This window comes from Schistocerca gregaria, chromosome 4 (genome assembly GCF_023897955.1).
Source record: "Schistocerca gregaria isolate iqSchGreg1 chromosome 4, iqSchGreg1.2, whole genome shotgun sequence".
NCBI lineage: Eukaryota > Metazoa > Arthropoda > Insecta > Orthoptera > Acrididae > Schistocerca > Schistocerca gregaria.
In genome coordinates, this window is record NC_064923.1 from 627,822,631 (window position 1) to 627,894,719 (window position 72,089).

Sequence of the window (72,089 nt, forward strand, 5' to 3'; positions counted from 1 at the left end):
GTATCTGACCCCAGGAATGTGTCAATAAAGTTTCCCCTTCCTGGGACAATGAATTCCCGGTGTTCTTATTTCAATTTCCAGGAGTGTATATATATATATATATATATATATATATATATATATATATATATATATATATATATATCAGTTCATGGCTTCCAGTATTACAAATTTACTGTCTCTGATGGTCACACGTCCAGATCATCCGCTCTAAAAACTCCGTCATTTCTCTCCCCACATCCACCACTGCTGGCGGCTCACCTCCAACTGCGGAACGCTACGCGCTGTTAACATCCAGCTGCGCAACACTACAATAGCAACCAACAATGCAAACCAGCCCCAGATTGCACACAGCACAGCCAGTGATTTTTATATAGAGCGCTACATGGCGTTACCACCATAAAAACCTAAACAGCCAACTTACCGCGTAATGTTAATGAGTATTTGTCAGATGAAGCGTATGTAATGTCTTGCTGTTTTCTGGGGCACGTAGCTGTGTTATTAAACTCATTTTGAAGTGTTGCATTGGGTGAACGACTGCTCCCCACTTCAGTGTATTCTTTGAGTAGTATTTTAAGGTTTTTTGGATATTTTTCAGTGGGGTACATTGATTCAATTTTTTTTTTCTCTTTCTTTGAATTACGGTAAATTGTTCAGTTTATCTGGTTATTGGCTTAACTCAGGCTTCACGCATTGAATCAGCTGTTTTTTAAATTGTTTTTTTATTCATGTTTAATGTCTGATTAAAATGTAACTTCATTTATGTTATTTGATATAAATGTGTTGGATTGACCTTAATGAATTATGTGCAATCGAAGTAAGGGACCCAGTCCTTCATTTTGTGCTTAACAGTGGCGTGTGGTTCGGGTTGTGAGCCCCGTGCTCGTACCAAACAGCTTCACGTAGTGAGCCACAGAGGGCGCGTGCGTCAAGTTCCGCGCCTTTTAGAGATGTGTGGTGCTACAAAAATGGAGTCCGGGTCTGGAGGTCAAGAGGCAGGATAACGACAGTCAAGCAGGCACTCAATCCATTCCTGCGGACAAACTGATCGGGCTCCTTCAGCAGAGGGCGCTGGGCGAGCGTGCAGGCAGTTCTGCATAGTGCGAAGAAATCGCCAGGTCGTGGGAGGCGGGCAGAGAAAAATTAGAGTACCAGTGGCCACTTAGGTCAGTTCCTGTTCAACCGAAAGAACTAAACTCGGTGAGCACATTCGAAAACTTTGACTACTGCAGTCCACTTGCGCCTCGGAGCGGACTTTAAAATGTAGTACAATTTTTCAGTGCAATTTGCCAAACCTTGTTTCTGGTAAGTGCAGTCGCCTGTTACTTGATGCTAATTACTCGCCGAGAGACTTGAAAGCAGTGGACTGTTTTTCATTTTATGTGGTTTCTACCCGTTACTTTACTCTTTTCATTGTGGGTTGGGATTAAATGTATCATGTTATGGTTTATCAGTTTGTCTCTTGGGGTAGATTGGGAGAACAGTTTGTGTCAAATAGGTGGTGTGACCTTGCTTAGCGATTGCTTTTAGCGCTATGTTTTGCTCAAATGAATTCTTGTAACTTGTGTTATTTGACGCCTTCATTGCTTGAATTTGTTTCATTAGCACTGTCTTTGCAAGTTTCCAGATAGCTGCATTGCCCTTGTACGAGATTTACGAGGACTTCCTCTAGCTGCTAAATAGTTTACAGCTATTCAAATAAGTTACAGTTATTACTGTTTTAACTTGTTCTCGCTTTTTAAATTATTTAAGGATTAGTTTTTGTTGTGAACTGCTGTCAGATACAAACACTGTTTTAATTTGTTCTTGAACAGGTTGTGTAATTTAAATTATTCAAGCACTTATTGTTGGTTGGCCATTCAAGAGTTAACAGTGACTGTTGTAACATGAAAACACTGTTGTTTGTACATGCTTGTTTTATTCGTGAAGTTCAAAATTATTAGTACCTTGAATGATTATTCTCTGATATTTGTGGGTAGAGGTCAAGTAATGCGTACTTTTGGGAGAGCGTGGAAGAGGCGTTTGCTTTGTGAACTGGTTACTCTGAGTTTGTTAAGTGTATTGACGAGATCTGTGTATTGTGAACTGGTGCTGTTTTGAGTCCTGCCTACATTTGTGCTATTGTATTGGACGCGTGCTGGCGTTTTATTGTATTGTGATATATTTGGGTGTGCAGTACTGTGTAATTTGAATAATATTTTCGTTCCTTGTCTGAATGATGTTTATTTGAGGGACTGGTCCTACCACTCTACAAGCACCTTGCTCTATGCTCATTTCACTAAACATTTGGCAGAGGTAACGGGAGAACTTCTTGTGTTGGTCACCATGGTAGTGTGGGAGTGGAAGGTCTCTTTCTTTAAGTTCTGCATCTGAAGGTGTGACGGTACGTCACGTAAATTGACATTTTAGTAAAAGAGAAAAGGTTTTTGCTTGTGTCACGTATGAATTATAAATTATTTTAAGGCTGCGTACGTGTGCGCGATGTATAAGAAAGATTAAAAAAGTTAAATAATACCACCTAAAATCACAAACAGCGATGTGATATAAAAAAGAACATTCTTTTTATCTTTGTAATGAAAACGAACCTGACCAGAGGCTATCGTTTTATTGAACTCTCTCTCCTGTTTTTGTTTCGTCTAGAGGTAGGCCGCAATTGTATAGCAGGACACTATTTGATGTAAGTTTGGTTGTAATTTAGTAAAATATAATTGTTATGAGAAAGTGTGTATTATTGACTTAGTTGTCACCTCTCATGGTCGCGACCATTCATTATCATTAACCAAGTTCTTTCAGAAGTTCGAGTTGCGGGGAGCTCTTCTTCCCTAGCACCATTTGGTCGGCCATTACGCTGACGATTCATGTTATTAAATGTAAATGCGAGAGACTTCTCAATTTTGATCTTTCATTAATTTCATAATTACAAAGAGTAGTGATAGATTTCATTTACTAAAATCCACAGCACTGAAGGAGTTCAGGATGTTTCATTTTGGCCGCTTAACGGCAGATGGCGATTCTGTCAAATTTTGCCTTGCAAATAATGAACAAGAAATATTGAAAATAATTCCATTCAAGAAGCTCCGCAATATTTCAGTTAATCTTTGTGAAATTTGATACATAAATAACCAGTACCCCTGAGACCCATGTTAAAAACTACAGTTTACGTACGAATACGCATATTTTCTTTTCTAAATAGCAGCGCTCAGGCAAACTATTTATTTGAAGGCCGTGAGTCACGCGTTGTGTTTAAAAAATATTATATCGTACGTACTTCGGGGCAGCCGATGTCAGTATGAGTGTTATCGAGGTATAAGTTAATTAAAAGTCTCTTGCTAGCCCACAATATTTAACGACACCCCAACCACAATCATAAAACATAATTATAAAAATAAAAATATGTAAATATCCCGTGATAAGTGGCCCCTTTATACTGTGATAAAGGGGAACAACGATTATAGAAGCTGAATTTGTAGAACTGTACAAAAGTAATATAGAATCATATGACACTGGTTAGGTGGTGCAGATGCTTCCATTGCGGTGAAGAAAGTCTGAATAAGGAAGCACATAGTGTGTGAGCCAACTGTGAAAAACCAGGAGTAGCAGGAGAAGTGGATATCATGGTGCATAATTGAAGATCAGCATAGAGCAATCCTATAAAAAGTAAACATAAGGTACGGATCAGTTTGTAACATATTGCATGACGTTTTGAACATGACAAACATTGCCAGCCGCTGGATTACGCGATTGTTCACACCCTTTCAACAGGTCTGAGAAAGCAGCAGCTGTAGCTGTAAGACATCGAAACAAAGTGAAGAGTGTAGTTGCACTCCGAAGGGTGAGAGGTGGTGGAGATGGGCTGGAGGGCAGTGTGGATACACTATTGACGATAAAGACGGATTTTATTCAGTCTCGGTAAATGCCTGGTTGTGGCTCGGCGAGGCAAAACAGACCTCACTCTGCCGATACTGGCCGGTGCTGACGTACAGACAGCCGCTTCCGCTCTGGTGAGAGGATACTGCGTAATCGTCCCGAAATGCTGACAGCAGGCGCGTGGACGGTCGGTGGCTTCTGTTGGTCAAGGTCGTGACGTCAGAGGCACGCTGCTGCTCCGTCGGCGACGGCGCCTGCGACGGACTCTCGGCTCCGTATGCGACCTTAATGCAAGTATCGGAAAGATGTGGCCAGTAACATTCGGGCAAGGTGATGCAGAACTTTTTTTTCGCAGAGTTTTAAACATGGCCTGCTTGGTTCAGTGACCGTTTATAAAGTTGAACTAAATAAGCTCTCGATCACAATTTTTTGTCTTTTTGGCCAGGTTTCAACACTTCTAAGAATGTCTTCATCAGAATTTAAATATATAAAGTGGCCTATAACAAAATTACAAATCTACTGGAAAAGAAAATTTTTATATAAAAGTGTAAGTACTGACTAACAGTACAAGAAAGAGACAGTACTTACATGTCACGTATAAAATAAATAACATGTCAGAAGGGCTTTAGTCACAAAACTTTTAAAACGAATACATAAAAGGCGAGCCACTGTGGGCTGCTCGTACCTATAAAGCCACAGGTAGCCCGCCTTAGCAAGCGCTGGCAGGAAACATTGCACCAAGAGTGCCATCTAGTAGCCGTAAATATAATTAGGCTCCTTAACATTTAAAATATAGACAGCTGAATGTTAGAATGAACAGTAATTAGTACATGAACTCACAGGCAAAGTTTTATATTACAACAGCAGACATGGTAACATTTTTCTGATGTAAAAGCATGGAATTACAGTTTCAAAACTCCAAACTGATTAACAGTACAAAAAGAAACAGTACTTAAACGTCACGCATAAAATAAATATTAAGCGAAAAAGCTTTTCTCACAATTTTAAAGTAAAATGCGTGGAAAGCAAGCCACTACGGGCTGCTCGTATATGTCGAGCTTCAGGTAGCATCAGACTGAGGCGCCCTCGTTAACAACTGCGAGCAGGTGAACTTTGCGCCGAGAGTGCCATCTAGTAGCCGCAAGTACAACCTGGCTACTTAAAATTCAAATATAGATAGACGAATACTATGAAGAACATTATTCAGTACATGTTGTAAAAGGTAATATTTTATTTAACAGCGGCAGATAAAGTAACAATTTGTCTACATCATAGCTTAGAACTACAGTTTAAAGTATGAAAACATCATTATAGGAAATACAAAATGGGTTGGATGACACACCCTGTAGTAAACGATATAACATGAAATACAGCCAATAAACCATTTAATAAATGTAAAATTATGAGTTGACTTAGACGGAAAAAAATTTCGGTAAGCCGGCCGGAGTGGCCGAGCGGTTCTAGGCGCTACAGTCTGGAACCGCGCGACCGCTACGGTCGCAGGTTCTAATCCTGCCTCGGGCATCGATGTTTGTGATGTCCTTAGGTTAGTTAGGTTTAAGTAGTTCTAAGTTCTAGGGGACTGATGACAACAGCACTTAAGTCCCATAGTGCTCAGAGGCACTTGAACCATTTTTTGAACATTTCTGTAATGGCTCGAAGACACCCGAAATTAAATGTCGTAACGGCTTTATACTGTTGAAGAAATTTTTATTACGCAACTCCAGAACGTTTTTAGATTGAAATTACGTGGTGCTAACAGAGGGCAAACAGAAGAGCACACTACGGAACGCTGTCAAGAGGAAGCATCGTTCGCGACTGTGAAATGAGGGTGTATTCCATTCAAGAGCAATGCCACATCTCATTCTGCACGGGTCGTCATCACACATACTTCCTCTCTGGGTTATCGAATTTTGCTTCACCCATCCTGTTATCCTGATGTGGGAACCATTGTGTGGCAGCCATTTATTTCCTGAATGGCTACGAAATGATCTTCGAGGTGGAACATTTTCTGAACAGCCAAAATGGAGTCTCCTACAACAAATACTTCTGCCAAATCTTCCATAGTTACTAAAACTGTGTCCCATTGAAGAGTGGATGCGAAGTGAAAGACTGGCACTAAGTGCATGGTCACAGCTTGATTTTTTCTAGGTGATAATAAAACATTACTCTTCAACAGATATAGATGCCTCCCTCCTAGATTTCCGACGCGCGTTCAGCACCATACCATACTGTCGTTTGACAACCAGGATACGATCACAAAGTATCACACAGGGTCAGATAATGTGCTTGAGTCTGTTTGATTAGTAGTTCCCAGGACTGGCGATTTCAACAAAACCTATCATCGCTGGGAAGTGTCAACGACCAATTCGTCTCGAACAAAAATTGCTTGCCATGATGTGATCTGGCACCCCTAGACGTTTGAAACACTCTACATATACTCAAAAATTCTGATAGAATGTTGAGTACCTCATTTAGCGGTCTATGTCATATGTGATACCAAGCAGATTACATTAGAAGCTCTGTTGTTTCGCAGTGAGAGAATAGTGTGTTCTCATTCGTTAGCTGCGTTCTGAAGGTCATTCATAATAGGCAAGAGCTTGCAAATAGAAGAGATGTGTTTCACAAAAACGAAGAACAGGTGCTCATTTCTGAAGGTATGCATTTTAGAGTCCTTGTTTACTGGGCATCGTTGTCTTCTTTGGTTCCATAATACAGTCTCTCAAAATATGCAACACTCCTTTTAATACCCTGTACATATATTTGCTTTACTCCCTTTTGTATTACACATGCTGTAACACGATCAGCTATGTAATGAAATAGACACATTTTTGTGCAAACAGGAGATGTGAAAGAGACGTCGAAGACATGAATATTAGTTTTACAAATGCCTCTTGTTTTTATACAGGAATAGTATACACGACTCATTCCTTTTCAGAGCTCTGTATTTTTGAATAACATTCTAGCGAAAAAAATAAAACCGCATCACGAGCGAGTTATTCCCATGGTACGGACACCGCTAGATGTGATATACACTACTGGTCATTAAAATTGCTACAGCAAGAAGAAATGCTGATGATTAACAGGTATTCGTTGGACAAATATATTATACTAGAACTGTATGTGATTACGTTTTCACGCAATTTGGGTGCATATATCCAGAGAAATCAGTAGCCAGAACAACCACCTCTGGCCGAAATAACGTGCCTGATACGCCTGGGCATTGAATCAAACAGAGCTTGATGGCGTCTACAGGTACAGCTGCCCTTGCGGCTTCAACACGATACAACAGTTCATCAAGAGTAGTGACTGGCGTATTGTGACGAGCCAGTTGCTCGGCCACCATTGACCAGACGTTTTCAATTGGTGAGAGATCTGGAGAATGTGCTGGCCAGGGCAGCAGTCAAACATTTTCTGTATCCAGAAGGACCCGTACAGGACATGCAACATGCGGTCGTGCATTATCCTGCTGAAATGTAGGATTTCGCAGGGATCGAATGAAGGGTAGAGCCACGGGACGCAACATATCTTAAATGTAACGTCCACTGTTCAAAGTGCCGCCAATGGGAACAAGAGGTGACCGAGACGTGTAACCAATGGCACCCCATACCATCAGGCCGGGTGATACGCCAGTATGGCGATGACGCATACACGCTTCCAATGTGCGTTCACCGCGATGTCCACAAACACGGATGCGACCATCATGATAGAACCAGGATTCATCCGAAAAAATGTCGTTTTGCCATTCGTGCACCCAGGTTCGTCGTTGAGTACACCATCACAGGCGCTCCTGTCAATGATGCAGCGTCAAGGGTAACCGCAGCCATGGTCTCCGAGTTGATAGTCCATGCTGCTGCAAACATCGTCGAACTCTTCGTGCAGATGGGGTTGTTGTCTTGCAAACGTCCCCATTTGTTGACTCAGGAATCGAGACGTGGCTGCACGATCCTTAACACCCATGCGGATAAGATGTCTGTCATCTCGACTGCTAGTGATACGAGGCCGTTGGGATTCAGCACGGAGTTCCGCATTACCCTCCTGAACCCACCGATTCCATATTCTGCTAACAGTCATTGGATCTCGACCAACGCGAGCAGCAATGTCGCGATACTATAAACCGCAATCGCGATAGGCTACAATCTGACATTTATCAAAGTCGGAAATGTGATGGTATGCATTTCTCCTCCTTATACGAGGCATCTCAACGTTTCACCAGGCAACGTCGGTCAACTGCTGTTTGTGTATGAGAAATCAGTTGGAAACTTTCCTCATGTCAGCACGTTGTAGGTGTCGCCACCTTGTGTGAATGCTCTGAAAAGCTAATCATTTGCATACCAAAACATCTTCTTCCTGTCGGTTAAATTTAGCGTCTGTAGCAATTCATCTTCGTGGTGTAGCAATTTTAATGGCCAGTACTGTAAATGTACACAAAAATGATTAAAATTTCAGGAAAATTGAATGATTCATTCAAGAGGTAGAGCTTCATAAACTGAGGAAGTCAGTACCGCATTGGACCTCCTCTGGCCCTTAGCAAGCTGTTTTTTGGCTTGGCATTGATTGACAGCGTTGTTGGATGTGTTCCTGGGATTTACCGTTCCAAATTCTATACAATGGGCGGTAGATCGTCAAGATCCTGAGGTGCTTGGCGAGCTCTGCCCGTTATGCTCCAGATGTTCTCAATTGAGCTGCTGGCCAAACTATGGTCTTGCAAGCACGGGGTCAAGCAACAGAGCCTCTCGCCGTGTACATGCGGCCATGATCTTGGTGAAATGTAAGCCCAGGATGGCTTGCCATGAAGGGCAACGAAACGCGGCTTAGTGTGTCGTCAACGTACCGCTGTACTGTAAGTGTGTCGTAGATGACAACCAAAGGGGTCCTGCTATGAAATGATATGGTACCCCAGACTATCACTCCTGGATAACGGGCCTTATGGCAGGCGACAGTTATATTGGTATCTCAACGCTGTCCAGGGCTTCACTGGACACGTCTGCGGCCTGGAATCTCATTGAATGAAGCTAAATTGTCTTCAGCGCTGAAACCTGTTTCAAACTGAACCTCTATGTCCAACGACGATGTGACGAGATGCCCCATACAGTGGTAAGATACCAATGTGACTGTTGCCCACCGTAATGCTTTGGATTGTTACATCTGTTGCAGGACTCGTGTATGGTCTGTCATTATCAGCCTGAAGGAGATGGTGCTTCAACTCTTCGAATTCTAAACTGTTTTAGAGCTCGCTGTTTCTCGCGCACCGACATAGTTACGTTACACACCTCCATGTCACACGCTACCATTCGGAACACTCTAGCAGCAGAGGGCTGCAAATGTCTACATATGAAGGATGAAGGTGCTGAGTGTTAATAACGTCAGTTTTATATAAAAGCTTTAAAAGTCATCACTTAAAAAATTTAGATACATTACGTTTCAGCACGCTCTCATACAACGATAAAATACGCAGTTAAGTACAAGCATTACATACAAGCACTTGAGCAAGAAATAGCAAAAAATAACGAATGTTCTTCTAGTTGAAATAATCAAATAATTCAAGCACTAAGCAGTTTCCACCAAATAGTTAACTGTCCTACGGCGTTGTTCATTACACATAATTCAAGAACACCAGTTGCTTATACTTGGCAACTGCACAAATGGCTGAAGATACAATGGTAAGGGTTTTCCAAGGAGGGAACGAAATAATTTATTGTTTTAAGCTGCTTCAGAGCAAGTGGTTAACAAAGAGTTAGGTGAAGACCAATCAAAGTGAACAGGTGGCTTAATGTGCAGTGATAAATATCTATCATGGCAAAACGATTCCAAGTAGTATAATTTTACTTAGAACTTTGATTAAGGATCGCGGTGCCTCGGCTATAAATACCACTTTACCGTTAAATTACACAACAATGAACGTTAATAACACTAACAACGAATATAGACAAATGAAATTAGCGGCCGGTGGCCACGCAACAACTTTACAATTGCTGAAGGTGTTCCAGGACTTACAGAAGTTGATAACTATTTAAGAGAGTTGCAATATCCACGGCTATGTTTCATTCAGAATAATATTCACGACAGCGTCGTATGTGGAATCTGAAAGAACGTTCTGGTGATATTAATAAACTGGACTTAATCGTTAATAAAATAATAAATAATTATTGTAAATGACATAATTTAATATTTTGTAAATAATTATATCTCTGGCAATCTATACGAGCCTTCCGCTGACAAAAGAATTACATGTATATGTCGGCAAACAAAAATTATTGGTGTTAGAGTATGATCACTCACAAAAGTGGCATACTAACCGAAACAATGATGTGTCCAATACCGTGCGTGACATGGCGCAATAATAAAGGAGAAGGTGAAAGAGGCATCTTGTATTGACGCTTCACAGGCTGGACAATTAATAAAATTGCTTCCACATACCATGAAGTATTTATAGATCGACATGCTATCATAAGATATATTTACGATATAAAAGCTTGTCCCAATAAGACTTACTGCGGGGCGTGGTACTCGGTCCCCTGGACAAAGAAAATGCCAATTACTGTACGAAGGACCACTTAAAATAATCTCAATCCCACATGACGGATGTTATGTATTAGATGATGTCAGTACAGGGAACGTAGAAGGACGGTATTGTCATAGAGACACCAAAAAATAGGAAATCACGTTTGTGTCTCTATAAAGAGAATAACATGTCCAGTGGAAATGCACAATCGCACGAATGTAAATATGTAAGTTGTAGTTATAGTGAAAATGTCACCATAAGTAATTTCATGAATTTATATGTACTAGTCTAAGCCCACATGTCAGTTGTTACACTGTAGTATTCGTGAAGCATAAAGCCCAAAGGGGGAGAGTAATGTATTTTATGATAAAAATTTTAGTTATTCTTGAAAAGGTCATTTACTCGATAGAGGTTAGTGTAAATGCCATCTCAGTAAACACAGTGTTCTTACTTTTCTATGTAGGTTATAGAAGTTGCATGAATATATATAGTTACTGTGCTTATTCATGTACTAGGGTATATGAGTCATGAATGTTTCTATGAACCTTTCTTTTGTAAACGGACAAACGTGACGAATGTTAATTGCGTGTGAGTTCACGTGTTTGTCTGCATCCGCATTCGCTCTTAATGGAAACTTTCCCTGTTGTGTACTGTATTGAGTACGTTTTTCTTTTGCGCAGTTATTTTTGCCGTTTACTCTCATGAACTTTGCTCTTGTTAGGTGAACCGAACATGGACACCTGTCCCATAATCTGACAATAACTGTAACAAGAATGTGAATAAATGAGAATATATGAACATACATAAAATGTAGGTCATCAGATATGGAAATTTACTGGTATCTACACAGTTCAATGATGATTATATGGTCAAAACAATATAGAGGACTGTATTAGTCATCTTCTCATATTTTTTGACGGTAAATGATCTTTATCATGTTATTACAATGTGGACAAATGTGAACACTAACAAAAATTCATTACTTTGTAAAGTGTCAGTTGTATAGAAGATTGTCTGTTGTGTTGTTTATGAAGCACTAACAGCAATCAGGAGAGTGGCTCACAAGAACTATTAAAGTCTAGTGGATGCGTTTAAAACTGTTTTATTTTAAGAAACGTGATGAAGAGTAATTATATCTGTGATCATTGAACATATGAACGCTCAAAGAGTGTTAATGTTAGCAGCAACGACATGGACGTTGAAAAACTGTTAACAGTATAAAAATTGATATTAAGATGTTACGAGTAATCTTCGCGTGCCAAATGTTATGAGACAACTGTACAGCCAGCCACGCGGCAACAATATAATGCAACGCTGGCTAGGCAGCGCCCCGCGGAAATGTTTGCTTACCGCAGAAAATAAACAGGGCACACGATGGACACCAGAATGAAAAACGGTGCAGTGTCGTACACGTGCACAGCTAATTAAAGTTGACAGTGAATCACTACATTCAAATGAACAGTGTTAACGTGCAGGTCATCAACTGGAAACAAAATGTATGAATCCGTGTGAATGAAAGTGAATTTAAAACTAAATTTCGTCCACAGGATGAATATAATAATTACCTTGATACTGATACCCCTTTTTGACATTTTATGTACCCACCTTGTAAGAGAGGGACGTGGAAAGAGCGAATCAGGACCTGCTGCAGCAATACTTCCAGACAGCAACAGATCCCGGCCAGGGTGCGGCGGTCGGCAGGCGACGCTCCAACCACGTGGTTGGGGGCGTTCCAGGAGCGGTCTCCACCTGCCTTCGATCCAGCGGCTCGACGTGGGGGCGGCTACTCAACGTCGTCGGGGAGTCTTTGTATTCACTTTTGTTATTTTGAACTACACGAACTTCTAATTTTCATGTTAAACCTCCGTGAATGCTTCTCTTGGCCTCTGATACAATTCAACACAAACACAAACACTCATGATCAAAATATTATCTGTTATAATCATGTCAAGCCTGACACATATGAGTAGGTAACTATTTTCTTGAAGCCCCTTGGACGGTTTTGTTCCCGGTTTTCCTGAACCAGTGAACCCACATTGGGGGGATAAGTTAATCTGGGAAGTCTCCACGTGTTTTCCAAGATTTTACAGTTACTGAAGTCAATTACACACTCACATCAACACTAATTGTCTCATGAGCTACTCAATGTTATATCTGCACATTTGCATTATAAGAAGAGTGTGGCAATTAAGTGAAAGTAAACAATAAGCAACGTGGATATGGTGGACTGATAAAAAAAATACATAAACTAGTTTTTTTGCTCAGCCCAAGGGACATTGTATTATCCACGCCCCTACCTTATTCAGAATAATATTCACGACAGCATTGTGTGTGGAATTTGAATGAACATTCTCGTGATATTAACAAAATGGACGCCATCGTCAATAAAACAATAATTATTGTCAATGTCATAATTTCACATTTTATAAAAAAGTACAAATCAGTCAATACCCATGAAAAAAGATAATGAAAATCTCAATCTTTTGTTGATTCTTCCAGAATAATTCTTTTTCTTGTTCGAACTTTGTTCTGTTACTATGTGATCATAACTAGACCACGGATTATTAGGTCGTAAAAAAGTGTGTTTTAGGCACCAAAAATAGGCTCCTTCAGTAGTTCATTTAGACTATATAAAACCTGAAATAGGCTCTAATAAAAATGATGCAGAGAAAATAAAAATAAATTAAAATACAGTGTTGACAGTATGAACATCATATTAGTCATTAAAACAAGTAGAATGAATATTTACACAGTTACAAAGCACAGCAATCTACAACATTAATGTTGAACATAAATCCAAATATTTTTGAGTTCCTGCAAGATAAAGATCTCCGTAAAAAAGATGTGGCAATGGTTTAATTAATACATTCGTAGTTTCACATATTATGACAATAGTTGGCTTCACAATAAATAACCAAAATATTTTCTAGGTTTTCTAGTGAAAAACTGGGGCGCTTGTCAGTCAGAATCAAATTATACGCTGAAAAAGAACGTTCTACATCAACAGATGTGACAGGGGCGTACTTCATTTTCGGCACATGTTGGACAGGAATGCTGCAGTTAGGAGCGCTGGATTTTCCACTAAGTATGTCGGCAGCTGCGCACAACTCCTTCAGGCCAGTGTTCTTCTGCAAAACCGTTTGCATTTTTGCCCATAATTTTTCGCCTACTTCAGCTGGCGCTTCATTAATTTTCATTTTGACTTCTTCAAGCAAAGAAATATTGTCGTAGATAGGTCTGGCTGAGCTTTCTAATTGTGAAATTATTCTTGCCATAAATGTGTAGTGGGCCCTAATGTACGGTAAGTCCCGTTTTAAAGAAGAATCTTTGAGTAATTCCATTGCTGCAGTTACGGATGCAGCATCCTCCGGTATATTTTCAACCACCTTCTGGACAGCTGAGAGATGCGTACTGTAGTATTCTGCTGCTATCAGCCACGTGACAACAGGCTCTGGCGGCAATGGGACATCTGGAAGCTGTTCTTTGGATGCCTGTATTCTTGATGGTGCCTTAACAAAAATTTTCTTCACCATAGTTATTACTTTAGGAAATTGTAGCCTTAATTGCTCTCATATGCGTTTGATCCCATGCACTACACAAGTTACGTGCAGCATCAATGGGTAGACTACTTTTAATAGTTGAAACTCTGCTATCATATATGCAGCAGCATCAGTGACGGCCAGAAGCACCTTATTCTCATCCACTCCGTTAGGATATAGCACCTTATGCCCATTGTTCACAAACTGTGCTATTGTTTGTTGGTTAGTTTTTGCAAGCTGTTTTGAGAAAATCAAATGAGCCCTGGATGGAGCATCTGGATCTAGCTTGCCAATAATCAGGTTTGCAATGTAACGGACAAGGTTGTCAGTAGTTTGATCCACAGATATCCAGATACAAGATTCTCCATCATCTTCTCGGACTCTGTGCAATGCAGCATTGTAAGCTGAATCCACATAATTAAGTTGACTCTGTAGGAATAGACTGATGGCAGTACTTATCATAAAAACCTCTGAAAATAGGGTTTTCTAGTTTCTGAATGGGATGTTTGGTGCCACAGGTGCATGACACAAATCACTGCAGAACTTTTTTTTTCGGAGGATTCACCAGATTTATTGGTTAAAAGAGTTTGTTTCAATTTTGACTTTCGTTCAACAACAGCTTTATGTGCGATTCCATCTGCATGCTGAGTTAAGTGAGATTTCGTAACACTTGAAACCTAATACGAGAGAAAAGGGAAATTCAGTTTAGAATTGAATATAAAGAGTATTTCGTATTACTAAAGGATAGCGATAAAAAAGAATTCTATGTGACAGGAAAATAAGAAGTCTAAGAAAAATATCAACTAAACTCCTTGTTGCATACTTGGCAGAAAACAATTTTCCCATCTGTTGTATAATGCGGAAACTCTTGCAGCCACTGCCTTATATGAGTAGACTTTGAACTAGCTGTTTTCGGCATTGCGTAGTATTCTCACACAGAAACTAGAATTTATTTTGCACTTAGAACGTCAGTAACACTTAACACGTCGGTCGCTACACAAGTACTGATTTTTTTTCACTGGGAAAAAGTGAACGACGACCTGTTTTTTTTTCCTTTTACTGCGGTGTATGGGAGCGGAAGGGGAAGTACCGTCCTCGTTGCTGGACATACGGCACCTGATAGATGGCCGCCCCTTCTGAACAAGCGAATGGAATCTATCGGAAAATTCACGTATAATACCTTTCACGAAACAGTAGTTTGGTAGGACTGCCTGTAGACAGCAGATAGAAAATGCGCGAAGGGCAGTAATTTAGCTATAGAGGGCGTCTACGATTAACATTGTGATTTTTTAATCCGTGCTCAGCTTAAGGCCTATGAGATCGTTTCATTGCGAAAATACACAGCTGGCCAGAATCCTACGAACGAAATATTTTCAGATATAACAATTGGTACTCTCACGTTCGATTCTAATGTGTAACTCAAATCTTTGACGGGTTCCCATTCGCTCACTTAAGTTAAGCACTGTCGCGCTCGGCGCGTACTTGGATGGATGACCATTGAACCGTGCCGAGTGCTGTTGGTAGTAAGGCAAGCAAAGGAATTGTAAACAGTCTCTAACGAACTTCGCCTTCGACGAGACGTAAAGCCCTAAGTTTACTTCCTTTTTCTAATCTTTAAAAACACAAGAATTCTATGTCAGATTAGGCGTCAGCGTCGAAATATGCAATTTTAGGTCCTATAGAACTAGCGGTATTCAGTTTAGTTAGTCATGAAATGCATAAGTACCATCTTGGAACTTAAAAAAAATAGGTTTTAACCTAAAGATTCGTGATCTATTTCGTACATATGAATAATAAAACACCTATAAAGAGTATTTGGTATTAACAGGGATAGCGACATAAAAAATAAAAAAAGATCGAAGCGTTAGGCAAATACGAAGCATGAGAGCATATCAACCAGCCACCTTGCTGCACGCTGGACAGGAAATATTTTTTTCTGTCGTATAGTGTGAAAAAACTTGGAGCCACTGTCTTGTATGAAGAAATAGGCACCTTTGAGGATATTAAAGCCGAAATAGGCAAAAACAGGCACTAACGTTGAAATAGGCTTTTTTAAGGTCCTATAGAATTAACGCTATTAAGTGTAAATAGTCATGAAACGCATAAGTACAAATTTTTATGCAGATAGGAACTCAGGAACAAAATAGGTTTTTACCTAAAATCCGCGGTATACTCATAACACAGAGGTCTGTAAAAAACTGTATTATATTGCTATTTTAATGGAGTTTATGTATCACTGAAATCAATCTTCTTTGTTTGGAGCTTTATTTCATTGTGACTCTCGTCCTACATAAATGTTAAGTTTTCTGATAAGCTACAAAGGAGTGCAGCCATTGGCGTTATTGATTAACAGCGCGGTTTATTTGTAAATGCTGAATATTAAGCGATTAATATTGACAAATATTTTCAAATGTTAATGCATACTGTGAAGGTAGAAAAAAGATTTAATATATATTATTTGTTAGTAGTAAAACAGTGACTGAAGGAGAATCGATAAATGATTAAATGTTAGCCGCCATCTTAGTGAAATATTGCAGTGGCAATTTTAAATTGATTCTTTATGTAGACATAAATGTTGGTCATAATTGCGATAATAATTGTGTATTGGTGGTCCAGAATCCACTCACAGGTATTAAATTCCTGTTATACTGTGAATAATTTCTAAATATAGTGAACTTCTAAGAATGCAAACAGCACCTTACGTGATACAAATGTTTTGACAGGAAAAAATATTACATTAGTGTTGTGAGCGCGTGGTATTGTGTGACAAAACCGTTCATTTTGCTTAAAGAAAAGCGTTTTTACCTCGATTAACAGTAGCGTTGAATTCGATAAACGATCTGCAACTTGAAATTACTCTTATGCAACAGCACTGAAAATTACTAAAAATCATTACTCTTGTTTAGTTCCGATTACTTATCATACATTTAGTTTGTTTGCTGATTATATGTGATTACTTATGTGAATGAACTTAGTTCCACTGATTGACAGACAAAATTGCTATACGTTCCCAGGTGGAGATTTATTTAACAAAATAACGATCATTAGCAGGCAAAAACAGTGATTAAATAAAACCTCGTGTTACATTAATAATAAGTAACTTGTTTTATTGCAATCTTGCTGCAAACGTAGAACACGCAATGCACAGCCCGCCACAGAATATTAAGCTTAAGCACAGAGAGCATTTGTAACCTCCCAACAGAATATTTCCGTAACCTCGGAATAAAAACGTGACTAACCTCTCAATAAAAATGTGGCTCACGTATAACCTTTCAATAATTAACTGACCGTGAATTTAAACTGGTAAATTTTGGATTTCAGCAGCGCTGCGTCACCACCCTGAAAGATCATTCTTAACAAATTGAACATTCTTACCTCAATGAAGTCGCCGGATAACGCGTATATATCTGCTCGTGTAAGAAATTTGTCTGGCACAGGCCAGTGCAATACGGGCCACTAGATTTGCTATGTATAAAAACAAACAACTGATTTTTCTTTACGATAATAGGGATGACCATGGACAGGAGAAATTAGTAAAAATCTTTAAATTCAGATGAATGATTGTCGAAAGTTATCTTTATAAGAAAGATTATTATTAAAAGATTTTTAAAAACATTTGCGCGGGACTTGATATAACAATAGTAAAAAGTCAGTTGTTACAAGTTACACACGCGCGCGGCTGCTTTTACCTGACACTACATCGCCCAGGCACCGCCATCGCTCTCCACGACCGGCCCAACCGCCCGACTGCGAGCAACTACAACTGCCGCCGACACTGGTCTCTGGTCTGCGATTCTATTGTAGCTTACATATCGCAGGCAGCGCGTGAGGAATCCATCGAAATTACATCTGCTAGAGTGCGCTAGCAATAAATTCCTTACAAGGGAATGGTCAGACTTGTCATGTCCAAACCGGTGTTGCTTTTTTTAACACTGTGATTTAACATTGTCTGTATGCAGAATTTTAGCTGCTGACATGAGCTGGAAGTCTGTAAGCAATTTTATGAAGTAAGACATTTTTGTCGCACGGTTTCCGCGCTTATTACTGCCTCTTGTACAACCCTCACCTTTCTCGCTACGTTATACCAACGCCATCTAAGGACAAGGTGGTGTTAGCTACGCGCCGCTCTCTTGCCACAGCAGTGAGAGAGCTGATTCCCCCAGTGAAAGCGATCGTTGTTGTTGTTGTTGTCTTCAGTCCTGAGACTGGTTTGATGCAGCTCTCCATGCTACTCTATCCTGTGCAAGCTGCTTCATCTCCCAGTACCTACTGCAACCTACATCCTTCTGAATCTGCTTAGTGTACTCATCTCTCGGTCTCCCTCTACGATTTTTACCCTCCACGCTGCCCTCCAATGCTAAATTTGTGATCCCTTGATGCCTCAAAACATGTCCTACCAACCGATCCCTTCTTCTAGTCAAGTTGTGCCGCAAACTTCTCTTCTCCCCAATCCTATTCAATACCTCCTCATTAGTTACGTGATCTATCCACCTTATCTTCAGTATTCTTCTGTAGCACCACATTTCGAAAGCTTCTATTCTCTTCTTGTCCAAACTAGTTATCGTCCATGATTCACTTCCATACATTGCTACACTCCAAACAAATACTTTCAGAAACGACTTCCTGATACATAAATCTATATTCGATGTTAACAAATTTCTCTTCTTCAGAAACGCTTTCCTTGCCATTGCCAGTCTACATTTTATATCCTCTCTACTTCGACCATCATCAGTTATTTTACTTCCTAAATAGCAAAACTCCTTTACTACTTTAAGTGTCTCATTTCCTAATCTAATTCCCTCAGCATCACCCGATTTAATTTGACTACATTCCATTATCCTCGTTTTGCTTTTGTTAATGTTCATCTTATATCCTCCTTTCAAGACACTGTCCATTCCGTTCAACTGCTCTTCCAAGTCCTTTGCCGTCTCTGACAGAATTACAATGTCATCGGCGAACCTCAAAGTTTTTACTTCGTCTCCATGAATTTTAATACCTACTCCAAATTTTTCTTTTGTTTCCTTTACTGCTTGCTCAATATACAGATTGAATAACATCGGGGAGAGACTACAACCCTGTCTCACTCCTTTCCCAACCACTGCTTCCCTTTCATGCCCCTCGACTCTTATTACTGCCATCTGGTTTCTGTACAAATTATAAATAGCCTTTCGCTCCCTGTATTTTATCCCTGCCACCTTTAGAATTTGAAAGAGAGTATTCCAGTCAACATTGTCAAAAGCTTTCTCTAAGTCTACAAATGCTAGAAACGTAGGTTTGCCTTTTCTTAATCTTTCTTCTAAGATAAGTCGTAAGGTCAGTATTGCCTCACGTGTTCCAACATTTCGACGGAATCCAAACTGATCCTCCCCGAGGTCTGCATCTACCAGTTTTTCCATTCGTCTGTAAAGAATTCGCGTTAATATTTTGCAGCCGTGGCTTATTAAACTGATAGTTCGGTAATTTTCACATCTGTCAGCGCCTGCTTTCTTTGGGATTGGAATTATTATATTCTTCTTGAAGTCTGAGGGTATTTCGCCTGTCTCATACATCTTGCTCACCAGCTGGTAGAGTTTTGTCATGACTGGCTCTCCCAAGGCCGTCAGTAGTTCTAATGGAATGTTGTCTACTCCGGGGGCCTTGTTTCGACTCAGGTATTTCAGTGCTCTGTCAAACTCTTCACGCAGTATCGTATCTCCGATTTCGTCTTCATCTACATCCTCTTCTATTTCCATAATATTGTCCTCAAGTACATCGCCCTTGTATAAACCTTCTATATACTCCTTCCACCTTTCTGCCTTCCCTTCTTTGCTTAGAACTGGGCTGCCATCTGAGCTCTTGATATTCATACACGTGGTTCTCTTCTCTCCAAAGGTCTCTTTAATTTTCCTGTAGGCAGTATCTATCTTACCCCTAGTGAGATAAGCTTCTACATCCTTACATTTGTCCTCTAGCCATCCCTGTTTAGCCATTTTGCACTTCCTGTTGATCTCATTTTTGAGACGTTTGTATTCCTTTTTGCCTGCTTCATTTACTGCATTTTTATATTTTCTCCTTTCATCAATTAAATTCAATATTTCTTCTGTTACCGAAGGATTTCTAGCAGCCCTCGTCTTTGTACCTACTTTATCCTCTGCTGCCTTCACTACTACATCCCTCAGACCTACCCATTCTTCTTCTACTGTATTTCTTTCCCCTATTCCTGTCAATTGTTCCCTTATGCTCTCTCTGAAACTCTGTACAACCTCTGGTTCTTTCAGTTTATCCAGGTCCCATCTCCTTAATTTCCCACATTTTTGCAGTTTCTTCAGTTTTAATCTACAGGTCATAACCAATAGATTGTGGTCAGAGTCCACATCTGCCCCTGGAAATGTCTTACAACTATGATAATTAAATATTCGTTGACAAATATGGCTGATATGTTATCTACCACATTCTTTCCAAATAACTATGAAATAGATAAATATACGGTTTAGAACACGTCCAATTTTATTTCTTGTAATTACCGCAAAAATGCGAAATACTGATACAATGTTCAATACATGGTTTTTTTGTGCACCAAGAACATACAAGCAAAGACGACATATGACAGCCCAGCGAATCACAGACGTTGTTAGATGTCTGTAGACAAAACTGGGCTGGTGTTAAGAATGAATCAGGCCCAATATCAGTATATTTCGAGGAGTGCCACGCATATTTAGTCAAATTCTGCAACCGTGGGGAGCAAAATTGATAATGTAGTACTGATTGCAGCTTGAAAATATTGTCACGGTGATAGAAAGGAAATTGCAATGATCTGCACACAATAATTTTCTCTGTTAGTTTTCCATAAAATGCCTTCCACTGTCTAAAGGTTGAATTACGTTCGTCGTGCGGTGTGCTATCTGAAGTATCTCTGCTTCTTTGTTGGGGTGGCCTCGAAACACAGTTTTTAATGAATCAAACCATTTATGACCTGACCACGAATCTAGAAGGAGAAGAGATTTGTTCCCGCGGAACTAAGAAAAGCATGATGCATGAAAAGTGTAACGTTTTCATTTCCCATTTTTCCAGACTTAGATGCGTCTACCACAAGATTGCTTGCATAGAACATTGTTCTTTCGACGCGTGGTCAAAAACGTCCAGTTGGTTCTTGAAGACACACATATAGTTTAGGCAGCCATGAACCATCCAAACTAATTATGGGCATTATAGTGTATGAATGGGTGAGTGCAATCGCCTCAATATGTTTTTCCACTTTGAGTGACAGTGTTCTTTTCGCACGCATTTCTTTTTGAAAACCGGACTGATCTGCATTGTACCCGTACGATTCACTAAAACTAGTGATCTTATTTTTTGCATTCCTAAGAAAAGCTTCTATCAGTTCGATTTATATCACTTCATTTTCCGATCTGTTTCTCGATACAAATTTTGTTATTTTTCTTGCCAAAATTTTATGTGATATTTTGAAGCGACTAATCCGACTTTGAGAAGCTGGAAATTCTGTAGCGCCTATCGCACTGGCAATCTCTAACGCCCAATCACGCAAAGTTGTATTGCTGACACTAAATGACTGTTGTCTAGCATCGGTAAATAGCTCAAAAAGTCACGCATTTATCTCCGTCGCAATTTACAGTCGACTCTTACGTCGTCCAGCGACTTCCTTTTTCTATCTATACAATTCCGTTCAGAGCGGACAAAACGATACTTATTTTGAACAGTACTGACACGTAGGCGTTTGTTACCACTTTCGTTCAACCAATACATCATCGCTTTTTGTTTGTCTGACCAGGTAATTGTAGTTGCTGGTGTTACTTTCGGAGATAACTGATGATAGTACGTGGCACTATCACTCGAAGAGTCTTCATGAGTACAACTTTCGTCGGTGTCTTCGCCGTCTGTAGATTCACAGTCTGCAATATCGAGAAGTTGCGGAGTATAGATGAACATGTACAGAACATCTTTCACATCTCTAACCAGTTTCAGGACGGTATGTTTCGAAATACGTACCAGAAATTAAAAGGAAGTGCATGCCGCGGAAACGAATATTCGTTTTCCCTTTGCACCAAAATCGTGCAGCGATAGTCCTCTTTAATGAACGCCGCGATAAGACGGCCGTGTTTCGGCATGACAAATCTGACCACTCCCTTGTTAGTCATGGACCTGTTACACATTACCATGGAATGGCCGACCAGAGCAGAACAAGGCCGCCTCTAGATGGTGTCATTTAGATTTATTCAAATGGGACTCAGAAGAAATGAGATGCATTAAATCATATACAACTGATGTGTAAAACACTAAACCAAGATAAGCGTTTAATTTCAGAGGTTACAGGAAAGCTATGACCGGCAACAGCCGACCAAATATACAGACGGAATCAGCAAAGCCCGGTGGGTAGGCAGACAACGGTAAATAAATGACAAGGTAATTACTATAAATGCAAATAGCAAGTGACAAGTAATGCAACTTGCTATAATCAGCTGACCAGCTGCTTTACCAAAATAGACACCATTTTCACAGATGTATGGGAACTGACAGAATGGTTTGATAAATACCACCAGACGGAGCAGAGCCGTTGATAAATAAAGCATTAAATGAAGACTAATCTGTCCACACATGTAGACAGAATTAAATACTATTGTAACTAAATATAAGACACCAGAGCATGAAACAAGTTGGACAAGCACTGATGACAGCATTCCAATTCAATACAGAATACGCCTATGAATTAAACCAACTGAGCAAGGACTACAATCGAGAAATTCTAAAGAAATGCCAAAACCTTCAATGAATCAAAAGGCTGGGGAACATTGAATAAACACTATTTTCATAGCAAAACGTCAATCAAATACCTTTCAGCCGTTAATTTTCAAACTGTTATTTTATTGGGAATCCAGCTTCAGTTAACTATTAAGCCATCTCAGTCCCCATGACGGAAGTGTAGGAAGATTCCAACCTCGATTCCGGTCAAAACAAGAACCAGCATTCAAAGACCGGTATCTGTAGATATCTGCTTGATACAGCGATCTCTTCAAACATCAAATTCCGCGACGAGGTGCTTTACATACGACACGAAAAGATGGACATACAGAGACTTTTTTCATAGAGTTCCTGATGCTAGATAATTTCTCAGGCACGTAGTTGATTCTTAACCTTAACAGTAACAATGTTAAACATTACTTTAGTGAAAACAATACACTATAAAGAAGACTGGAAAGCACTGCACAAGTAATAAGCCAGCCAAGTAACCTATAGAATGATTTGACAGGAAAGCATCTCGTGCACACACTAATAACACGCTACTGGGTAATGTGGGGAGTATACAAGAAATCAACATTCAATAAATGCTCGCCGCAACTTGCGAAAGCGTGTCCAGAAAATCGGGTAAGTACAGCCTAGTAGCAAAACACAAATGAGTGCCTTTGAATCACTACGGCAGATCGGAGAAACGATATATCAATGTGTTCCATTGATCGTGCTCGGGCCAAATATCTCACTAAATAAGCGTCAAACGAAAAAACTACAAAGAACGAAACTTGTCTAGTTTGAAGGGGGAAACGAGATAGCGCTATGGTTGGCCCTCTAGATGCAGCTGCCATAGTTCAAAAGGATATCAAAAGCGTTTTTTTAAAAATAGAAACCCCCATTTTTTAATTACTTATTCACGTAGTACGTAAAGAAATATGAATGTTTTAGTTGGACCACTTTTTCGCTTTGTGATAGATGGCGCTGTAATAGTCACAAATATATGGCTCACTATTTTAGACGAACAGTTGGTAACAGATAGGTTTTTTAAATTAAAATACAAAGCGTAGGTACGTTTGAACATTTTATTTAGGTTGTTCCAATGTGATACATGTACCTTTGTGAACTTATCATTCCTGAGAACGCGTTACAACGTGATTACCTGTAAATACTACATTAATGCAATAAATGCTCAAAAGTATGTCCAGCAACCTCAATGCGTTAGGCAATACATGTAATGACGTTCCTCTCAGCAGCGAGTAGTTCGCATTCCGTAATGTTCGCACGTGCATTGACAATGCGCTGACGCATGTTGTCAGGTGTTGTCGGTGGATCACGATAGCAAATATCCTTCAACTTTTCCCACAGAAAGAAATCCGGGGAAGTCAGATCCGGTGAACGTGCGGGCCATGGTGCTTCGACGACCAGTCCACCTGTCACGAAATATGCTATTCAATACCGCTTCAACCGCACGCGAGCTATGTGCCGGGCATCCATCATGTTGGAAGTACATCGTCATTCTGTCATGTAGTGAAACAGCTTGTAGTAACATCGTTAGAACATTACGTAGGAAATCAGCATACATTGTACCATTTAGCTGCCATCGATAAAATAGGGGCCAATTATCCTTCCTCCCATAATGCCGCACCCATACTTCTCGCAACCATCGTGGTTTTTCCCGCAGTTGGTGAATGACGCTTCGTCGGTAAATAGAACGCTTGCAATAAATCTGTCATCGTTTTGAAATTTCGCTTGTGACCAGTCGCAGAAGTGTACAGTACACGAGTTGTCGTTATGGAATTCCTGGTGCATAGAAATATCGTACGGGTGCAATCGATGTTGATGTAGCACACTGAACACCTACGTTATTGAGATTCCCGATTCTCGTGGTATTTGTCTGCTACTGATTTGCGGAGTAGCCGTGACAGCAGCTAAAACACCTACTTGGGAATCGTCATTTTTTTGCAGTTTGTTGTTGGCGTTTCACATGTGGCTGAACACTTCCTGTTTCATTCAATATCGAGACTATCTGGCGAATGGTCCGGACACAGGATACCGAGTAGCATACATGGCACATGCCCGTTGAGCATTTTGATCACAATAGCCATACATCAACACGATATCGACCTTTTCCGCGATTGGTAAACGGTACATTATAACACGGGTAATGTATCACGAAGGAGATACCGTCCGCACTGGTGGAATGTTACGTGATACCACGTACTTATACGTTTGTGACTATTACAGCGCCATCTATCACAAAGCGAAAAAAGTGGTCCAAGTAAAACATTCATATTTCTTTACGTACTACACGAATATGTAATAAAAATGGGGGTTCCTATTTAAAAAAAAACACAGTTGATATCCGTTTGACCTATGGCAGCGCCATCTAGCGGGCCAAACATAGCGCCGTCTAGTTTCCCGCTTCAAGCTAGACGAGTTTCGTTCTTTGTAGTTTTTTCGTTTGATGCTTATTTCGTGAGATATTTGGCCCGGCCATTATCAATGGACCACCCTGTGTATCAAGTGGGTCCAAAACTAGGACGCAATGGCTCAGACTTAGCTTCTGAACAACATTACTCCCAGTTACTTAAAAGAGCCTCACTATGTAATCCACAATATGGGCACACAACGGTTCCCTGAGCAGGTTCGATTACTTCAGCGATCACCGTGGTGACTCCAATACGCTCCACAAGCCAGGTCGTCCTCCGGCCCGACAGAGCGCCCACCTGTCTTCAGTAAAGCTGGAGCTCCAACTGCCCACCGCTGCCAGCAAGACACTTGCCACAGCCTGCTGCTGAAGCTCGTCTCACACGGGGTGCTAGCTTACTTTCCGACCCACGCGACGGTTCCCTTGCTGGTTCTGTCTTCTGCTAAACGGCTGCCCGGTAGGGAGCTGTGCATGTCTTCTTAAGGTTCCTGTTGTGGCTGTGCCCTCTTGTAGTATTTTGTGGTTTCTGGCTGGATGAGGAGAGGGTGGTACGATAGGTGGGTGGCCGGTTTCCTCTCACTGCAACACAAAATAGACAGGTGGTTAAAATACACTTTATTACAGAAACCAATTGATTACTTCATTTCGATGTTGTCAAATCTGAAGTTCTGTGGTTAACAGCGATCCAATACCATGTACAAATTCTTGAATCTTGCCCGTGTCCATATCACAACGATGCACGATGACTAGCGTTCCCCCTACAGCTAGCTAAGGTGCGAGGCGACGACTGTCACTGTGGAAGACTAGAGCACAGTGCGACGTGTTGAGGTGCAATGTGAACTGTGTCCCGATGCGACGTACTGAGGTAGGGAGAACAAGAGATTTACACAGCTCTGTGGGCGGCGGCGACCTATATGCACGCTGCCCAGGGGGCGTTATCGGCGTGTAGCCTTCGGGTGGCGTGTCTTGGGCCTTCTCTTGTCATAAGCGCTCCTAGTTCAGCGCCTGCTATACAAGGTGTGCTAGTGCCGACCACTGTGCTCGCGAGGCGTACGCCAGCACAGTTCCTTACCTAAATGCTACCCACCCTGGCCAATAAGGAGTCTGGCGTCTGACATCACAGCGTACAGGGCGGGAAATATCAGACATCGCCGGTTGACCCTGGAGACCAACGTGACGCGACCGCCAGAGGATCTGCGGTCTTTCTCAAACGACTGCAAAGAAACTATTCTGTAAAAAAAAATGATTCTCGCACATCCTATAGATTCTTTCGTCAGTTACACAACGAACTGCCTATCATTTCGTTAATGGTAATATTTATTGTGGTATTTCAGGATTAAGTAAACCACTGCAAGAATTTCTGAAAGTTTGCAGTGAAAAAAAAAAAATCCCTATGAATTTGGGTTTGGCTCATGTTGGATCATATGTCAGCGCATAGGAAATGTAGCTAATATATTTCATTTTTCTTTAAACTTTGAAGAATATTGCAATGTATCACCAATATCGAGAAAATGGAGAGTATATAAAGTGCTTCGTCCCGAGTTCGCGCGTCAGAATAAAATATTCACAAAATTTTTCGTATCTCGTAAACGGGTTCAGATATCGAACCAAGATTTTGGGAAATGATAATTTGAAAAGAGGAGAGTATTTCGCCATGTGATCAATATGTGAAACTTCGAATCTAGCGCGATATTCAAGCGTCTATAGAATTTTTTAAATGAAAGAATGTAATATTTAAGCGCCATCGATAGCTAGTGAAACGAAAATTGCTGTATGTTTGGAACAATACATGTGAAGTAATCGTAGTTTGTTCTTAAACCGAGATTATGCATTTGCGTAACCTATTGACCCGTCTTGCCATCAGTGGTTGTGGCAGTTGATTATGTCGCAATTTCAGCTGTATTAGAACATTAGTGAGATGAATGTTTACAAATTCTCCTGTGGCGTAAGATAACGATTTTAACTTGAAAACAAGCAGCCTTCTACAGTATATTACTCTAAATTTGTCACTGATAGTTTCTCTGAAGAAAACTGAAGGTGATGCTTAGACTGAGGAAAACAAATCACTACTTCTATTGAAATTTCGGCGGATTCCTATAAGCTAGTTTATTTCTAACGACGAATGGTGTGGGCTGAAACTGGCTGATGGGTTTTATTTCTATATCTCAATAAACTAAAATCATTAACAGCACACAGCATGCTATTTTTTCTTTCCTGTCCCTAGACAGAATGAAGTATTGTATTTTTCACCACAAACATTTCAAGTTCATCAAAGGTTTTGATGCTCTGTTTGCATGTTGATGGGTCGTTGACCCGATCTTGCAAATTTAAATGTTTTCTTATTTCTCAGGTCATTGAGATACAGAAATAAAGTTCCTTAAACAGTGTCAGTCCAAGCTATTTATTATTAAAAACATGCTGAGGTATAGGATTCTGTGATAATTTCATCAGAAGTAGCGATTTATTTTCGCCAGACCTTTATTTTTCACTACAAACTTTCCGAAAATCTTGCAATAGGTTGCTTACTCCTGAAATATTAAAGAAATGATAGGCAGTTCATCACGAAGCTGGCGAATGAAGTTATAAGATGTTGGAGAATCAATATCTTTTACCGAATAATTACTTTACAATCGTCTGAGAAAGGTTGTAAATTAGCCTGCTTGCGCACCTCACTGTTCACAGTCAAGCCAGTCAGCTAGCTTCCACGCCGAATCATACACCGTGTGATAGACTCAGCATGCGAGGTAGCCATCACCTTAGCCTGCTAGGTGGCAGTCATGTACACCATCTAGTAAACTAACAGCGAACATTACTCCATGTGAGCCGCTCTCACCCTTGTCAAAGGTGGCATACCTGCTACTAGGTAGGATGTTATAATGTTCTGGTTGATCAGCGTGAGCCGTGCGTGGCTTGTGTTCCCGCCATCATGTATTTTACACCCTGTTTTTAACGTACTTCCACCTCACTACGTTAATTAAATTACTACTGTCTCTTAGTATCTCTGTACGACTGCTACTACTTCCCGGTCGTTGTCTGTCATAAACCAGTTCCCGTCGCGAGTTCAGGCTGCCAGTCAGTTGGAACGCGTCTGGAGTGCAGTCCAGACCTGCCAGTTGGGAAGTTGCAATGCGGCACTAGCGCAGTTGGGTTGGAGTAGTGAGGTCTGCGTCGACCATTGCCGCCACGCATCACTTGAGCTGGGCCACAGTCTTGGTGGATCATCGGTCGGTCGTCCTACCGGACGACCCGTTTTCGTTCTCCGATCGTTCATGAGTCGGCTGTGTGTGTGTGTGTGTGTGTGTGTGTGTGTGTGTGTGTGTGTGTGTGTGTGTGTGTGTGTGTGTGCATCGACTCCCGCTTTGTCTTCGTGCATACTTAGTTACTGTTGGGCATCGTTCAGGTCTTCGTCAAGTGTTTGTCAGTTGCGTGTGTAGTTGAAGTTCTTTCCACTGACGAGTATTTTAGATGCTGTCGGCATTCTGAGGGTAGTCGGTCGGTTGGTGCGGACCAGGGAGGATATCTCCGTGCGGTGCAGTCGGCTGGGTCCGCTGGCAGTCACTGCGCAGTGTCGGAGCGTGTGTGGAGCTGTCCGATTGCTACGAGCTTCGTGGCTCACCGACCCAAGACGTCAAAGTTGAGTGGTGTTTTAAGTACCCGAGCCACGTCCATTCATCTTGTGTGGTTCGTTTCGGCGGTTCGATGTTAGGAAGGTTTTCGTGTGAGCAACAATGAGTGTTTGTATTGCTGAAATTTAGCAGCCATGTGGTGGAATTAAGTATATTAGTTGACTACGATTCAAGTGCACCAGCGGAATTTTCTGCCTTGTGGCCTTAAGTGTTCCGGTTACCTGCCCTGGCCACTAACGTAATTTCAGGCAGTGTCCTTTCCTCACCTGTTGTCACTGTCCACCTCGGTATGTAGTTTTGACACATATACCTATTAGATTGTGGATAATTAGGTCCGTAACATTTTGATGTTTGACTCTTCGTGTACCTACTGGTGGCAAGCAAGACATTTTGTCGGTCGGTCCGTGGCTGTCCCATGGTTGGGTTACTGACGGATCGAGTGTAGTTGGGCTCACTATCTGTCTCACCTATGTGAACGAGGACTGACCGACCACCTGGAGGCATCTGAATGCCGTAGTCGTTACTGTCTTTCTCAAGGGTGTTTAATTGTCTGTATAATTTATCATAGCCAATGATTTAAAAAAATTATTGGTTTTGCTGTGTTTTATGTAAATCAAAATTAATTGTGGGCTTTCAGCCGTTTGGAACCTTATTCTTAAAATTACGTTTCAAGCTTAAACATTGCGGCCTTCTGCCCTTAAAGGTTTATGGTATTTTTGAATTTTGGAAAATCAACTGTGGGCCTTTAGCCGCTAAAGACCCTATACTTAAAACCACCCTTTAAGCAAAAACATTGCGGCCCTCTGCCTTTGAAAGGTTATGATAATTTGAGATTTTTTGTTTGGAGGCCTTAAGACGTCAAAGATTTGGAGTATGAAACTAGTAGTTGTAAAAGCGATAAATTACAATTTTAAGGTGAAGCTGACCCCAACCTTATTTGGCCCTTTTCACAATCCTAATCAGCGGGTTTAGCGGGCGTATCACTGGTAACAGAGCGTGGTTACTCTTGTACTTACCAACCTAGTTGCGGTCAGTTTCATTCTTGTTTCGATTGTACCAGTGGCGTCGTATTGTTTGGATTTTTATTGTTTCAGGTGTTAAGATAATGGCAGTCAGGCAGTGTCTGGGGATTGGCCTGCTGAGAAGAGACCATCTCATTTATGACTTGGCAGTAAGGCATCAACCGACTGAGGGCAGTGCTCCAGAAGTGGTAGCACGTTCGTGCGTTGCCATGCTGCAGCCGGCTGACGTTACGAAGGTGGTTGTACCAGAGACAGCAGCGGCAATTCAGTTTCCTTTAAGGCTACTGAAGGCTTGGAAGACACTATTTGTCTTCTAGAGGGAACCCAACTTGGTGACAGCTGGATTGAGCTCGGGCACTGATAATCCGTTAAGTTCAGACATTACCTTCTGGTCTTCAAGTTCTAGTAGCTCTTTAGTTGTCAGCTTCGAATAGTCCCTTCAACTTTGATCGTCTTGTGAGGCTTAGCTCGGTGCCTTCTACTATTAGGGCTGTCGAGTTGCCTGGGGCATGTTTCCTAGTTCAAATGGCTCTGAGCACTATGCGACTTAACTTCGGCATGTTTCCTTTGCATTGTTAAAGTCCGAGCGGGTATCGTTGCTGGGATAGCAATGCTGCGAATTGGTCGTCTTGCCGGTCTTAGGTCGGTCTCTTCCCGGGGCAGCGATGTCGGGTAGACAGTGGGCGTGATTCCTCCGCAGGGGTGGGTCCGGCCGAGTGTTTCGCTTGTGGCCTTTCTCTGCCACTGCCTTGTGCCTTTTTAGAAGCTGCTAGTTAGTTTATTTCGGTATATCATTCCTGAGTTCTTGTTTCTTTAGGGGGGGGGGGGGGTTGATCAGTGTGTGGTTCGTGTTCCCGCCATCATGTATTTTACATCCTGTTTTTAATGTACTTCCCCGTCATTACGTTAATTAAATTACTGCTGTCACTGAGTTGCTGTTTTGCCTGACCGTGACCGGCGCTAGCAGCGTGTATCGATATATAACCTCTCGTAGTATCTTTGCTCGGCTGCTATTACTTCCCGGTCGTTGTCTGTCGTAAGGAGAGTTCGTGTCGAGAGTTCGGGCTGCCAGTTAGCTGGAATGCGTCTGGAGTGCAGTCCAGACCTGCCAGCCGGAAAGTTGCAATGCAGCACTAGTACAGTCAGGTTGGAGCAGTGAGGTCTGCATCGACTTGGCTCACCCGACCATTGCCGCCACGCATCACTTGAGGCGGGCCACGGCCTTGGTGGATCGTCGGTCGGTCGTCCTACCGGATGACGCGTTTTGGCTCGCCGATCGTTCATGATTCGGCTGTGTCTGTGTGCATCGACTCCCGATTTGTCTTCGTGCGTGCTTAGTTACAATTGGGTATCGTTCAGCAACTTCTTTCAAGTGTTTGTCAGGTTGTGTGTTTAGTGGGCGTTATTTCCACTGACGACTATTCTAGATGTTGTCGGCATTCTGAGGGTAGTCGGTCTGTGTGCATCGACTCCCGATTTGTCTTCGTGCGTGCTTAGTTACAATTGGGTATCGTTCAGCAACTTCTTTCAAGTGTTTGTCAGGTTGTGTGTGTAGTGGGCGTTATTTCCACTGACGACTATTCTAGATGTTGTCGGCATTCTGAGGGTAGTCGGTCTGTGTGCATCGACTCCCGATTTGTCTTCGTGCGTGCTTAGTTACAATTGGGTATCGTTCAGCAACTTCTTCAAGTGTTTGTCAGGTTGTGTGTTTAGTGGGCGTTATTTCCACTGACGACTATTCTAGATGTTGTCGGCATTCTGAGGGTAGTCGGTCTGTGTGCATCGACTCCCGATTTGTCTTCGTGCGTGCTTAGTTACAATTGGGTATCGTTCAGCAACTTCTTTCAAGTGTTTGTCAGGTTGTGTGTGTAGTGGGCGTTATTTCCACTGACGACTATTCTAGATGTTGTCGGCATTCTGAGGGTAGTTGGTCGGTTGGCGCGGACCAGGGAGGATATCTCCATGCGGTGCAGTCCGCTGGGTACGCTGGCGGTCCCTGCACTGTTGTCGGAGTGTGTGTGGAGCTGTCCGATTGCTACGTGTTTCGTGGCTCACTGACCCAGGACGTCATAGTTGAGTGGTGTTGTAAGTACATTCTTGATTTTTAAGATTTCTTGGTTGGAAGCCTTAAGCTGTCAAAGATATGGGGTTTGAAACTCGTAGTTGTAAAAGCAATAAATTACTATTTTAAGTTGAAACTGACCCCAACATTATTTGGCCCTTTTCACAATCCTAATCACGTGTTCTGCCCAGCGGGTTTAGCGGGCGTATCACAGCGTACACAAGGTGATTCTGTGATGATGTTACAAACTTCTCCGATGATGTGTGAAGTGTATCATTTCGACCCAAGGGACCCTGGTCCAGAAACGAGCGAGTTGGAAGTTACAAGCGAAAATTGTTCTCATACCTCTGACAGTGGAATACGAGTACATATAGCGGTTCTGTAGTTAAGACTGTAGGGTAGGAAATAAGTTTCAGAGGAAATAGTATGGACCAAAACAAGAAATATAAGAGGACAATGACCAGAAAGTATCGGTACTAAAATGCGTACCTTAAGCTATACGAGCACTTGTTCTTCTTCAAAAATGGTTCAAATGGCTCTGAGCACTATGGGACTTAACATCTATGGTCATCAGTCCCCTAGAACTTGTGACATCACACAACACCCAGTGATCACGAGGCAGAGAAAATCCCTGACCCCGCCGGGAACCGAACCCGGGAACCCGGGCGCGGGAAGCGAGAACGCTACCGCATGACCAATCTTAGTATGAATAGTTCCAGTACATATATTCCACTGCCGGAGCGATCAGAACGATTTTCGCTTATAACTTCCGACTCAGTCGTTTCTGGACGAGGGTCACTAACCTCAGATTGATACACTTACCTTTTCCGTCATCCCTGAACGTTCGTCACATCGTCTCAGAATCACGCTGTAGAACTTTGAAATCGAATGAAACATTTATAGTAGCGCTGCATTTGTTTCTTTCGTCCACTGCAGATTTGCAAGGAACGCTTAGAGCTCAAAACAGAACTTTACGAGTCGTAGGGGCAAATACGACCATCTTCATGGCGAATAACAGAAAGCAAATTGGTAAGTATTATTTCATAACTCGTTGTTACAAAGTATCGGGATTCTCAATCTGCTGTCTTGAGTACACCTCTGTCTAGTGAGACGCGAATCGTGATCATTATGAATTCCATTTCACAGATCCGTGGAGACAGAGGAGCGCACGTGCTGTACAAGTTATGTTCTCTGGACGCCAACAAACAAAACCGATTTCACTAAGCAATTTCGTTCTAAATTGATAGTTCCATTTTGTCTTTCTTTCTACAGCTTCATCGATTCATTTGCATATAAATTGAACGAGGGCGATAGAGGCTGAACCCAGCGCATAATCTTCTGTTAACGGACATTCAATTGAGAGCGACAAAGAAGGTGAAAATGCAGAATACTTCAAGAAACAGCTCCTACATACTGCATGGAAATACAGCCAGAATTCTCAGAGTACAACTTTTAATCCTAATATCCTGAAATGATCTCGGCATAGCAGCGCCTTGACGGCAATTAGATCTTCCAGCCTGGGGTCCGATGTGTGTCTTAAGGTAATATTACAGGATGGAAGCAAACGTACATGAAGGAGAAAAAGGAGTGCAGATGGAATGCTTAGAGCTATAGGCATCTACAGACTGACAAAATATGACGATTGCACATATGCAGCTATTAATCTTACGTTGGAAAACAATGTAAGGCGTAGATGGACTGCGATAGTTGTATCTGTAATTGTGGTCTGGAAGTTACGTAGAAATACGACGTAAACCCTTCGTCGTCCCTAGAAACATGTACATGCCGTTATCAACATCATCATTTAAGACTGATTATGCCTTTCAGCGTTCAGTCTGGGGCATAGCACCCCTTATAAAATTCCTTCATGATCCCCTATTAAGTGCTAACATTGGTGCCTCTTCTGATGTTAAACCTATTACTTCAAAATCATTCTTAACCGAATCCAGGTACCTTCTCTTTGGTCTGCCCCGACTCCTCCTACCCTCTACTGCTGAACCCAGTAGAGGGTTAATCTACATTTATTTCTTTTTCTACCCTTAATAATATCTTTTACAGTTAGTATTTTGTTAATGGACTTGAAGTTAAACTTCTTTCCACAATATCACATTTAAATTGTTTCCAATTTGTTTCTCTCTGTTTGCTTTTTTTCCCCGCGGACCACGTTTATGTTTCGTATAGAATTTTGCATTGGACGTACATTTCCAGAATTTCTCCATTTCATCTCAGTATTTGATACCAGTGAGGCTATTCTGACGAGAAATAATTTGTGCTTGTATCTGTGTTTATTTCTTTGCTTCGTTCAACTTCACACAGATATGTTTACTTCTTAGCTGAATTCCTCTTGTTCCTTTAATTTCTACTTCCCGACTTTTCTATCACCTCCGAAAATCATTTGTTAAGGTGAAAAATGTTTGAAAAACCCATTTACTCTGCCGGCCGCGGTGGCCTTGCGGTTCTAGACGCTCCAGTCCGGAACCACGCGACTGCTACGGTCGCAGGTTCGAATCCTGCCTCGGGCATGGATATGTGTGATGTCCTGAGGTTAGTTAGGTTTAAGTAGTTCGAAGTTCTAGGGGACTGATGATCTCAGATGTTAAGTCCTGTAGTGCTCAGAGCCATTTGAACCATTTTGAGCCATTTATTCTGCCAACAGCTGTACAGTTTTGTTATCTACCTGTTTCGATACTGGCTACCATTTTCGCAGGAGATAATGATAAACGTCATTTGATCCAAAACACATCTCTACCAAATACGGCAGCCAATTGATCGTTACCAGCCGATGGCACAAAAAATGGTTTTTATTGAAATATTCATCGTCTGTAGATTACCACACAAATAAAACTTTTGTTAATGTGAGAAATGTTAAGTTAGACCCAGGTTCAGAGTTCAAGCGTAACAGTAGGTTCTCTCATAACTGTTTCGGTTAGTCACTTCAGAATTCGAAGACAGGCCACGTCGTTCCTAGTAAAGCAATGCGGTGTTCAGACCGACGGTACTAAAGCCTTTCCTCACACATTCTCTGCGTCATAGAGATTAACTATATGCGTGACTTGTTTCAGAAGTTCGTTGGCTTCGTAAGCCTGTATGGGATGAACAGACCTACCTACCTACACACACACACACACACACACACACACACACACACACACACACAACGCACCTCGCATTACACTGTTATTGTTCTGTTTACCTCCTATAATTTGATTAAATTGCAGACAGATGGAATAAATGTCGATAACACAGGTTGGGTACCGTCCAATAATCAAAGTATTTATTCAACACTTGCATAATGCTGTGAATGCAGCGACCAATCAGTTCACGAACTGGATCAAGACTACACTTAGTCCGGCCGACCTGGCTAAAGTTCAAAGTTAAAGCTCGAAACGGGTGTGGATAACTTTCTAAATGGCACTGAGCACTATGGGATTTAACAGCTGAGGTGGTAGGAGACGGATACTGGCAGAAGTAAAGCTGTGAGTACCGGGCGTGAGTCGTGCTTCGGTAGCTCAGATGGTAGAGCACTTGCCCGCGAAAGGCAAAGGTCCCGAGTTCGAGTCTCGGTCGGGCACACAGTTTTAATCTGCCAGGAAGTTTCAGTCCCCTAAAACTTAGAACTACTTAAACTTAACTAACCTAAGGACATCACACACATCCATGCCCGAGGCAGGATTCGAACCTGCGACCGCAGCAGTCGCGCGGTTCCAGACTAAAGCGCCTAAAGCCGCTCGGAACCACCAACCGGCCTGGATAACTTTGTGAAAGCCCGCGACCTTATCCAGAAATTTCGCAAATCGTTAAACATGTGTTTCAGAGTTAAAATCCAGAAGATAACACCACTCTATTTTCCTGACACTGTGCACGAACACAACTGCCGAAAACTTCTCTAAGCTCCCGAAATCCCGCAGAAACTCCACAAGTCCCTATAATTGTCGCCAGGATAATTTAAACACGTTAGGCACGATTGACAGGCCACTCATCAGGACATATTCTTACTCGTCGACCTCTTAGAGCGATCTGACCCTGGCCAAAATGGCTGCTACCCTTATCCAGACTCGAGCTGTCGTTGCAAAACCCACAAAATTACTCATACTGTACATATTACTACAAAAACCGTGTATGAAAAAGTACTTGACGTTACTCGCGCTTGTGTGATGATTCCTAGGAGCATTGTCTTTTTATCAGAAAATGTAGCATAACGTCTTTCGTTGCTTGCACATGAACCTCATAATGAATTAAAGTGAAACGTCCCCTTAGAAAAATTGTACAGGACTGGGCTTAAACAGACACACAATATTTTTAGCGCAACGCAATCTGACTTTGAAAATTCCCTACAGAAAAAATGGCCCTGACTACCATTAACCTATACGTTTCACAAATCGCTTACCTCACAAAAATCTTTTTTACTCGAACTACTGCCAGCTAAATAAAAGATTCAAACTACAGAAGGCACTAACTACTGATAGGGATAGTTAGGAAATGAAAGTTTTTAATAGAGACCAAACAATGTATTTACCTTAATAGTCATAATATATCTAGCAGTTCATGACATCCAGTCTTACAAATTTGAAAACTACGCCATTTCTCTCCCCACATCCACCACTGCAGGCGGCTCACCTCCAACTGCGCAACGCTACGCGCTGTTAACAGCCAACTGCCTAACGCTACAATGGCAGACAACAATGCAAACCAGCCACAGACTGCACACGGCACAGCCAGTGATTTTCATAGAGAGCGCTACGTGGCGGCGGCGTAACCAATAAAAAAACCTAAACAGCCGACTTACAAAAGATACATGTAATGTATGACTGCCTTAATTATAGAGCTACAATTTCACCAAGTTTATCTGTAGCGACATTACCTTTTGCCCTCGATTCTTGGTTTTTTGATTATTTTCGTCTTACTCAGTGAAATGACAAAATTGGCATTATTTACTACACTACAGGCCATTGAAATTGCTACACCACGAAGATTACGTGCTACAGACGCGATATTTAACCGACGGGAAGAAGATGCTGTGATATGCAAATGAATAGCGTTTAAGAGCATTCACACAAGGTTGGCGCCGGTGGCGACACCTACAACGTGCTGACATGAGGGAAGTTTCCAACCGATTTCTCATACACAAGCAGCAGTTGTCCGGCGTTGCCTGGTGAAATGTTGCTGTGATGCCTCGTGTAAGGAGGAGAAATGCTTGCGACCACCTTTCCGACTTTGATAAAGGTCGGATTGTATCCTATCGGGATTGCGGTTTATTGTATCGCGACATTACTGCTCGTGTTGGTCGAGATCCATTGACTGTTAGCAGAATATGGAGTCGGTGCGTTCAGGAGGGTAATGCGGAACTCCGTGCTGGATCCCAACGGCCTCGTATCACTAGCAGTCGAGACGACAGGCGTCTTATCCACATGGCTGTAACGGATCGTACAGCCACGTCTCGATCCCTGAGTCAACAGATGGGGACGTTTGCAAGACAACAACCATCTGAACGAACAGTTCTACGACGTTTGCAGCAGCATGGACTATCAGCTTGTAGTCCACGGCTGCGGTTACCCTTGACGCTGCATCATTGACAGGAGCGCATACAATGGTGTACTCAACGACGAACCTGGGTGCACGAATGGCTAAACGACATTTTTTCGGATGAATCCTGGTTCTATCATGATGGTGGCATCCGTGTTTGTGTACATCGCGGTGAACGCACATTGGAAGCGTGTATGCCTCATCGCCATACTGGCGTATCACCCGGCCTGATGGTATGGGGTGCCATTGGTTACACGTCTCGATCACCTCTTGTTCGCATTGATGGCACTTTGAACACTGGACGTTACATTTCAGATGTGTTACGACCCATGGCTCTACCCTTCATCCGATCCCTGCGAAACCCTACATTACACCAGGATTATCCACGGCCGCATGTTGCAGGTCATGAACGGGCCTTTCTGGATACAGAAAATGTTCGACTGCTGCCCTGGCCAGTACATTCTCCACATCTCTCACAAATTGAAAATGTCTGGTCAACGGTGGCCGAGCAACTGGCTCGTCACAATACGCCAGTCACTACTCTTGTTGAACTGTGGTATCGTGTTGAAGCTGCATGAGCAGCTGTACCTATACACGCCATCCAAGCACTGTTTGTCTCAATGCCCAGGCGTATCAAGGCCGTTGTTGCGGCCAGAGGTGGTTGTTCTGGGTACTTATTTCTCAGGATCTATGCACCCAAAGTGCGTGAAAATGTAATCACATGTCAGTTGTAGTATAATAAATTTGTCCAATGAATACCCGTTTCTGATCTGCATTTCTTCTTGGTGTAGCAATTTTAATAGCCAGTAGTGTATTATGTACAAATAGCTAGTGTAATCTATTATATTACACAGCCTCAATAGTTACCGTTGTGCAATTTATTTTTTCTAAAACGTGTCTTTTTCACCCTATGAGTCAACATTTCTCCTTATAACTCCAATTGTACCGCTTTAAAATGAATTCAGAAGCTGTTTTCCAATAACGCTGTTCAAGCACTATCAGTTCAGTTTTCATTCTATAAGACCGCTTACGGCTTTTAGAAATTGCTTAAAGGTATCAGTCATATGTCTCCATCTACAGAGCATCATTCCTCACTCTCATGTGGTGCCGTTCCTATTCTGTATCTTTATTAGTATGGATTTTACGTACCCGGGGGGCTTGAAATAATTAGCAGCTTCTGAGTTCGCGACGTGGTGGCAAAGTCACAAGACGAGCGGGACAGCAACAGCAGCTCGCTCAGGCAGAACCAGTCACAGTTACCCTTCTGGCTGCCTGTTGCCTTTATGCCTTTATGACAGTCGGTTTACTTCGTGGCCCTCGTATTCCGCCAACGTTAGAGGCTGAGATGTCGCCTGCTGGTTAGACAAACGGTCCCGCATGCTGCCACCTCGCGTGACCTGCTCTTGTGTGTCGTGACTCAACCCCTCCCCCCCCCCCCTCTCCCCTTCTGCGCCATCGTCTGTCAGACCAAGGCACGTCTAGCGGCATCCGTTGTCATGTCTCAGCCTTTCGGATCAGGACTGCTGTATACAGTCCATCAACTTGCTTTTTGTCTGTTAATCGAAATTTCATGCTAAGTCAGCTCACTTTCAGTCGGTAGCTGTTCTCAGGGTTCCTTACTACATCTACGGCTACATCTATACCCTGCAAGCTACTGTGAAGTCCTTGGTAGAGGGTTCATCCCACGGGCCCATGATTTGGGTCCTTTTGCCATTCCATTCACGTACGGATCACGGGAAGAATAACTGTTTAAATGCCTCTGTACGTGCTGTAATTAATCAGACCTTGTCCACACAATCACTATGGGAGCGATACGTAAGGGTTTGTAGCGTACACCAAGAGTCGTCGTTTAAAGCCGATTCTTGAAACTTCGTAAGCAGGCTTTCTCGGGATAGTTTGTCTCTCTTCAAGAATCTGAAAGTTCAGATTCTTCAGCATATCTGTGACACTCTCCCAGGGGTCAAACATACCTGTGACTTCTCGTGCAGCCCTACGTTTAAAGTTTAATATCCATTGTTAGTCCTGTTTGATACGTCTCCCACACAGTTTAATAACACTCTAGAACGGATTCCACGAGTGATTTGCAAGCAGTCTCCTTTGTAGACTGATTGCATTTACCCACTGTTCTACCAATAAATCGAAGTCTCTAGCCTGCTTTATCCACGAGTGAGCCAATGTGATCATTCTGCTTCATATATCTAGAAAGTGTCTCACACAGATATGTGTATTCCAGCTGCGGCTCGCAGATATTACAGCTGTTTTGTGCAGTGCACTATTCTGTTTCAGAACAATTAAAGTAAGTTGCCAACCTTTGCACCACTTCGAAATCTATCAAGATATGAATGGATATTTAGAGCTTATGCAGACAGTGCTTCATTTAAACTCTATCTCTCTTCTCAGCGATCACAGGCCCTGTAGAACACGCGCTGCGTCAACGATCTCCTTCCACCGCCTTCTATCTCTCCACCCTGCGGAAATTCCTAATACTGCGATGTCCTTTTCCGTGTCATCTTTCCACCTTCTACGAGGTCGGCCCAACGGTCTTGTTGCCTGGAAGGTTCTTTCAAATGCTTTCTTGGCGATTCTGTTTTCCATTCTAGCCACATGTCCAGTCCATTGCAGTTTCCTACTTTTTAATTTATGGATGATAGTGGATTTCTTCATTAACTGATAAATTTAATTGCTCTTTCCACTTCTCCATACGCCATTATCCAACACTATCATTTGTCACATAGTACTGTACGGTTCAGAAAGCTCGACGCTTACAAAGAATGAAAGAGAAAAACTTCATTTACACTGAAGTGACAAAAGTCACGGATAGCGATATGCTCATATACAGGGTGGTCCATTGATCGTTCAAAAATGTTCAAATGCGTGTGAAATCTTATGGGACTGCACTGCTAAGGTCTTCAGTCCCTAAACTTACACACTACTTACTCTAAATTATGCTAAGGACAAACACACACACCCATGCCCGAGGGAGGACTCGAACCCCCGGCAGGACCAGCCGTACAGTCCATGACAGCAGCGCCTTAGACCGCTCAGCTAAGGTCCATTGATCGTGACCGGGCCAAATATCTCATGAAATAAGCGTCAAACGAAAAAACTACAAAGAACGAAACTTGTCTAGCTTGAAGGGGGAAACCAGATGGCGCTATGGTTGGCCCGCTAGATGGCACTGCCATAGGTCAAATGGATTTTTGAATAGGAACCCCCATTTTTTATTACATATTCGTGAAGTACGTAAAGAATATAAATGTTTTAGTTGGACCACTTTTTTTAGCTTTGTGACAGATGGCGCGGTAATAGTCACAAACATATGGCTCACAATTTTAGACGAACAGCTAGTAACAGGTAGGTTTTTAAAATTAAAATACAGAACGTAGGTACGTTTGAACATTTTATTTCGGTTGTTCCAATGTGATACATATACCTCTGTGAACTTATCATTTCTGAGAACGCATGCTGTTACAGACTGATTACCTGCAAATACCACATTAATGCAGTAAATGCTCAAAATGATGTCCGTCAACCTCAGTGCATTTGGAAATAAGTGTAACGGCATTCTTCTCAACAGCGAGTAGTTTGCTTTCCGTAATGTCCGCACATGCATTGATAATGCGCTGATGCATGTTGTCAGGCGATGTTGATGGATCATGATAGCAAATATCCTTCAACTTTCCCCACAGAAAGAAATCCAGGGACGTCAAATCCGGTGAACGTGGTGGTCATGGTATGCTGCTTCGACGACCAATCCACCTGTCATGAAATATGCTATTCAATAACGCTTCAACCGCACTCGAGCTATGTGCCGGACATCCATCATGTTGGAAGTACATCGATCGCCATTCTGTCATGCAGCGAAACATCTTGTAGTGACATCGGTAGAACATTACGTAGGAAATCAGCAGACACTGCAACATTTAGATTGCCATCGATAAAATGGTGGCCAATTATCCTCCCTCCAATAATGCCGCACCATACATTAACCCACCAAGGTCGCTGATGTTCCACTTGTTGCAGCCATCATGAATTTTCCGTTGCTCAATAGTGCATATTATGCCGGTTTACGTTACCGCTGTTGGTGAATGACGCTTCGTCGCTAAATAGAACACGTGCAAAAAATCTGTTTCGTCCCTTAATTTCTCTTGTGCCCAGTGGCAAAACTGTACACGACGTTCAAAGTCGTTGCCATGCAATTCGTGGTGCTTAGAAATATGATACAGCTGCAATCGATGTTGATATAGCATTCTCAACACCGACGTCTTTGAGATTCCCGATTCTCGTGCAATTTGTCTGCTACTGATGTGCGGATTATACGTGACAGTAGCTAAACCACCTTCTTGGCATCATCATTTGTTGCAGGCTGTAGCTGACGTTTCAGATGTGGCTGAACACTTCTTGTTTCCTTAAAAAAACGGAACTATCAGGCGAACAGTCCGGACACTTGGATGATGTCGTCCAGGGTACCGAGCAGCATACACAGCACACGCCCGTTGGGCATTTTGATCACAATAGCCATACATCAACAAGATATCGACCTTTTCCGCAATTGTTAAACGGTCCATTTTAACACGGGTAATGTATCACGAAGCAAATACCGTCCGCACTGGCGGAATGATACGTGATACCACGTAGGTATACTTTTGGGACTATTACAGCACCATCTATCACAAAGCGAAAAAAGTGATCCAACTAAAACATTCATATTTCTTTACGTACTAAACGAATATGTAATTAAAAAAATAGGGGTTCCTATTTTAAAAATGACGCAGTTGTTATCCGTTTGACCCAAGGCAGCGCCATCTAGTGGGCCAACCATAGCGCCATCTGGTCTCCCCCTTCAAGCTAGATAAGCTTCGTTCTTTGTAGTTCTTTCGTTTGATTCTTATTTCGTAAGATATTTGGCCCGGTCACTATCAATGGACCACCCTGTATAGGTGGTGGTAGCATCGTGCATTCGAGCTATAAAACGGCGGTACATTGACAGAGCTGGGCAGTGGACTGACGGAGCTGTCTAAATCTACATCTACATCCATACTCCGCAAGCCACCTGACGGTGTGTGGCGGAGGGTACTCTGAGTACCTCTGTCAGTTCTCCCTTCTATTCCAGTCTCGTATTGTACGTGGAAAGAAGGATTGTCGGTATGCTTCTGTGTGGGCTCTAATCTCTCTGATTTTATCCTCATGGTCTCTTCGCGAGATATACGTAGGAGGGAGCAATATACTGCTTGACTCTTCGGTGAAGGTATGTTCTCGAAACTTTAACAAAAGCCCGTACCGGGCTACTGAGCGTCTCTCCTGCAGTCTTCCACTGGAGTATATCTATCATCTCCGTAACGCTTTCGCGATTACTAAATGATCCTGTAACGAAGCGCGCTGCTCTCCGTTGGATCTTCTATATCTCTTCTATCAACCCTATCTGGTGCGGATCCCACACTGCTGAGCAGTATTCAAGCAGTGGGCGAACAAGCGTACTGTAACCTACTTCCTTTGTTGTCGGATTGCATTTCCTTAGGATTCTTCCAATGAATCTCAGTCTGGCATCCGCCTTACCGACGATCAACTTTATATGATCATTCCATTTTAAATCACTCCTAATGCGTACTCCCAGTTGCTGACCTGCTATTTTGTAGCTAAATGATAAGGGACCTATCTTTCTATGTATTCGCATCACATTACACTTGTCTACATTGAGATTCAATTGCCATTCCGTGCACCATGCGTCAATTCACTGCAGATCCTCCTGCATTTCAGTACAATTTTTCATTGTTGCAACCTCTCGATACACCACAGCATCATCTGCAAAAAGCCTCAGTGAACTTCCGATGTCATCCACCAGGTCATTTATGTATATTGTGAATAGCAACGGTCTTATGACACTCCCCTGCGGCACACCTGAAATCACTCTTACTTCGGAAGACTTCTCTCCATTGAGAATGACATGCTGCGTTCTGTTATCTAGGAACTCCTCAATCCAATCACACAATTGAACTGATAGTCCGTATGCTCTTACTTTGTTAATTAAACGTCTATGGGGAACTGTGTCAAACGCCTTGCGGAAGTCAAGAAACACGGCATCTACCTGTGAACCCGTGTCTAAGGCCCTCTGAGTCTCGTGGACGAATAGCGTGAGCTGGGTTTCACACGACCGTCTTTTTCGAAACCCATGCTGATTCCTACAGACTAGATTTCTAGTCTCCAGAAAAGTCATTATACTCGAACATAATACGTGTTCCAAAATTCTACAACTGATCGACGTTAGAAATATAGGTCTATAGTTCTGCACATCTGTTCGACGTCCCTTCTTGTCCTTTGTCCCTTCTGTCATTTGTACTTTGGTGATTCATGTAAAATGGTATCGGATGTGACAATGGCCAAACAACAGAAATTAACAGACTTCGAACGCCGAATGGTAGTTGAAGCACGGGACATTCCATTTGGAAAATCTTTATTGAACTTAATATTCCGAAATCCACAGTATCAAGACCGTGTAGACAATGCTAAATTTGAGGAATTACCTGTCACCACGGACAACGTAGTCGTCGACGGCCTTCATTTAGCGACCGAGAGCAGCGGTGTTGGCGTAGAGTTGTCACTACTGACAGACAAGAAACGCTGTAAAATAACTGCAGAAATCAATGTGGGACGTATGATGAATGCATCTTTTAGGGCAGTGCGGCAGAATTTGGCGCTAATGGGCTATGGCAGCAGACGACCGACGCGAGTGCCTTTGAGAAGAGCGGGACGTTGCCTGAATCCCTTCTGTTGGGTTCGTAGCCCTGTCGGTTGGATCCCAGAAGACTGAAGAAATTGTCACCTGGTAATATGAGTCCCGATTTCAGATAGTGGTAGCTGATGGTACAGTTCGATGATGATGATGTTTGGTTTGTGGGGCGCTCCACTGCACTGTTATGAGCGCCCATACAAATTCCCAAGTGTTGCTCAGCCCAATCTCGCCACTTTCATTAATGATGATGAAATTATGAGGACAACACACTCAGTCGTGTCGAGGCAGGTGAAAATCCCTAACACCGCCGGGAATCGAACCCGGGACCCCGTGTTTGGGAATCGAGAATGCGACCACGAGACCACGAGCTGAGGACAGGTACGGTTCGAGTGTGGCCCAGATCCCACGAAGCCATGGACTCAAGTTGTCAGCAACGCACTTTGCAAGCTGGTGGTGGCTCGATAATGGTGTGTGCTGTGGTTACATGGAATTGACTGGGTCCTCTGGTCCGGCTGGACCGATCACTGACTGGAAATGGTTTTACGTTCGGCTACTTGGAAACCACTTTTGAACCCTTCATGGACTTCATGTTCCGATACAACAATGGGATTTTTTTATCGGCGGCAATGTGCCATTTTTGTCCATGTCATACGCCGGCAACTGTTCGTGACTTGTCCGAAGAAAATTCTGCGCAGTTCGAGAGGTTTATTGGGCCGCTCAGGTCTCCTGACATGAATCGCATCGAAAATTTATGGCACATTAACGGGAGGTCAGTTTGTGCTTACGCAATTATGGACTGCTGTAGAGGCAGCTCGGTTCAATATTTCTGCAGTGGACTTCCAACGACTTGTTGAGTCAACGAAATGTCGAGTTGCTGCATTACTCCGAGCAAAAGGCTGCCCGACCCGATATTAAAGGTTATGCCATAACTCTTGTCACCTCAGTGTGGACAACTGTATCATCTGAAAAATGTCTGAGGTTAATTCTAATGTTGTCCGCAAGGTCATTAATAACACGAACAGAAATGCCAACAACACGAACAGAAAGCGCGTCAACAAACTTCCCTGGGGCACATCCAAAGCTACTTCTATATCTTATGATGGCTTTCGATCCAAGAAAACATGCTGATTCCTGTTTACCAGGAAATCTTCAGTACAGTCAAATTCCTTATGATACCCCACACAATTGCACTTTTGAGAATAAGCGAAGATACGCTCCTGAGTCAAATGCTTTTCGGAAATAATAAAAAAATAAAAATACTGCGTCTACCTGACTGCCTTCATATAAAGCTTTAAGTATGTCTTGTGAGACAAGTTTGTGTTCGGTGTCGCATGATCGTGCTGATTATCACGGAGGAAGCCATTTTGTTCGAGATATGTATTATGTTTGAGATCAGGATATGTTCTAAGATTCTACAACAAATCGATGTTAAAAGCAGTGGACGGTAGTTTTGTGGATCACTTCTACTACCCTTCCTCTAAACCGGTTTGACCTCTCCTTTCTTCCAACTACTGGGCACAATTTTCTGTTTGAGGAATCTACGACAGATTATAGTTAAAATTTAGTATGGAATGTTTCCATATACTATCGGCTAGTAATTTTCACAGCGTGTCTGTATGACTGTTATTTCTGTGGTTTTGTCGACAGCACATATTCAACATCTTTATCAGAGTTCTAGCGCTCAAGAAGTACGGAGATGAAGCATATTCTATCACGCTAATCAAAGCATAGAAATAAAAAGGAACAAATATATAAAGAAATATCTTATCAAATAGTCGTTCACAGCATTGCAACAGCCGTGGCATGGCATTAAATGATAATGGAATGATCTGCCTCGGTATGTTACACGAGGGAGACCAGAATATAGCGCACGCATTCCCTGTGAAGTAACTTGAAATATTATCGTGTTACTTGTCGTCAGATGGGAAAAACGAACTGAATTTATATTTCAACTGTGAACCTGGGCACCATATTCAAATGAGACGCTCTTGCTGAGCCACCGAGTTTTTTCTATCTTATTTTTTTTTAAAGCAACCTCAAGTGAGGATACAGTATATGCGTAAGTTATACTGAATGGAAGGTTGCAGAAAACTGAAAGTTTTAATTCGTTAATGTCATTAAAAAAGTAACAACGAGAGGTATGGATACAAGAAATGACTGCTGTGAAATTTTCAGGAAACGAAATCTTCATCTAAACGAATGTTGTTACGGAATAATATGAAAGCAAGTGTTGAGAGAGTTACTTTTAGCTCATAAACAAGTATTAATAAGGAAATTATCAGTTTACTATGAAGATACAATATTCACATAGTCTTTGTAAAAGTTTTAGGGATATTGTAAATGATTTATGACTGTCTCCTCTCTCTTGTTATTATTGATCCGGCCATGGGTTTATAAGTAACTCCTTGTCCGGTTTATGTGGTAGTCTTTTTAATACAATGTCTTCTTCGTGTTCATATTCTAATCTGATCAGGACGTCTTCACAGACAACAGAGAGCTTCTTCTATAACTCTTTTGTGAGAGATTTAGTTCTTTGAAACTCCTTAGAACTTCTGTATGGGAAGTAACGAAATACACTCCCACTGAGAACTGGGTATAGCATTAGACTGAATCAGATTACATAGTTTTTTTTAATTGAAAGTGATATTAACGTTATGGTCGATATTTGTTACTTACAGACATCCCCCATACTCCAAAATGCTAGAAAGGTAATATTTTTCTCGGAACTCCTTTCAGTGAAGAAACTTAAAAGAATAGTTACGGTCGCAGGAATAGCTTTTCAACTTACATCGAGGAACATACATTGATAATAATCTCTAGAACATCCCACATTTTATGTTTTTCGATAGCTATTCGATAGTTAATGGTACAATCTTAACTAGTAAGGTTGTAGAAAGTTTTATTTGAACAATTCAGACGCTTTCAACTAATGCAAAAAGTATCCAGACCTGTTCACCCTAAGACCAGTCTCGACCAGTTGACTGGCAGGAATTGCTAGTAGCTGTAGTAAAGAAAGATTTATTGATGCAGCCAAAATAGTCAATCATAGGCAGCAGACGACACCGTTACATTAGATCACGCACTCTTAGATGATAACAGACATAGCACGCAAAGAAACAGATCTCAGAAATGTAATATGTAATTGCGTTTGAAGTGGTTTAAATTTATTTTTCTACACAATATTGAATGATAAGGTTAGCAGTGACCGGAATAAAGTGAATAGTGCTTGGAAGTCGTACACCGTCTTCCAACTTCTGCTCTTATCTGCTCTTGGAGTGAGCATCTCTTTACAGACCTACTGGAACCAAGGAGTTTCTACAGCCATTGACCTTATTTAGACGAACAGAACAGAAGATTTCGGAAAGATGAGTATAAACTTCGAGTTGTTTCAGCTCAAATACCACGAAACTGTGGTCCTCCCTTACATGCCTTTGTTGTAGATGTCTCCGTAGCATTGTAACATTTGCAAAAGTCTGTGCGTTTCCTTTCCCCACCGTCGCTGCGTCCACAGCCAGTGAGAATAAAATTCTACGAAAATTTTAAATACATCATTTCGTAATCGTTAATGAAACTGGAAGACAGCTATGTGAGTATGTGTATCTGCTGATATCCCTTTCTGTGTCGTTAAACAGGCCCTCTGCGGATGCCTCTGAGGGATACGATCTTCAGAATTGCCACCATTTGTTCCCCAGAGCAATCAGATGCTTATCGGAAATCCCCAGCTACGGCGTTTATGAGGCGGACTCCTTCGGTCCAATCGGCGAGCAGCTACATCACGCCGCTATCAGCCGCCAGCTTCACTCAGCAGTGTCTCCGAGGGGAGCATAAAATAAAAATAAAGCGATTGGGTCATAAAACGCAGCAGCGTACCCCTGAATTGCTCTTGTTACTGTTATAGGGCGACACAAACGTGACGGACACTGGAGAAAACGTTTTAAGCACAGCATAATGTGCTTCTTCTACTTTACAGTCCTAAGCTGCTGTCGTTGGAAGTTGCGAACGAAATTTTGTCGGTAACAATTTCCGTTACGGTATGCGATCGCAAAGCTGAAAAACTCACGCTTTAAATCAAAATAGCTGAAATGGTTTGGAAAACATTTGGATTAGTCTCTCTTCTGTGTGCCTGTAAACTGGCGTTAGTTTTATCAACGTTGAAAATGGTGTGGCTAGGGTTGCCAAAAGTACGGGTATCCCAGGGTTTGTCCAAGTTTTGAGGGCGTTCGGGTCCTTCCCGTAGTTGTTTCTATACAACTAGCCGTGCTAAACTCGGACCTTTTCCTGTGTCTAGAGAAATTAGGTTGACTAGACATAAATGCATTGTAGTACATCTTAATTGAGGCTTAAGAAGCAAGGGGGTATCTGCACATTTCTTAAAGTTTGAGAAAAATGAGTTTAAGTTCACAGTTGTCTTCAGATTGAAAAATGGAATTTCAAATTCATTTTGTGTATATTAGACTCAAAAATTACTTTGTAGCATATTCCGTTAGTATCTTGGAAGAACAGGTTAACATTGTAACCTCCCAACAGAAAAATAATATAAATAATATTCACATTTAGCGTAACTACCCAACAGTGAAAATATGTATAACATTGACATTTAGTGAAACCTAGCAACAGTTTATTATTTCGTAACCTACCAATAATAACGTGACTAATTCCTCAATAAAATTGTGGGTCACTTATAACCTTTCAATAATTGACTGTGAATTTAAACTCGTCGGGAGGACGACGGTTCAATCCCGCGTCCGGCCATCCTGATTTAGGTTTTCCGTGATTTCCCTAAATCACTCCAGGCTAATGCCGGGATGGTTGCTCTGAAAGGGCACGGCCGACCTTCCTTCTCCATCCTTCCCTAATCCGATGAGACCGATGACCACGCTGTCTGGTCTCCTTCCCCAAACCAACCAACCAACCAATTTAAACTCGTAAATTTTGGACATCAGCAGTGCTGCGTCATGGACCTGAAAGATCATTCTGAATAAATTGAAAATTCTTACCTCAATAAGGTCGCGGGATAACGCATATATATATATATATATATATATATATATATATATATATATATATATATATATGCTCCTATAAGAAATTTTTCTGGCACAGCCGAGTGCAATGCTGGCCGATAGATTTGTCATGTATAAAAAGAAACAGCTAATTTTTCTTTTCAATAAACGGGATGGAGAAATTAGTAATTTTTTTAAATTCAAATGAATGATTGTCAAAAGTTACTTTTTATGAGGAAGATTATTATTAAGAGATTTTTTAAAACATTTACTTGGGACTTGATATAACAATACTACATATGCGGGAGGCTCCTTTTACATTATACTACAACGCTCAGGCTCCGCCATCGCTCCCCACGACCAGCCCAGCCAACTTCTTACACACGACTGATGGCTACTACTTACTGCTACTGCAGTCAACACTGCTCTTTGGTCTGAGATTCTCTTATAACTTACATAGCGCAGGCAGCGCGTGAGAAATCCATCGAAATTACATCTGCTCGAGTGCGCTAGCAACAAATACTTTAATCATGGACCTCTTACAACATAAACTACTATTTTTTATGTCACGTTAGTGAAAACCTGTATGCACTTGTATTCCTTTGCTTCCGAAATATTGTGAAGTAAGATGAATGCAATCAATGTTATCTCTATAATATTTTATAGCTGGTTGTCATTAATTTAGTAGCTATCAAATTGCTATTTACAGCTGTAACAGAACATTCATGTAATGTTACATGAACACCATGCGCTTTGTGCTGGCAATATTGTAATAAAATGAGAAAGAATACTTTCTAACGGGTTAGTTCGTTGTTGAAAGTATTTCACACCACCTGGGTCACTTCCATCTTTTCATGTATCGTAAAAAGGTTATGTAATTCATATAGAGATAAAAAAATCATCAGACAAGCCTACATGAACGTAAAATATTTTGTTGATACAGCGTTTAAAAAGTACTGCTAACTAGGACAGAGTCTATTCGTAATATGCTTCCAGAAAGTCTTTCACATCGTCTGGTTTCAGTCCCACAAGCGGGTCTATCCCAGTTGTTCTTGTCGCTTTCCTTCTTCATGTGGAGCAAGCGGAAAAATCGGGATAAGTATAATCAGTCTCAAAAGATTTTTGTATTCAGGAAGCTTAAAATTTGGAGATGAGTTGTACAGCGGTGACAGCATATTTCTCTGAGTTTTGCCTTTGCGAATTCAGACGCGTTTTGATAGGTCAATGTGAGAAACTCATATACAAATGCACATGTATTTCCCCGGTGGCAACTATTTCACGACATCTTGAAACAAGTTTATCTTCTCGTTCACCAGGGAGCAGCTAAGAGTGGAATTTTACTCGATTGGCTTTAGCACATCAACTTTATATGCTTTAGCACGCTCTAGATGCACCTACCCCATTTTTATGGGAAATATCACTTGTATTCCTTTATTTCTTATCTCCTCAATTAAAATTCACTGAATGAGAAGTGGCGCGTTCGTTTTATCCACCACTGAGGTAGAATGTCTGTTTTCTCGTCAGGATACGAGGGACATTGGTGTGTGTTTTGCTGTACAGAGTGGTGCTGATGTTGCAGAAAGATACAGGCACTCCGCAGAGGAGTGTGAGCTGCTTTAAGCTTCCTAACAGATTAAATCTGAATGCTGGCCGTGGATCTAACTCACAACCTTGGCTTTCGCTAGCAATGTTCACGAAATTATCCAGCTTCCTTTCTATCAGTACCTCCCACAGTGCGGTGTTGTACTCGGGGATTCCCGAAGTGAAAGCGGGAGCGGAGGAATTCGGCCATAGTCCACTGCTATCACATAGTAGCAAGGAACAAAAGCTTATGATTCTCATCCCATTGAAAGCCCGCCAACAGTGTAATGTTTTTATACCACTAGACATCGGAGATACGTGTAAGATTAAACCAAGGATTCTCGCGTTCATTCTCGTCTACATCTTGCGAGCTACTGTGGACGAGAAATATCCAATTACGAGCTTCGCGAAAACCATTTGCTACGTGCTACGGTTTCTCTCTACGCGCGAGATAGGGGTAAACACACTGGTTGCACTAGGTGATCATAATAATTTTAGTTCAAGGTCAGTTATCTGGTAAAACTATATGGCTGGAGACCCCACTCGCTTCTACACGAAAAAACTAAAAAACAATTATGACCCAAGCACGGTTCCGTAAAATGTGATTGGGCTTATTAACTAAATTGGCTACGTTAGTTCTGAGGAGGGCCAACCACATCCGTTGCACTATCCTCAGTAATTTTAAATTAATATCAAGTTTATAAAAACAAATGTTACCAGGAAGGAATAAGTTTTAGTGAACACATCACAGTTTTAACTAACTGGAGTTTATTTAAACTTCTTCAGGACAGATTTGACTTAAATACTGTTAAGTTTTCTTGATTTGACCTAAGATATTTACCGAGTTAGTTCAACAGCGCCACTCCAATATTAATCACAATCATTCAACAATTATTCACTTAATGTTTCTTTTAAAATAGCTGAAACCCCAAGACGAACAAAGTTCCGAAAAGAGAATACTTCTCGTAAAATAATAATAAACCAAACACAATCCCAAGTCCAACCGCAAGCTGAAATCACTATGTCCCACTGCGGTTGTTCAGAGTTAAAGTTCGACACGACTTCGCGGCACGGTACGAAAATATTCTAAATCCAATTCGTGCAAGGTCTTTTACCTGTCACGCGTGCTACCCCTTACAACTCAACTGAATGACTGCCCCTACCACAGAGAATGGCCGCCCTTAAAAGCCCTCGGTTTTAACACTCAGAAGTCAATCAAATTTTTTTGCTATAAATTTTACTTTTATACTTAATAGAGATACAATAAAATGCTTGTAACACTTCTGTTCAGACAGAAATTTTCCGCTGAATTCAGATTCATTATCAGAATTTGTGTACGGGATCTTATTCTCATACGAGTTAAAATTTATGTGTTCTTCACGTAGAACTTTTCGTTACTGAAAATGCTTTAATGCATAAATAACTGATATTATTATTGTATTACATAGGTAGTTACATAGTTACATAGGTATCTTAATACTAGTCGTTGAGACCTTGCATTTGACACTTCGTTCGTAAAATTTTGTCAGAGCGTCTCCAAGATGTCCAATTTACAATCTTACTTAGTTAATTAAAATATTCAATTTATTATCATTCAAAAACTACCAGGGCGACTGGAGGCGCGTTTATATGAGAGCAGCCGGTTAATTTTCTGCTTTAAAATGGGCCTACAAGCTTCTTTGTGCCACATTGGGATGAGTTTTCATTTATTTCTACATCATCATTCACTTTAGGTCTGTGCTAAAAGCGGTCCAGAGAAATCCCGCCATCAGCCAGCGTCCCGGCCGCTGAGTTTCCCCGTCACGTGGCTGGATATCAGACCGACCGTACTCATTTTAAAGCACCGCCATCTGTCGGTCAGTGGCGAAACTAGGACGATTCTGCTGCTGTCAAAACGGCTGACACGCACCCATCGCAGATGTAAGCACGCCGGATTCTCGACTACCACTTTGCCGCCATTTTTACTACAGAAACTGTGGTCTTCACATCCGCCCCCCAAAGCCTGCCACCTCACAGTCTATATACATGCTCTGCAAGCCTTAATGCTTAAATACTTCTGTGAGCACTGTTATTAACTTAATATTATCTTCGCAGTTCCTACGGGAGCGATGTTTAGGAGCCGCAGCGTGTTTTTAGAGTCTTGCTTTCATACTTGTCCTTGAAATTCTCTATGTGGGCTTCAGAGGGATTGTTGGTCTCTTTATGTTCAAGCGCCTGCCAGTTCAGAGTTTTTAACCCTGTGAGTCAAACAAACATCTCAACACTCACGCTGGCCTGCTTTACATACTTTCCTGTGGAGTGACATAAGAGTCATTTCCTAAGAGAGGACACACGAGTGTTTCGTAAGTAATCTCCTTTGTACACTACTCAGAAATGGTTCAAATGGCTCTACGCACTATGGGACTTAACATCTGAGGTCATCAGTCCCCTATACCTAGAACTACTTAAACCTAACTAGTCTAAGGACATTCACACACATCCATGCCCGAAGCAGGATTCGAACCTCTGTCCGTAGCAGCTCTGCGTTTCCGGATTGCAGCGCCTAGAACCGTTCGGCCACAGCGGCCGGCTTTGTAGACAGCATTTCCCTATTCCTGTCAAAGCCTCCAGTCTCCCACCTAATTTACTTATAGCTCAGCCTATTGATATTCAGGTTCTTATCCGGTTGTTAAACCCAGGAATTTATATGAATTGACTGATTCCAGTTGTGACTCGGTGATATTTTAGTCACGCTATACAGTAAGTGGAGGTCAAAACGTTTCCGTTCCAAGGCCGTACGGCCATAATCGGTGCGCCAATCAGGCAAAATCGCCTTCAACACTGAGGCAATATCTCACTGACGCGTCAGTTTGAATGTAGCTGTTTCGTAAGACACCGTGTCCTGCTGCGTGAAAAAGTTCTTAACTGCCTGCTACATATCATCGTCCGACAGGAATCGTCGACCTTCCAGGGCTCTTTTAGGGAATTAGAGCGTGATAATCACTTCAAGACTACTGGGCGGCTGCCCGAAAGCCACCCTTTTGAATTAGCGTAACTTCTGTGTGAAGATATTTTCGGTATCACGAAGCAGCAGCACTCCTCGTCGCACCATTCAACATCGGTGATTTTCGACAAACATGGTGCCCCATACTCATCCTTTATTCTGCAATAGATCCGGTGTTTATCCTTCTGCAGCCAACAAACGAGTAACAGCACGTTGAAACTAATTGGCAATAATATCCGTATTTGCCGCACACAGGTCGCAAAGACACAAAAACCATACTAATCACCTGTTTACGTGTCAGTGCTCACACACCCGCGTCTTAATCACACTACGTTGGAGATACGCTGTAGCCAACAAATGAGTAACAGCACGTTGATCCTAATTGGCAATAATATACGTATTTGCCGCACACAGGTCGCAAAGACACAAAAACCATGCTAATCACCTGTTTACATGTCAGTGCTCACACACCAGCGTCTTAATCACACTACGTTGGAGATACGCTGTAGCAACGCCCTCAAACGGAAGCTTTTTGATCACCCCTTATATTTTCCTGGGTTTTGCAATGATCAGTTCTCATTTTATGTATGTTGCGTATCTTTGCACCACTTTGAGATCTTCTGGTGATGATAAAGTAATTCTCTTCCCGTTTCGTACTGTCAGCGACACTATCGTTAGGTATAGAGCAGTTAGATCCTGAGTCTGTTTCCGTAACGGTTAGCGTGTGATACGTATGCGGAGGACCTGGGTTCGATTTTTGGTACTACCAGGGATTTTTGGAGAACTGGAAATGCTTAAACCGTCCTCTAACAGAACTTGAAAGCGAACGTAGACGAAGAGCTGGTAACATCACAGCATGGAATTCCACGTTCCACTACAGAGCGTAAAATGAAAATTTTTGCATCGTGGAGAGGAACGTGGCCGGTGAGATGCGTAATCATTTCACATCACAAGCAGAACTCAGGAGCCGCCATCCTGTATTGTTAAATTGCTTACTTGTGGGTTTTCTTTACCACAGAGTACATGCTATGAGTACAAGCTCTTTTAGAGGCTTAGTCAATTGATGATCTCTCGAAAATGCTTCGTTTTAGCTACGATTTGTTGTAATAAAATGACAGGAAATTATACATACTTGATGTTTTTAGTGTTATAGCTTATGAGCTGTGAATGTATACAGCTTCAGCGTTACAGCACATTGTTAATCTATCAAGAGCGGGTTTGTCATAGTTAAATATCAATGACATTTGTAGATTCAGTCTTTATGCAGCGGGTTCCATTTATGTTGACATGGCTGCGTATTTGGAGTTGTAGCTATGTTGATAGCGTCGCGAAATGCAAAGAAAAAGGTAGAGTCATGTCCATCTTCTTTAAAGAAACGTATAAGAGGCGTATTTTTAAGTAAGTTTTGAAAAACAAAAGACGTGCTAAGATATATCAATAATTTTATTTTTAAATGAAAGCCTGTACCTTAATTCACGCACTGACACCATTACAGTTTGATTATACATGAAAGCCTGTACCTTAATTCAAGCACTGACGCCTTTACAGTCTGGTTCTTCCTTGTTTACGCTGTGTACTGAATGTTTAAGATGCCTCCTGTAATCGTGAGTCCCTCCGACTCTGAAGTACGGGCTGTTATACGATTTCTTTGTGCTAAAGACTTAAAAGCGATCAATATTCATCGTGAGATCTATGCAGTTTACGGAGAAAACATTATGAGTGATTGAATGGTAAGAAAGTTGGTGAGAGCATTTAAAGATGGCAGCACAAATGTGCATGATGTACAGCGGAGTGGGCGCCCTTCGGTCGTTAATGAAAGTTTGGTGCAGGAAGTGGACAATAGGGTGAGAGAAAACAGACGCTTTACGATTTCCTCCTTGCGGGATGACTTTCCTAATGTTTCCCGTAGTGTTTTGTATGGCATTGTGACCGAACACTTTAATTACCGAAAATTGTGTGCACGTTGGGTACAGCAAATGTTGACGGATGTGCACAAAACCAAAGGTTTAGATAGTGGATTGACTTTCCTTGAGCGGTACCACAACGACGGTGATGATTTCTTAAGCCAAACTGTTACGGGCGATGAAACATGGATGGCCTACGTCACACCAGAATCAAAGCAACTGTCCATGGAAGTTGAGCAAGGGCATCGTTTTGCTGCAAGATAATGCTTGTCCGCATGTGGCGAACCAGACCAAAGATCTCATCACATCTTTTCGATGGGAAACTCTAGATAATCCTCCTTACAGCCCCGGTCTTCCGCCCAGTGACTACCATTTGTTCCTGCACCTGAAGAAACATCTGGGCGGTCAGCGTCTTCAAGACGATGGCGAAGTCAAAACAGTGGTGATACAGTGGTTAACAAGTCAGGGAGCAGACTTCTATGAGGAGGGTATTCAAAAACTGGTACAACGTTATGGCAAGTTCCTCAATATTGACGAAAATTATGTGGAAAACTAGATTAAGGTACAGGCTTTGATGTAAAAATAAAATTATTAATTTATCTTAGGATGTCTTTTTTAATTTCAAAACGGTACGTACTTAAAAATCACGCCTCGTAATTTGTTTTCTTCAGTATACGGGGTCTTTCTTATTAATTTAATAAAAGTTTACCTACATTAGTCGATGTTATTTATTGTAAATAGAGTATCTGAAGCAATTGTTGTTGGAAAGCCCAACGACCGGCATTTTCCCCAGTGGCCAGAAGCGTTAATGTAACTGCCAGTCTATGTGAAAAGTAAAGACAAGTTACACATTGGAAGTATTTGCCCTTAGTGCCTAATGTATGTGCCTATATCTTGGTTTCATGGATAGACTCTTGTTTGTATCTTTTCGGTAAATATTTTTTTTAGTGATGGGAGTCAACTTTGAAAAAAAAAACCTTATATTCCGTTTAAATAATGAAATGAAGCTCAACCTTGAAATCTGTGTGATAAAGTACGTTACTTCAGTGGGATGGTAGTCAATGGAACAGCGAGAGTATAGTTAACAAGCAGGCTCAAACTGACATTGAAACGTCCCCTTAGAAAAATTGTACAAGACTGTGCTTAAACTGACACACAATATTTTTAGCGCAACGCAATCTGACTTCCAAAAATCCCTACGAAAGAATGGCCCTGACTAGCATTAACCTATACGTTTCACAAATCACTTACCTCACAAAAATCTTCGCTACTCAAGCTACTGCAATAGAGCGAGCGCCACTACTGCCAGCTAAATAAAAGATTCAAACTGCTGAAGGCACTATCTACTGATAGGCATAGTTAGCAAATGAAAGATTTTCATACAGAACAAACAATGTATTTACCTTAATAGTCATAGTAGATATATCAGTTCGTGACACCAATTCTTACAAATTTCAAAACTCCGCCATCTCTCTCCCCACGTCCACCACTGCTGGCGGCTCACCTCCAACTGCGCAATGCTACGCGCTGTTAGCATCCAGCTGCCGCTGCCCAACACTACAATAGCAGACAACAATGCAAACTAAACACAGGCTGCGCAAAGCACAGCCAGTGATTTTTCATAACCGAGCGCTAAGCGGCGTTACCAATAAGAAAACCTAAACAGCCTACTTACAACATTAGACAATATACTTCAACAACGTTTTATTAGAAGCGAAAATGGGGCGAAGATTCGACTGACTGAACGAATAACTTCAACTAGTATGTATGTCGGATCGTTGTATAGCATTATTCTGTGTTCGAGCCATCGACGAGTCTAGAATCATCTTCGCGGTTTCTTCTTCAACAGCCACTAAATGAGTCAACGCTGCTGTCTTATGCCCGTCCATTTTCGTAAAGCAAGTGTGATTTACGAGCCTTATACCGCAGACTGCCGCTGCAGAGGGCTGAGGTCGCAAATCACGATGAGGAGCACGTTCCATGAGATGTAGGAGGCCGTTTCGGAGGGTGCAGCTACCGGGGACGGACACCACGTCTGGCGTGATTCACGATGAGCAACACGTCCCGTGTGAGGACGGCTTAACTGGAGAACTACCTGAGTGAGCAGTAGCGGCTCCAAGGTTTAACGTCAGCTGCGGAGACGAGGGGGCGCGCAGCAGCAACAGCAGCAAGACTTGTCTGATAAACTGTAAATTAATTTAGTATTTGTTTTTTTGTTCTAGTGTTTCTGCAAAGAAGTGAACTGTACGTGTGTATTTTACTGTGTAGGCTACTGGTTAGAAAATTAATCGTCGTTCTTGTTTTTGTGTAAGTCTTGTGAAAATTCGCGTGTAGGTCGGCTTCCTAGTCTAAATTTTCCCGTCGCCAGAAACTCCGTCACGCCACTAAATTTTAATTTTCTGCTAGTAGACAGCACACAGTTTAGATCAGTGCATTCTAGTTTGAATATTTATCTCGTGCAGTAACTTTTCGGCAAACAGCATTTTTAATAACAGGTGTCTGTAAATACATGAACTTCAGTAGAGAAATTTATTTCTGTTTAATAGCTTGCGGTTTCAGAGTTCAGTGAGATATCTGTACACCAACTTTTAGGGTTACTTTATTCTCTTTTGGTCTATTTTCAAACTCAGCAGCGCCATTTGTGGCCTTATATATATTTTATACACAGTACGATATGGCTAGGGACTGTGCTTGTTGTGAGCGGATACTGGGAGAGTTGGCTGCTATCCATAAACAGCTGCGTTGGCTACCGTCGACAACCTTCTAGTTAATGCTCAAAGTAGCGGTGACGTCGGGGCGCCCGTGACAAGACCTGAGACCCCATTGGTGCCACTGGAATCACTAGGTGAGCTGGACGTCGCTGCAGCTTCTGATACTCAATATCTGACCGGTCCTTCCTCAGTCCAGAGAGGGTGGCAGACAGTGATGGGTTCGCGTGTCACTGGGCGGAAGGAGAAAGAGGTAGCATGCCGTGCGGCTGGCTCCCCACGTCTTAGCAACAGGTATGAGGTGCTAACCAGTGTTCATGATAACTCTTGAGCCAGCACGGGATGCCTTTCGTCTTGCGCGCCGGTCGGAGTGGCCGTGCGGTTCTAGGCGCCGAGCTACCGCTACGGTCGTAGGTTCGAATCCTGCCTCGGGCATGGATGTGTGTGATGTCCTTAGTTTAGTTAGGTTTAAGTAGTTCTAAGTTCTAGGTGACTGATGACCTTAGAAGTTAAGTCGCATAGTGCTCAGAGCCATTTGAACCATTTTTTCCTCTTGGGCCAGCGGTCGATTTTCCTGCCCAGTCCGGACAAATACAGAGGTTGGTATGCAAGTCATTGGGAGCTCCAGTGTTAGGCTGGTGATGGAGCCCCTAAGGGAGATAGCAGGCAAGACAGGAAAGAATTCCAGTGTGCATTCGGCGTGTTTGCCGGGAGGTTTCATCCGTGATGTGGAGGAGGCCCTGCCGGCGGATATCGAGCGCACTGGGTAAAACCGGCTGCACGTAGTGGCACATGTCGGCACGAATGACGCCTGACGCTTGGGTTCTGAGGCCGTCCTTGGCTCCTTTCGGCGGCTGGCTGATTTGGTGAAGGCAACTAGCAACGCAGGCGGAGTGCAGGCTAAGCTGTCTATTTGTAGCATCATATCCAGAGTTGATCGCGGTCCTCTGGTTTGGAGCAGAGTAGATGGTGTAAACCGAAGGCTCAGACGACTCTGTGACGGTATCGGGTGCAAATTTCTCGACCTCCGCTATGGGGTGCAGATTTGTAGGGTTCCCCTTGGTAGGAAGCGGCTACTAGTGTAGCGGAGTACAAGTGGCGTGCACATGGGACTTTTTTAGGTTAGAGCTCCCTCCCCCCTTGGGATGAAAGACGATTTGCCAATTAAATCAGCCACAGCGACCTCAGACAATCTTGGTCCTCGCAGATCAGAACAGAAAAGATTAATATGATTTTAGTAAACTGCAGGAGCCTCCAAGGAAAGATCCCAGAATTAAGATCGCTTACTGGAAGTTGTATTGCACAGTCAACATTGGGAACAGAAAGCTGGCTGAAACCAGACGTCAATGACAACGAAATCCCAAGTTGAGGTTGGAATGTTTATCGTAAGGATAGGTTAGTCGCGAATGATGGCGGGGTGTTTGCTGCAGTAAAAAATTCGATAAAATCTAGGGAGTTTATCACGGATTCCGAGTGTGAATTAATATGGGTGAAATTAAATATCAAAGAACGGTCAAAAATGGTGATCGGATGCTTTTAAAGACCACCTGGGTCAGAGCGCTTCAGACAGAACTTGCAAAATATCATTAGTAATATTCCTGATCATGCCGTTGTAGAAGGGGGTGACTACAACTTGCCAGGTATAGATTGGGATCGTTACGGCAACAAAACTGGTGCAAGAGACAGGGAATCGTGTGGCATTGTTCTGGATATCTTGTCTGAAAATTACCTTGAGCAGATAGAGAACCAACTCATGAGGGTAATGTCTTAGACCTCCTGACAACAAACAGACCTGAACTTATCGAATAAGTAACGTAAGGCTGTGACAACATCTATGACGAAGGGTCCTACAAGGAATATTAAGAAAGGTAGGAAGGTATGTTTCAGCAAGGCTGACAGGATACAAATTTCAGAATATCTCAGCAGTCAGCATGAAATATTCGGTGATGAGGACGAAGATGTGGAGAACAAGTGGGAAAAAATACAAAGCCATAGTTCAACATGCCCTAGACAAGTATGTTCCTAGTAAGGTTTTAATGGATGGGAGAGAGCCACCATGGTTTAATGGCCGTGTTAGAAAAGCGCTATGTAAACAATGAGTACTTCATTCAGATTCAAGAGAGGTAAAAACCTAGCTGACTAACAAAAGCTGAACGAAGAGAAGATGAGCGTAAGGAGAGCGATGAGAGAGGCGTTCAATGATTTTGAAAGTAAGACGTTGTCGACCGACCTCAGTAAAAACACTAAGAGATTATGGTCGTATGTAAAATCAGTAAGTGGGTCATATTCATCTATTCATTGTCTAAGCGACCAGAAGGGCACCGAAACGGAAGATAAAGAGAAGGCCGAAATACTGAATTCAATCTTCCAAAGTTGTTTCACTATCAAAACACTGTGCCTCCCTTCAGTCGCTTTACGAGTATCGAAACGGCAGATATTGAGATAACCGATCGCGAAATTGAAACGCAGCTACAACGGCTTAGTAACGGAAAGGCTTCAGGACGAGATGAGATGCCTACAAGGTTCTACAAAGATTATGCGAAAGAACTTGCTCCCCTTCTAGCAGCAATTCATCGTAGATCGCTTGAGCAACTAAAAGTACCCAACAACTGGAAAAAAGCGCAGGTCATTCCCGTTTTTAAGAAAGGCCGTAAGATAGATCCACACAATTATAGACCTATATCGTTGACGTCAATCTGTTGTAGAATTGTGGAACATGTTTTATGCTCAGACGTTTTTGGAAAATGAACGTCTCCTCTATAAAAATCAACATTGATTCCGCAAAGAGAAATCTTGCGAAACTCAGCACCGGGCTGGGGTAGCTCAGTTGGTAGAGCACTTACCCGCAAAAGGCGAAGGTCGTGAGTTCGAGTCTCGGCCCGGCACACAGTTTTAATCTGCCAGGAAGTTTCATATCAGCGCACACTCCGGTGCAGAGTGAAAATTTCCTTCTTTTTGGTTACTGTTCATCTTCGGAGTGCTCCTGTAGGCAAGACTCAAGCGTCACCAAGAGCCCTCCGAAGATGACAAGCACAACTGTGGACGAAAGAACAGGAGCCGAAAAGTTTCTTTGACCACAACCATACAGCCAAGAAGACTCACCAACAACTGCATCATCTTCACTGAGCAGAGATCTGAATTTGTCCTTCCCGGATACGGACTCAATCGCAACTGGGACTCTTCTCACTCGGAGGCTACTTCCGGATCTAACATCACGGCGGCGGGTCAGTTTTAAGATCACTAGTAAGATTCCGATAAATAATCCACAGAGTGGAAGATTGTTCTTATGAGCTAATTCAATGCAAGAGTTATATCTCTGGCACTGGAAAACCGCGTCAGCGGCCAGAGTCAGATATACAGCAAAACACATGCAGATTCCGGACTTGGCATTCAAGATATTGGAAGCGCGCGGTGCGCATACGGAAACGCGCTGGTTTTATTTGATGTTTTAATCCGGTTAATCTGGAATTCCGGACGCGACGCAGAACAGATGTTCCTTTTAACGCGGCGCGCGCTACGTGAGCGGCAGCCGAAACGCAGGCCGCACGGGGCCTTGATGCCCCAATCGCTTTTTAGCCGCGCCTTCCGTCGCGAGCGCCCTCTTCCCTCTTTCCTCCCCCCTCCCCCACCCCCTCCCACCAGCACCCATCCCCAGCCCGTTCTTTCCTCTCACTCTCCAAGCTCCCATCAGGCAGCTTCCGAAGCGCCGCCATTGGTAACATCCGTCACGCGCGCACTGGTGCTCTCTCGCTTCGGTATCTGTTGCGGGTGTCACAATAAGCCACCAGGCCACATGCTGTTACACAGAATTCAAGTAACGTTTACAGAACGTTGGCCTAACTCTTACTGTTCTGGTATAGTAACTGCACCTGGATAAAAAGTTATTTGAATTTTAGGTGGCTAATTAACAGGGAACTATTTATTCAAGGACTCGGTCGCAAAAGTTTTGGTAGCCACATTAACTATACGAAATAGAGGAAGACTCAGTACAGCATACCGAACCAACAACGCAGTGCGGAACAGTTTTGGAAGACGTGCAACCAATACTAACAAATACGGCCGTCCGGTATGTATCAACTAACTCGCAAATGCTGTTAGTCACTATATGTGGGTGAAACGTGTAAGAATTTTAGAACAAGAGGACTAAAAGTAACAGCTCCCATCCAACATTTGCTGATCGTTTAATAGCACAGAATCACTCCCCTACAAAAGCAGAACCTGAGACTATACCAAACAGAAATAACGGGACAAAATGATCATATACAAAAATCGATAGCCCAAGGAGTGAATGTACTAAACAAATACACATCACTGTGCAATAAAACACTTTCGCCACTATAGAAGAACTATATAAATAACCCTCACCCCGACAGATTCCAAGAAAACTTGAAATCCGCGCGGCACATCCGGAAGAAACACGCCAACGAACAAATGAACACCACGAAGCCGCAACATCACTGTGCCTGGCTAACAGATCATACAAAATGCCTAAGTAACGCCAACAGCGATAGAAAATGAGCGTGTTAACTCGACGCAAACAAGGGAAAGAAGCTCCACAACATCAAAAACCGTTACGTAACAAGCTAAATAACACTATACATAGTGGTTCCCAGTAAGAAGTAAACAATAAACAGAAAATAAGTTTTGTTGTATGCAATTGACAAGCTGTAGGTTGTGTAGGCGATTTAAAGCTGCCAGCATAAAAAACTAATAGGTTCGGGTGAGGTATACATCTACTTTATTTCCAAGTTTACTATAAAACCAAAAGCCTTATACATATCGTAAATGAACAAAATATAATGGCTGCATTTGGCAACATATGGCATACACATCCATGCCCGAGGTAGGATTAGAACCTGCGACCGTAGAGGTCGCGCGGTTTCAGAGTGAAGCGCCGAGAACCGCTCGGCTTCTCCAGCCGGCATAACACGGAACAGGAATTATTATTTAGAACCGAACCATTCTATTTTTCAGTCGCAGACTTAGGTCTAACATAATGAATTTTCTCATGTTTACTGGCCTATATAGTTCTGGGTTCTGATCTTTCCACTTGAGTCAGATTGTCCTTTCAAACAGTCCGAAAAACATTTGAAGAGGAACACTTAGTGGTTTTACCTTCTACATCTGCATCTAAATACAATTACTGCAAGCCATTGTATGGTGCATGTCGGGGAGTACCTTGCACAGCTATTAGGAAAAAACGACTGTTTATATGCCCTGTACGAGCCCTAATTTCTTTTATACCTGTGTTCCGTACGCAAAATTTACTTCGTGCTCAGAAGTTTTCCAAGGGTCGGCCTGAGGAGGCAACTTTAACGTAATGTTAGGTGAGATAGGCAGCTAAAAATAAGATTAAGTAATCAAATGGCAACCCGACCCAGGACCGACCAACAACCTAATCAATTCCGCCGCGCCGACCAACGGCACGACAACGGAAAATAGAGCCGAGGACGAAGATACCAGTAGCACTACGTCTTCAAAATTGGCGTCTAAAAACAGCCAAGGCACAATAACCACTCAGAAATATGAGCAACACCAAAGGCTGTCGAACGACACGCGGTTACGGACAGCATCAACACGGTGAGCAAAAACACACTGCGGAACACTACGCTAATAATCTCGCCGCGGAGACTTCCTCGCTGCTCTGTCCCAACCGACCGATTGCCTACTCCAGTATGCAGACAGCATGAACATAACTGCTCAGTTGAAATTACACAAGCTGGACACAGTTCCACGAAAACACTTCCACAAGAACTCGAACAATCGTAAGAGCAATCACTGTGGAACAACAAGGACGAATCCAAGTCGACACACAGAGAACGCAGGATCGGACGGCGACCAAATGCACGTCGTCCGATGAGACGATCGTCCGAACGACCAACCAAGGTCGTCCTCACTCAGGTCATGTGTGTCGGCAACGATCGGGCGAGTCATGGCTGTCCCGGTCCTCACTGCGGCTCCGTCGCGACTCAACTCCATGTCCGTTCGGAGCTCGGAGACACGGCGACCCGGGGCACACTGGCTCGGACTCAACCATGCAGAGAGAACACTTACCCGTTGGCCACCCGACATCTCTGTACGAGGAAGGAACCAACCCACGTCCGGCAAGATGACCGACTGACGAGGCCCCGGAACGGTACAAAGACCAAATACACGTCGCCCGATGAGATGAATAACCACCGGACGTTCCCGCTCCAGTCTCCTTCCGTCGGAAAGTGCATGTGTGCCGCCAGCGGTCGGCGAGTACTGGCTCTCCGGACATCACTGGCGCTGCGTCCCGACTGAACCCCCGACACACAACGAGCCGGAAAGAAATCGGTCGATTCAAAGATAATACGACAGTGTTCTTACAGATACGCGTTGCTGCTGCTACTCACGGGCAGGCAAGCCAGCAATTTAGTGACGCCAGTAAATCGGATAAGAAACGAGGCGACAGTTCCGTAAAGAGAAGCTGTTAAGCAAGAAACGACATGAACATGAGTCGCGCACGGCTAAACTACACTCCTGGAAATTGAAATAAGAACACCGTGAATTCATTGTCCCAGGAAGGGGAATCTTTATTGACACATTCCTGGGGTCAGATACATCACATGATCACACTGACAGAACCACAGGCACATAGACACAGGCAACAGAGTAAGCACAATGTCGGCACTAGTACAGTGTATATCCACCTTTCGCAGCAATGCAGGCTGCTATTCTCCCATGGAGACGATCATAGAGATGCTGGATGTAGTCCTGTGGAACGGCTTGCCATGCCATTTCCACCTGGCGCCTCAGTTGGACCAGCGTTCGTGCTGGACGTGCAGACCGCGTGAGACGACGCTTCATCCAGTCCCAAACATGCTCAATGGGGGACAGAGCCGGAGATCTTGCTGGCCAGGGTAGTTGACTTACACCTTCTAGAGCACGTTGGGTGGCACGGGATACATGCGGACGTGCATTGTCCTGTTGGAACAGCAAGTTCCCTTGCCGGTCTAGGAATGGCAGAACGATGGGTTCGATGACGGTTTGGATGTACCGTGCACTATTCAATGTCCCCTCGACGATCACCAGACGTGTACGGCCAGTGTAGGAGATCGCTCCCCACACCATGATGCCGGGTGTTGGCCCTGTGTGCCTCGATCGTATGCAGTCCTGATTGTGGCGCTCACCTGCACGGCGCCAAACACGCATACGACCATCAATGGCACCAAGGCAGAAGCGACTCTCATCGCTGAAGACGACACGTCTCCATTCGTCCCTCCATTCACGCCTGTCGCGACACCACTGGAGGCGGGCTGCACGATGTTGGGGCGTGAGCGGAAGACGGCCTAACGGTGTGCGGGACCGTAGCCCAGCTTCATGGAGACGGTTGCGAATGGTCCTCGCCGATACCCCAGGAGCAACAGTGTCCCTAATTTGCTGGGAAGTGGCGGTGCGGTCCCATACGGCACTGCGAAGGATCCTACGGTCTTGGCGTGCATCCGCGCGTCGCTGCGGTCCGGTCCCAGGTCGACGGACACGTGCACCTTCCGCCGACCACTGGCGACAACATCGATGTACTGTGGAGACCTCACGCCCCACGTGTTGAGCAATTCGGCGGTACGCCCACCCGGCCTCCCGCATGCCCACTATACGCCCTCGCTCAAAGTCCGTCAACTGCACATACGGTTCACGTCCACGCTGTCGCGGCATGCTACCAGTGTTAAAGACTGCGATGGAGCTCCGTATGCCACGGCAAACTGGCTGACACTGACGGCGGCGGTGCACAAATGCTGCGCAGCTAGCGCCATTCGACGGCCAACACCGCGGTTCCTGGTGTGTCCGCTGTGTCGTGCGTGTGATCATTGCTTGTACAGCCCTCTCGCAGTGTCCGGAGCAAGTATGGTGGGTCTGACACACCGGTGTCAATGTGTTCTTTTTTTCATTTCCAGGAGTGTATATCAGTGTATATTAAAGAGACACGATCTAAACGATGTCGATTTAAGGATGTGATTTGAAGTGACAGTTCCGGTGAGAAGCAGTGGGTTATCAAGAAGTGCTTAGGCGCAGACAACGATCTTATCTGAAAGACACTGTTAAGGAAATATAGTGTCAGGTTTCATACTTCGACGACTTATATTCAAGGCCACGCCCAATCCCCTCCCTCAGGGGAACAATCATATCTCTCTTTGATTAAGGTAGTCCAGCGGAGCCCCTGCCCTACCCCCAAACTTTACGCAAGTGACCTTGTTACATTTAAGGTCATGATGCATTTCGATAGTGGTTACGTGATATAAAACTGTTGGAAAACCCCTGGAGTAATAGGAACACCTCAAAAACCTCTTCATTTCAGGTCTGTACATCATGGTAAGAGGTAAGGTTTCTTATAAAAAAGAAAGTAGCAATATTTCTATAGCGACAGGGCTTAACAATAAAGACAGTAATGTAACAAAGTAGCTAATGGTTTACAACTAACAGTTTATTTTTTGAAATACAGTGTTGTACAATAATTTTTCGTTGTTTGTTAAAAATTTTTTATTGTTTTTTTTTTTACAAAAGTATTTGTCTGCGATGACATGCACTCAGTGTTTTTTTTACAAAGCTGTTTTTTTATATACAATAAATTGCAAAGCTAATATTTTTACCATTTTTGGTGGTAATTTAAGTAGCCATTTTACTTGTACATATACACTGATTTTATTACCAAATTTATTTTTTTCCTGATATTGTATGTAAACTAGTAATACTATCAGATACATTGATTTACACTGAAAAAGGTAGAGAAGAACAACTTAAGTACTATATTTTCCATTTTGTGTCTGTATACGGTATTTACAGTGTAATCATTTTCTTTCTAATCATTCTGTATACAGTGTTTACATTTTCCTTCTGCACATTATATATACAATATTTACGTTTTAATCATATCTTTCTGATCATTTTTTTTTTTCTATTGGTAATGTACGAGTATATGAGAAATGATATCAAGCAGCAACAGGTGAAGAAAAACCACACACAGACATACACATACACACACAAAGATATATACAATATTTTCATTACACACGTAGAGTGTACATAGTACAACTACGGTACGTCAATCAGTTCATTCAACTGTTCTGCGCACACACCCATTACTTACAAATAAATAAGCCGATAGCCACACACTAAATCGTGCATTGAATAGCATGAGTACTGGACTGTCGCGATCACAGCCCCACAGTTGAACCATTTGTCATCATGACACGACAGCCCTACTTTCAGCTGTGGTGCAGTACGTACCTCATGGCCTCACGGATCGAACGACTAGTTGGGGCACCATACGTAGAGCAGTGCTAATGCCCTCGACGTGGCACCTCGATCGAAAGAGCCTTTCAGGCAGTACAACACAAACTCTTAGGCCGCCTCTGGGTAGCACCTACGTCTATGTGGTCTGTGTACATTTTCGCCCTGAGCTCTACAAACTCCACAACCTGAGAACCATTCGCCTCATCTTTCATCATGATGATAACCTCCTTGTCTCGTGGTGTTATTTCAAAAGGGCTATTGACAGCATGTTCAGTTGTGTACAATTATTCGCAATTGTACCTGATTACGTCATATGGATTGCAGTCTTTCACCCAGTGGATGAAACTTGGGGTCGGCATAATTTGGCTGTGGAAACTCGTAGTGGAATCAGTACAAATGGAGTTTGGAGAGGTCAAGAACGTACACTCAATTATAAACATGCTTCGTGAACTGCAAGAAAGCCTAGGCCATCTCCTTAGTTACCAAACCTTGTTTGAAGATGGTGGAATTTGGTCTGGTGATTTGATCTCTTATGCCATAAAGCGCATCCCAGTTTAGATTAAATGAATATTTTCTAACATTTTCCCTAGTTTTTCTTAAATTGGAATTATTCATCAACCTGTAGAAATCTTTTTCGAAGTCACGTGTCGGGAAACCACTCTTCTCTGCTTTAAGGAGATGCCATAGGTTCCATACCCAAACTGAGATAGTGGTGGAAATTTCTGTAGTGCATAATGTATCGCTACTTGTTCCTCAGCGTTGCCAAAAGCTTCAGGATGGAACTGTTTCGAGGGACTAGACGCTCAATCATAGTAGCAAGTCTTTATGCATGTCACACAAATGGGGTGTACACGCCAGTTCTATCTCTGGAACATATCCCTCACCACTAAAGGCAGCCACATTATGGATCTTTCAGCCTGTTGATTTCTCCTTTCGACCACCATCGGAACACTCATAACAGCAGGCATTGTTGCATCACTTGCCCACACATGCTGTTTACACCCCAATAAAGGAAGGAAAATAGTCGGATAGCCTAAACTCTTTCTTATTCATTCACGGGTTATTCAGATTGGCGAATCTGTGCGTGCACTGCAAAGTCTTCTGCAAATCCCGCATTCGAAGAAGATCAGCATGACAATGCTCTGGTGTGGTGTAATGTAAGTCAAGATCCAGATGAATTATGCCCAGTCATACACTTCGGAATGTCTCGAAAGTGTCTGGAAGAAAGTGAACGTCAATGTTGACGGAAAACCTAACATACTCTTCTAAATCAGGGCCGCCGAATTCCTGCCAAACTTTCACCTCATTCTCACATTTCGCATCAGTTGTGGCAGTGCCTGTTAGTTTACTGGAGAACGGAGTTACGTTGAGGAATGCTGTTTTGTGCAGTGCCCCATCGAATCCAGGTATACATATGGAAAGATTGACTTCTTCGTTACAAACTAAGATTTTGCATCATCGGGATGTGCGGCTCTGGTGATATGCATATCTACCTGATGCGTGGTCTCAGCTAGTTTCTGAAGAGACGCATACATGAAGTGAAGCAGATAGAGGAAGCAGAACGAAATTCCTGTCGTGATTCTCTCTGAAACGAAAATGATCTTTTCAAATGTGTCAGAAATAACACTGACCTTATCGCCCTTCAAACGGAAATCTCCCAAATTCTGGACGAGAAACTGGACATTATAGCTGCTCAAATTGTGAAAGAAGACGGGTATGTGCACTACCAGTTAAAAAAAAAAAAATGCTTCAAATGGCTCTGAGCACTATGGGACTTAACAGCTGAGGTCATCAGTCCTCTAGAACGTAGAACTACTTAAACCTAACTAACTTAAGGACATCACACACATCCATGCCCGAGGCAGGATTCGAACCAGCGACCGTAGCAGTCGCAGTTGGTGTTGGTGTTTCAAATCGCTTGCGTTGTCAGATGTGCTGTGGTACTTGCAGTTTAGATGAGAAGGGTCTCTACGTGGAGTTCCACTTTTCTAGCCAGTATTAGTCCACAGCCTGCTTGTAAAGGGCTTCATTCTCCAACGAGTCGGTCATGGGAGTATTACTGCGATAATTCCCATCAATTTCCCATACGCCTTTTTTGTGCTCAGCGAACAACTACCTCGCAGGGTTATTCCTGACGTATACTTCGAATTTGTTGCGACTGGAGTCATACGAGCATACAAGTTGATACATTGCCGCATACAGGACACGTCGTTCTGCGAAGAACCGTCGTTTCTAGGCACCCTCGACGATAGTATTGCGATGGATCGGCAGGGGCTTGTGGATTTATTTGGACGCTGCTAATTTAGAACTCGTTTAAAAATAATATAGAATTCTGCATATTGTTTTTTAATTACGCGTGATACCTATATATTTTCTTCTTTCATGGCAGATGAGATGAAACCGTATGCGGATGTTGGCTTGCATCTGTATGGCACCACCTGGCCTGACTGCGATGTGTTCGTTGCTCCAGCCAGGTTCTTCGATGACGTATTCGCCGCGCCCACAATACAACTGAAGCCCCGTCCACATCGTCAACGTGGTACAGACTCATTAAATCAGCCTGTTTGCCGACACAGCTGCTTCCTGAGGTTGCAGTCGTCATGGACCTTCACGGTACATGACATTACTTCGACATCACTCTGGACCAAGCGGTACGAGCAGTTCCCCGGCACTCTTTGTTATGGAGCATCATGTAAGTGCTGCAGCCACACTGGCTAGTCTGCGATTGCTGGCACTTTTGGGGGACAGGATGTCACAAGCCCGTATTGACAACACAAACACGTGCCACAGAGATCCTGCAGCTTTTCTCGCTGCCCGCCAAGGCATTTTGGAGAAGGTGCTCCTCATACAGTAAACAGTCCACGTTTTCCTGTCATTAAGTGTAAAACAGCTCGACATTGTAAGCAGAAAGAGGACAGTGAAGCAAGCGAGCTCGGGGAAAATCAGTCGCAGATTGGTATGAAACGTTTGTCAAGAATGTCATACTCTGCCATTTTCCCGACGTGCAGGAACGACGGTTGGCTAAGGTGCTCGGCCGTGTACTCCACTTTGTTGTGTACTCACATATCTACGATTCACTCAATAGTAGAGGGAGTGATACAGTGCTGTGATGCTGGCGAAGAGGGCGCTCGATGTGTGAACGAGCCCTTTGAATTCGCAACTCGAATGCAGCAAGCTGTTCCTTAAGTACCGACATAGTTACATTACACACCGCCGTGTTACACGCTACAATTTGGAGCCCTGTAGCGGCAGAGGGCTGCAAAACTTAGAGATGAAGCATAAACATGTACAATGTTATCAACGTTTTCCTATTCTTTAGAAGTCTTCACATTAAAAATTTGGAGGAATTACTTTACAGGAAGCACTCTTATTTCATTATATCAAATACCATTTAACGTTAATTACATCAGTTCATATTAGGGTGGTGCCTAAGTTAGTATCGTTTTTCCATTAAGTTTAATGTACACTATAGAAAGACATAACAGAAACTTGTCGTCAATAATATATTCTCCTTCACTATTTACAACGGTCTGCCAACGCTGCGATAACTTTTCGATTTCACTACTGTAGAAATCACATGTTTTGAGGCGAAGAACACATTGAGCCGTGTTCGGAGCCCATTTTCATCAGGAACGGAAGTTCGTTGAAGATTGTTCGATAGAGAGCGGAAAAGGTGAAAATCTCAGGGTGCACCTGTCAGCTCTTGCAGTCTTCAGAATTGTGTGGGTGACATTTTTCTGAAAGACAGGTGGAATGTTGCCAGACTCATACATTCTACACACCAATTTGAATACTCGCTTTGTTGCCGCTTAACCCAATGATTTTAGAAATTCTGATGGAATGTTATCTATCCCTTCTGCGTTATTTGATCTTAAGTCCTCCAAAGCCCTCGTAAATTCTTATTCTAATACTTGATCCCCTATCTCTTCTGTGTCGACTACTGTTTCTTTTTCTATCACATCAGACAAATCTTCCCCCTCATAAAGGCCTTCTGTGTACTCTTCCCATCTATACCCTCTCTCCTCTGCATTTAACAGTGGAATTCCCGCTCCACAGTTAATGTTACCATGGACGTTTTTAATTTCACCGTAGGTTGTTTTGAATTTCCTGTATGCTGAGTCAGTCCTTCCGACAATCATTTTTTGTTTTGTTTTGATTTCTTCACATTTTACAAGAAGCCATTTCGTTTTATCTTCCCCGCACTTCCTGTTTATTTCATTCCTCAGCGACTTTTATTTCTGTATTTCTGAATTTCCATGAACATTTTTGTACTTCCATTTTTTGTCGATAAACGGCAGTATTTCTTCTGTTACCCACAGTTTCTTTGTAGTTACTTTCCTTGTACCTACGATTTTCTTTCCAACATCTGTGACTGCTCTTTTTAGAGATTTCCATTCCTCTTGAACTGTACTTCCTACCGTACTGAAATGTTTCTTATTGCTGTATCTACAGCTTTAGAGAATTTCAAGTGTATTTCATCATTCCTTAGTATTTCCGTACCCCACTTCTTTGCATATTGATTTTTCCTGACTAATCTCTTAAACTTCAGTCTTCTCTTCGTCACTACTATGTATCTGATCCTGGGTACGCCTTACAGTCCAGTATCTGATTTCCGGATCTCTGTGTGATCAT